The sequence below is a fragment of the Glycine max genome, chromosome 13 (genome assembly GCF_000004515.6).
Source record: "Glycine max cultivar Williams 82 chromosome 13, Glycine_max_v4.0, whole genome shotgun sequence".
Classification (NCBI taxonomy): domain Eukaryota; kingdom Viridiplantae; phylum Streptophyta; class Magnoliopsida; order Fabales; family Fabaceae; genus Glycine; species Glycine max.
Genome location: NC_038249.2, coordinates 29247989 through 29307849, shown reverse-complemented (window position 1 = coordinate 29307849; position 59861 = coordinate 29247989). Strand labels below are relative to the sequence as shown.

The 59861-nt window shown below is 34.0% G+C and overlaps 3 protein-coding genes and 1 pseudogene across 7 annotated transcripts; 2 read left to right on the top strand and 2 right to left on the bottom strand.

Annotated features, from left to right (window-relative positions):
- Positions 1 to 16732: 16732 nt before the first annotated feature.
- Positions 16733 to 22673, top strand: LOC102661203 (putative disease resistance protein At3g14460). Of its 2 annotated transcripts, XM_041008211.1 has the most exons (4): positions 16733 to 19319; positions 19554 to 20726; positions 21666 to 21827; positions 22259 to 22673. In XM_041008211.1, the coding sequence occupies exons 1-3, from the start codon at positions 16907 to 16909 to the stop codon at positions 21668 to 21670; spliced, it is 3591 nt and encodes a 1196-aa protein (XP_040864145.1). In that variant the 5' UTR covers positions 16733 to 16906; the 3' UTR covers positions 21671 to 21827; positions 22259 to 22673. The 2 variants fall into 2 exon arrangements, with proteins under 2 accessions (XP_040864145.1, XP_040864144.1); XM_041008210.1 differs by having other exon boundaries at positions 16736 to 20726.
- A 1123-nt stretch (positions 22674 to 23796) lies between these two features.
- Positions 23797 to 25485, bottom strand: LOC100806683 (cilia- and flagella-associated protein 20-like; annotated as a pseudogene).
- Positions 25486 to 32459: 6974 nt separating this feature from the next.
- LOC100806158 (putative disease resistance protein At3g14460) lies at positions 32460 to 37447 on the top strand. 2 transcript variants are annotated; one of them, XM_041008208.1, is made up of 3 exons: positions 32460 to 35068; positions 35303 to 36478; positions 37266 to 37447. In XM_041008208.1, the coding sequence occupies exons 1-3, from the start codon at positions 32695 to 32697 to the stop codon at positions 37271 to 37273; spliced, it is 3558 nt and encodes a 1185-aa protein (XP_040864142.1). In that variant the 5' UTR covers positions 32460 to 32694; the 3' UTR covers positions 37274 to 37447. The 2 variants fall into 2 exon arrangements, with proteins under 2 accessions (XP_040864142.1, XP_014621131.1); XM_014765645.3 differs by having other exon boundaries at positions 32460 to 36478.
- Positions 37448 to 39675: 2228 nt separating this feature from the next.
- Positions 39676 to 58803, bottom strand: LOC100804551 (protein POLLEN DEFECTIVE IN GUIDANCE 1). 3 transcript variants are annotated; one of them, XR_417639.4, is made up of 13 exons: positions 58006 to 58803; positions 57168 to 57307; positions 56781 to 56884; positions 56245 to 56333; positions 56044 to 56117; positions 55458 to 55614; positions 55183 to 55350; positions 54966 to 55063; positions 48462 to 48584; positions 47731 to 47799; positions 47478 to 47635; positions 41002 to 41237; positions 39700 to 39836 (listed from the first exon to the last, which is right to left on the bottom strand). XR_417639.4 is itself a non-coding variant. In XM_041008209.1 (12 exons), the coding sequence occupies exons 1-12, from the start codon at positions 58370 to 58372 to the stop codon at positions 39818 to 39820; spliced, it is 1566 nt and encodes a 521-aa protein (XP_040864143.1). In that variant the 5' UTR covers positions 58373 to 58803; the 3' UTR covers positions 39676 to 39817. The 3 variants fall into 3 exon arrangements, 2 of the variants coding, with proteins under 2 accessions (XP_040864143.1, XP_025980828.1); XM_041008209.1 differs by lacking the exon at positions 41002 to 41237 and having other exon boundaries at positions 39676 to 39836; XM_026125043.2 differs by lacking the exon at positions 39700 to 39836 and having other exon boundaries at positions 39837 to 41237.
- Between the last annotated feature and the right edge of the window lie 1058 nt (positions 58804 to 59861).

The window sequence follows — 59861 nt, the reverse complement described above, 5'->3', positions numbered from 1 at the left end:
TTTACAATGTCAATGTTTGAATATTAAATTATTTTTTCAATTTATGTGACTCAAATAAATGGAATTACGTATTTCTATCACTTAAATGCATTGACTCTGTGTTTTATTATTGATTTTGCCAATTACATTTTCCTTTATTTTTATTTATTTATAATTTTCTCAAGTTTAGCGAATTATTATTTAAAAATTAAACATATAACACTCCTAATATAAGATTTGAATTGGATACTTATTAGCTACTAAGTTTTCCATGTGAGTATTTTTAAATTTACTTAAAATTTATAAAGAAAAAATATATTATTATTAAAAAGAATATTATATTTTAAAAATTAAAAATAGAAAACTTTTAAAATAAATAATTATATAAATAGATCATTTAATTAAGACACATCATTTTTATTGGAATAATATCACAAAATAATTAAATTAGTATTGATTAAAATTGAAATAATATTGAAAAAATATATCTTTATTTGATATAATGTATCAAGATTCAAAGTAAACAAAAAGTTTAAGAATAAAAATTCAAATTTATTAGTAGTGGTTGGTAGATCTTAGAAATAAATTAAGAGTTGTTTTTTCATCGTTAAGCTAGGAATATATGCTGTGTTTTTTTCAACCAAAAGAATATGTGCTGTCATTATTAGATTAAATGTAAAACAATAAACAAATTAAAAAGTTTACAACTGAAAATAAAGTTATAAATTATTTAATTATTTTAATAGAAAGGCATTCAAACTTTTGTAAAAAAATTAAAAATAATAATTAATTGATAAAGTAAGATATGTGAATTATTATAATTTTTTCACAATATTTTTTATTTGTACATATAAGAAAAATGTACAAAAATATTTTTTCTTCTCATGCTGCGTGGAAAACGAGAATAATAGTAAAGAAAATAAATATTGACAATGTTTCTATAAATTTCCAGCTGATTCCAAAAATTAAGAATAAGTTGAAGCTGCTTTTATGTCGTAGCATGTACGTAATAGCAGGTCCGCATCAATATCCTTACACGAGGAAAAAATAAGATGAAGAATAATTTTACTTATTTGATTAAGCATAATACAAATGAATTAAAATTCATAAAATAAAAGCATTCATAAGCATGGTTAGTCATGCCTTTCAAAAAAATATATGCATGGTTACTTAAAAAGTAAAAACTCCATTGCTTCGAAAGTTTGAGCATAAAAATTCAAACAATTAGAAACGTGTGATTGAAAAATAGACTTTCCTAAAAAAAAAAACTGCTTAAAACAAATGAAAATCATAATTAGGAATGTTAATGGCCGGATAGGACCAGGCATGAATAGGGATTAACTCTATTTGTTGGTTAGAGAAAAATTGTGTTCTTTATCCATTAGTTATTCTTTTGAAAAATATTCATAAATATCTTTATATTCGCATGTATTCATGAAAAATCTTGAACATTTCAAATTATAAAAAAAAATTGATTTTCAAAATCATGTAAAACTAATGAATTAAAAATCAAAAATAAAAAAACATTAAAACAATAGAATTAAACATGAAATAAGTATATCTTAAGCATACATAAAAATAAATATAAGGATAAATAAAATTACAATATTTCAAAACATAAGTTTAACAAATAAATTATATATATATATAATGATATTTTTATAACTTTACCAATAATAAAAATTTATAAATAAAGTATTATAATATCTATATCTTACTCATTAATTAATAAGTGAGTAAAAAAATACATATACCCATAAATAATAAATATAAATATTCATTTCAAGTATTCATCATTTACTTATGAAAAATTTTATATATAAATATTCGTGGCGACGGATTATTTTTTCATCACTATCGATAATTATGTTAACCTACCAGGCAAATCCTTCTAACAATATAATATGATGTGATATCCTCTTTGACTATCCTAAGTTCTTAAAATTTTGTAGAGCACTAACGTGTGGTCCATTGTCTCCATTGAGACACATGCTTGGTGTCTTAAGAAATACTAGTACAATGCGCATTGACAAGTGGCAATTGTTTGAGTCATCAAAATTCATAATTAAGCATTTGCCATGGAGAGAGAGAGAGAATACGAATCTTAAAAAGTTTATGAGCATTGGGTTAGGTGCTGTGGAGAAAATCTTTGTTCAATGAATTGCTGCCACCTAGTCAATAATTATTTTAATACGTTATAAAAATGCTACTAGTAAACATTTGATGAAGGTTTAAAGTTGTTTATTGTATAATACTATCTGGCCAGCATATATGCACCAATTTCCAACCATGATTGCTACGTTCATAGGATGATAGTTGGTTTAGTTGCGTGCAAGCCACGTCCCAACACTACCAATATGTTGTGCTCCATAAACAGGTTTTTTTTTTCGATTATCGTAAAATACATTCCTAAGAATGAGCGAAAATTTTTGAGAATAACTAAAATTCAAACCAACATATAATTAATTCAAATGATCAAAAAGCTTGGGATAATACTTTAAGTTAATTGGTAAGTCAAAAATCTTAAGTATGATAATTAAAAAAAACTTAATTCCTTCCTCTAGTTGGTCAAAATATGAGGTGGCGTCCACTATAGTCCACAGGATGCTAAATTCAAGGGATCAACAAACAATGTTCTGCTTAAGTTAATGAAGAAAGACAAGATTACAAAATTACAACTATGTCTGTGTCAAGGTCTTTGTTTTAGGATCCAATTTCAATCCTGGACGATGTTTCATAAATACACGCACGTATTATATTATTGCAGAGGAGCACTTTCTTTTGATTTTAATATCGAGACAATTTGTTATTAGTTTATATTCTGGAATTTTGAAGCATTATTATAATAGTATTTGAAATTAGAAAAATATAAAATAAAATTTTGAAATTAAAATTTATTAGTCATTAGTCTTTGCTGTCAGTTCTGTTAGGAACTTTAATAATAGTAAATTATAAAACTTAAGAGTTATAATTATAGTTCTGTAAAAAAAAGTTATAACATGTGAGAGACTAAAATAACAATAATTTTAATTTCAATAATTTATTTGAATTTTTTTTAATTTAAGGACTATTATGACAATAACATCCCATAATTTTAAGTATCAATATAGTAATTTACTCATTTAATATTTAATTAAATTATACTATTTTGTAAAAAATATTTAAGTTATATTATTTTTATGCCAATAAATATTGTTTATTGTCATTTTCCTTTTTCATATATTTTTTTTATGTGTACAACCAAAAATATATTATTTTCTGTGAATAAGCATTTTTTATTTATTTTTTTTTTCATTTTTATTCATACAAATATCATATTACCTCCGATACTGAAATTTAATCAGAACCCAGCTTACCAATAAAATGTTGGTTAAATTTGAAAATCGAGATAATACTTGGATAAATCTGAAGTCGTGTATAACACTTTCAGATTGAATCAAATTTCGGGGTTCAACCAAAATTGTCCAATCGGATAAAATCAGAAGATTATAACTCAAGAGTTTTGTTTTGGTCTTGTATGTTTTGTCACATCGTTATGCTTTCTGAACCAGAATGATTATTTATAATCAAAGAACAGGTGGTTTTTGGCGGTTGATGGAAGTTTTTTTTATTTTAAAAACTGTCGTTGATGGAAGTTTTAGTAACTTCCAACCGTTGATGGAAGTTTTAGTAACTTCCATGTAACTTCCAACCGTTGATGGAAGTTTTAGTAACTTCCATGTAACTTCCAACCTTTGCCTAAACCGAACATCTCGTTATTACATTAAAACAAGCGTGCACTCTTATTTTAACATAATAAAGAGATCAATTACACTAAAATTTCCAACAAACCTCCCCCATTTTAGTGTAATTACCGATCAAATCACCAAAGTCATAACATACCACAAACTACTGCATAGATGAAATATCGTGACGATTGAATTTCATCTTAGCAAATTATACGTTTCAAATATTCGAATATCAGGGTGTCACTAAGGATTGAACCCTTTCTATTCATAATGAATACATGAAGATAATCTGCACAATAGTTTATAACATTACTCTTGCTCGACACTAGTTTTACTAGCCTGTGTCCCTATCCTTCATAAGCATATCAAAGCCAAGTCTCAGCTTCTTGAAGCGGCTAAACTTCATGCTTATATAGGTAGTCCTTTTCTTTTTTTTTTTTTGCACCTGCAAATGCAATTTTTCAAAAGAACCATTAAGAAGTTATACTTCAACCTCCTTAACTTGCAGAACCGAACACATTCCTTTTGGGATACTTTCGATGATGTGTTCCAATCTCTACATGTTAAGCTTTCCACATTGAATTCAGCACCTAATGTCATATTAGATGGGAATTGGGTATCTTAACATAAGAGATTTCAGATGGACTTTAATCCTAATCCCACAACCGACCTTTTCACGAGATCTCTACTTAACCCTTTGGTTAAATGATCGGCCAAATTATGCTGAGTTCTCACAGCCCTACATCCCCAAATTTTGAGATAACTCAAATTTGGTGTCTTTTTGTGCCAAAGTTCATATGGGGTAACCTTATTCCTTTTGTTAGGAATTCGGTTCAACAAGTAACAGGCTGCCAACATAGCCTCACCCCAAAATCCTTCACTTGAACCCGAATAGGATAACATGAAATTCACCATTTCTTTCAAGGTTCTATTCTTCCTTTCGGCTACACCATTCTGTTGTGGTGTATAGGGAGCTGTAGTTTGATGTATTATTCCAGTAGATTGAAAATAAACTGGATCATAATACTCACCTCCCCTATCCGTACGAAGAGTTTTGATTAGCCCATTTTGATGAAGTTCTACCTCTTTCTTATAAATTTTAAATTTATCAAGAGCTTCATCTTTTGTATTTAATAAATATACATAACAATACCTTGATGCATCATCAATAAAAGTAACAAGATATTTTTTTATGACCTAATGATGGAGTAGCATGCAAATCACACAAATCACTATGAATAAGGTCTAAGACTTTAGTCTCACTTTTAACATCCTTAAAAGGTTTCCTAGTGATCTTGGTCAACATGCAAGTTTTGCATTTTTCAATGTTCATATCAAAAGGAGGAATCATACTTGTTTTTGACATATCTTTTAATCTTTTGTAATGAACATGTCCTAATCTAGCATGCCAAATTTCTGATTTTGTCATATTAGTTATAGAACTACACGAGGCCATACAAACAGATTCATGAACAAAAGGAACATCAATGTTTAATTTAAACATTCCATTACAACGATAACCAAATCCAACAAACGAACCATGTCTTGACAAGATGTACTTGTCACTTTCAAGTACTTGCTTGAAACCACAATTATTTAAAACCATACCAGACAATAAGTTCTTACGAATTACCAGGTACAAATAAGACATTATCCAAATACAAACTTTTTCCGGAAGTAAAAACTAAATTCACACAACCTAATCCTAGGATTGGTTCAGTTGCAACATTGCCCATCTTCACAATAGAGCCATCATCGATTGGTCTAAATTCCTTGAACCAACGACGATCTTTGCACACATGGCTTGTTGCTCCCGAATCAAACCACCAAGCAACGTCATCATCCTGCACATAGAATGCATCAAATATTAGTGATACATAATTTGAATTCGTATTCGAATTAAAATTATTCACTACAATCTGACCTTGTTGCTTTTCAGGATCATTAGACCCACTTGGACCAGCCTTGTTCTTTCCTTTGAACACCCGACAATCCCTCTTTAAATGACCAGGTTTCCCACACTTCCAACATGACAATTTTGTCTGTTTGTTTGGACCTTTGTTCTTATTTCCTTGAAATTTTCGTTTGTTACCTTTAGCATTGTAATTTTGCTTAACTGTTCCACTTTCCTCTACCATATTAACGGAAGAGGAACCTGCTACGGTTTTATTATTGACTTTGTCAATTTCCTGAGCCCTCAGCGACTCCTCAATCATGAAATGACTGCCGAGTTGAACCAGAGTCAACTCTTCCTTCATATGTTTCAAGGTATGCTTGAAGTCTTTCCAAGAAGAAGGCAGTTTATCAATTATAGATGAAACTGCAATGGATTCATCCATTTTTAAATCATGTTGAGTAAACTGACCCAAAATCTGCAGCAGTTCATTATATTGCTCCATAACAGGCCTCGAATCAATCATTTTGTAATTAAAGAAATTACTAACTAAGAATTTGTTACTTGAGGCATCTTCTGCCATATACTTGGATTCAAGAGAGTCCCATAATTCCTTAGCAGACTCAACATTTTGATAAATATCAAAGAGAGAGTCAGACATACCGTTCAGAATGTGTCCACGACAAATGTAATCGTCGTTCTCCCATTTCGAACGCTTCCTTGTTTGATCCAGAGTTTCGCCTTCCATATACACCGACATCGGTGTACTCAGCACATACACCACATTCAATGTTGTCAAGAGAAAGTGCATCTTCTTCTGCCATCTTCTGAAATCCTGCCCTTCAAACTTGTCCAACTTTGCAAACTTGCTTGTCATCTTCGAACTATCGTTCGTCATCTCGAAAGATTTGATTCAATCTTTTGTTGGTTAAATTTGAAAATCGAGATAATACTTGGATAAATCTGAAGTCGTGTATAACACTTTCAGATTGAATCAAATTTCGGGGTTCAACCAAAATTGTCCAATCGGATAAAATCAGAAGATTATAACTCAAGAGTTTTGTTTTGGTCTTGTATGTTTTGTCACATCGTTATGCTTTCTGAACCAGAATGATTATTTATAATCAAAGAACAGGTGGTTTTTGGCGGTTGATGGAAGTTTTTTTTATTTTAAAAACTGTCGTTGATGGAAGTTTTAGTAACTTCCAACCGTTGATGGAAGTTTTAGTAACTTCCATGTAACTTCCAACCGTTGATGGAAGTTTTAGTAACTTCCATGTAACTTCCAACCTTTGTCTAAACCGAACATCTCGTTATTACATTAAAACAAGCGTGCACTCTTATTTTAACATAATAAAGAGATCAATTACACTAAAATTTCCAACATAAAATTGTCCAGTCTGATTTATCAAAGTAGAAAAATTTTCCCTTTGCTTATCATTAGAAAAAAATATGATCATCTTATTCTTCTTCAATGGAGGCTATTAAACAGGGATTCCTTTTCTTATTTCTTTCTTTGTTTCTCTTCCAAGTTCTCAAGCTATTCTACTTCCTTTTTTTTTTCTTTTTTGCATAATATAGTAACGGCTAGAAATTGACCCTATATATATATATGATATTGGATCTTTATCTTAGTCACAATTGTCAATTAACAAATTGTCAACGTATGGTTTAAACACACTCACATAATCATGTGAAGTGTTCGTGATCCACACATGCATGATCGCAATGAAGAATTCAAAAGTAAGCACCATCATACATAATGCAATTCTATTTTCCTTTTTTCTTTTAAGGAGTTTATAAAAAAAATCAGTAAAAAAACAAGAAAATGCATTATAAAAAAAGAGGAAAATATCAAATTAAACATTTTTTTATGTTCACAATTGAGTGCTGTATGAAAGAAAATATATGGGTAAATTATAAAATTACTAAATGTATTAATTATTGCAACTGACATAATTTTAAAGAATGACAGATATGTAAGGTAACTTAGAACAACTTAATCCCTGTTTCCATAAATAAATAAAAAGGTAAAAGAAGTATTAAAAATATAAAATGTATGAGTAGCAATTCGTACAAGTGGAAGCAAATACCGTTATTTTTGCTATTAGGAAAGATCAGTTTTTTGTTTTTGTTTTTATGAAAAAGGAAAGCTCACTTCTTAACTTCTTATAGTTAAATTTTCAGAACATCTCCTTCAATTGATCCAGTTGCTATGCATATTGGGATTTTGGAGGCAGAACCAAATCATATTATAGTATTGTGAATGGCTGTGGTGCAGGGTTTATAATATGTCGTGTAAAGGAGAGGGAATCCTCAGGGGATTTATTTTACTTAAAAGTTAAAACTAATACTTAATCTAATATAATGATTAGTTTATGTGGACGTGCATGTCTGCAATCTGTATGCACGCCGCAAGCCTATAACTTCATTTGAGTTAGACCTAATTTTACCTATCTTTATTTTCCCAATTCATTGGAATTAATTTCGTTCAAGAAAATTTTATATATAATAAAAATCAAACACATATTCTCTTATTAAATAAATCATCCTTATTCATATTAATATAATAGAATTTTAGATTACTTATCTAAACTCATCTAGTTAAAAATATTATATTTTAGATTTTTTAAAATTTAACATACTGACTTATTTAAGTATAATAACAACAAAAGATTTATGCTAGGTTTACATGAATCACATAACATGACAATACTATTGAATGAATTGAAGGCTAAATTTATTTTTAAATATATTATTTATTATGAGATATCTTTTAATGATTTTTCCTAATGTCTTGTTTTTGGTTTTTTTCTTACAAATTAAAATTCATACAATTTACTTTTTTATTAGTATTTTCAATGACATTTTTAATACATGTTCAAATCACATTATCTATTTTTCATAAATGGCTATCACTCTAATATTTCTTCATACATATTTAATACGAGCAAATATTGATAATCCTTTCCTTAATCGATATTGTTCCAATATCTTATCCAATAAACTGATATTTGCTTACATAAATATTGACTACTTTATAAAATATCAACAATTTAATAATAATAACAATAATAATGATAATAATAATATTATTATTTTGTAATTTTTGCTTACACTATTTTGAAGTTATATACTTGTTAATTTATTAAAAAATCATTTTCATTAATCTATTTAAAATTTATATTTTTGTCCATTGAAAATATCTTACTATAAAGTATCTTTTTAAATAAGCTTAGAATATGTCAAATTCTAAAATGATTAAATTAAAATTCTAAAAAATGAAGACTATGTCAAGAAGATGAAGTAAGTCTCAAAATTTAAATTTAGTTTTTTTTAATAGAAAATGAAAAAAGATTTACTGCATAAGGACCATTCATATATCTTAGCATTATATGTATACAAAGTTACTTTCTCTAACATAATTTCAATAGTAATTCAAATGATGGCATTACATTTGAAACATAAATCTCTATTAAAACAAAAATAAGGTTAAAATATATTAATGATCCCTTAATTTGTTTTTTTTATAATTTTTTAAAGTTTTTAAATGATTCCCTCACATGTTAGTCCTTTAAAAAACCTATTGTTTGTAATTTTTGGGTATAATTTTGATTTTTAAACTTTTTTTATTGATTCAAAACATTAAACTTATCTCATTAAATTTATTAACATGAAAATTATGAGAACCAACTAATGTAACAACCATAAAGGAACCTAAATAAGATAAAAATTACATGAAAAATAGATCCCATGAATAATTGAAAAAATATATACAATATCATTTGTTTTTTTATTGCTGATGAAACTTACTTTTTCATGTAATTTCTACTAAGTTTATGACTCTTTTTGTTTCAAAGTTGTTTTGTAGACAAATTTAATGAGACAAATTTAATATCTTGATTTATCTAATAAAAGGTTTAAAATCATGTCTTAAAATAAAAAATGACAAACTTTTTAAAAGAATTAACATGTCATTAATTAAATAAGGGAATCATTTTATAACTTTAAAATGTTAGAGCATTAATTTAGAATTAAAAAATCAATTAGGGGATGATGTATATATTTTAGCAAAAAGAAAAAAGAGTAAAAGGAAAACCACCTATCTTGAGATACCTCGGGCCTAAAAACAATGCACTATTACTATCCCCGGACCACCATGCGCAGCACACAGTGCAGTGTTGAACCTTTGTTTATGTGCGATGCCCATTTGACCAATATTTTCATCTTTAATTTGGAGCATCAACGAGACTGCAATGAGTGAATGTGACAGTAGTCGTGTTAATTATGTCCTGTGCTATATCATCTCATAATACATCTTGATATAAAATCTACATCTAATAGATTATTTTAGACACGTCTAAATTTTATTATTTAATTAATGGATTAAAATCAATTTCATTGAAATAGTTATACTAAAATTTAACAAGCAGACACTGAACAACTTATATAACAAGTGTCCCAAATAGCACTCAATATTTGAGTCTTGCACTCACACTACTCCTGCCTCTTGTCTAGAGTTGATATTTATTACTAATAGTATTCAGTTAATTTTAAATTACTAGATTCTCTATCCCATGCACCTAAAGTGGTTATTAAGTTTCATCACTGAAATTGTTACAAAGCTAAAATTATGGCTATTCTAATTTACCTAATCTAAGACAATAAAAAAGATAAAACGGAAACAATATACTTAAAATTCATTGATTTTTTTTCCTAAAAGAACCCTAATTGATGCTAATTAATAAGTATTGTTAATCTATGTGTAAACATCTCCTTATTTAAAATAAAAATTATAAGTTATAGTAATATACAAATGTTTAACACCATCTTATATAATTTTTTAACCATCTTAATAGAAATAGTTGCATTTATTACAAGATCACAACATTGAAGTGTAGTATTATAGCAATTTGCAAAATAAATACTTAGTTGTCTTTAGCTATCTGCGGCTGCTAAATTATCCTCAGCTGTACCCTTCCTTAGCTGTACCCTTCCTTATATTAGTGTTTTGAGTAAATTACACTTTATATTTATATTAGTGAACTCAGTTTTTTTCTTTTTAGACGTAAATTCATTTTATTGGTATGCATGTGTTAATATTTTTTTTTCTTATTTTTCTTTTTTTAAGTTCAATTTTTTTAGTACATGTTGAGTTGTTTGGTTGTTATGTTTTTGTTAGACGTGTCACTATTAAAAAACGCGTATTCTACATCGGTTAAAATTGTGATTCAACAACGGTACTTGATCGTTTTTTATTATAATGATATTGAAACTTAAAAATTTCAACAACGGTCCATAAACAAACGTTGTAGTACGCTGTTTTTTTTCCTAGATCGGTGCTATATTATTGACCGATGTAGAAACCTTAGTTAGAAATACGCCGCCGAAGTTAACAAGCTTAGTTTCTACATCGTTTTTTAATTAAGAAATATTATAGTAAGACTAGTTTCTACATCGTTTTTTAATTAAGAAACGTTGTAGTAAAACTAGTTTCTACATCCTTTTTTAATTAAGAAATGTTGTAGTAAGACTAATTTCTAAGTCAACAAGCTTAGTTTCTACATCATTTTTTAATTAAGAAACATTGTAATAAGACTAGTTTCTACATCCTTTTTAATTAAGAAATATTGTAGTAAGACTAGTTTCTACATCATTTTTTAATTAAGAAACATTGTTGATCCCTTATTGTCTACATCGGTGCTGATGTATGCACCGATGTAGTAAGCTGCGTTTTCTAAGTCATTTTTTAATAAAGCAACGATGTGGATTGAATATGGTCTTTTGCTTCAAATTTTAGTGTTTTGTTCATATATTTGTGTTTTTAACTCTTTTCTTTGAAATATTTATTTTTGATGACTAAGTGTTTGATATAATGTCTTAATCAAAAATTACATATTCTTCAAGTGTTAGCAACAATAAAGTAAAAATTAAATATTAAAAGGAAAAACTGATATTGTCTTAAGAAATATCCATTTAGATGATCAATTGTTAATTTATTATTGAGTATTTAATAAAGACGTTAAGACATTTTCATCTACTCACATTTCAATTTACGTTAGTCAACAACGTTAACAAAAGGGGTAAAAAAAAATGTAAAAAAGAGAGGAATATTGGATGCAATTTGAAAGAAAAAAAAAGGAGATGCAAGTGTAACAAAAATGTTAAGACAATTTCATCTGTTTACATATTTCAATTGACGTTAGTTAAACGTTAATAGAAGAAGAAGAAAAATAATGAAGTGTAATATGAGAAAAAAGGTGTGAGTATATTTTCCTCTATTCTTTTTTCCTTTTAATCATTTTAATTGTTACTATCTTGTAGTTAATAACTAGGTATTTTTTATCTTAATTATTCAATTCATAAAAAAGAATTTGATTAATTCAAAAATTTAAAAATAAATAAATAATTATTTTATTAAGAATAAAAATAGTATTCCAATAATTCAACCTTTAAACTCAAGCAATAATAAGTCATGTCTGGACAATCACTTCGTTTAAGTACGGCATTCACTCACTACTGTCTATTGGTCGCAAGTATAGTGCTTAGTATAATTGTAATTTGAACATGTGAACGTGTGTACCTATTATAATAACAACTTGTTTGTCCATCTCCAAACCAACACCCCGTGATTTCGGGAATGCTAACAACTAAAACATGGCGATTATTATATAATACGCAGACCATGCTTTCCTTGGTTATTTCATTCGTGGTCTATTTGATCAAAATAAATAAATTGCATGCACTCCGGAACTAGATTGTTTAATTAAGCGAATGTATAGACACGAAATACTAAAAGAACAATATAATTCAAATGATTTCATTAGACAAACAATTAAAAAAAATATATGTTAGACTGAAATGTAAAATAATTTTTATTATTATTTAATCATAACTTATTATGTATCATATATTTATTGATTTTTAGGATAAATTTTTTAAAAGCTATATCAATGAAGATTTGTGATTGAATGATAACATTTGACCATTAAACTCAAATATAAATAGCTATTTAAGTGCATATGTAAGTTTTAGGTTTGACTTCTTTTCATTCTTTTTTGTTTCTATTAATTAATTGCTCAAAATTTAGATTTATGACTTGCGTATGTAGCTACCTCAATTATTCATTTGCGTCAGATTAGTGTAGCAAAGATTTCTGTCACAGAAAAACAAAGTGTAGCAAATACTTTTTAATCAACAACATATAATTGGCCGGTGATTAGTGAGGGTAGTTCAGCTAATGGGAGGTATAATGTTGCCTGAAAACCTGCCAGCAGAGAGTGATTAATCTTAAGAAATTGTTAATTCGTTGGAGGTTGTTAAGTTGTTAATAAGATATGATCAAGTTTGCTTGTTCAAGTGATTTCTTAATCGAAAGATCAAATAAAGAAAATATCTCAAACTTTTTTCTATGGTGGAGAGATACAATAGTTAAGATTCCTAAAATTATATGCACAATTTAACTGAAACCGTTAGCTAGTTTGCTGCTTTTTCTTATTTACATATTTGACACACACACAACAACTTTCCCATTTTCTCAAAGCTCCACTTTAACTGAAACTTTCGTTTGTATAAATGATTCTCGGGTGGTTTGTTTATATTATTGCAAATTTTAATCAGACCCATAATCGGTCTCTTTCTTTCTTGCTCTGTTTATGTCTGGTCAGGGTCTTGAGTTACGTTCAGAGACAATAAAATCATCTTATAAGGCATATTGAAGATATTTCCCCCTTATCATGTGGCCCTAGTAGCTTTTGAATTCTAATCCTAAGAGCGTGAACTTTTAATAGGGTTTCCATTCTTAGCAACACGACGAATTAAACACTGTTATTTCATAGAATTACTGTACATTTTCATTATTTATTTTCTTAAAATTTAATAGTTATAATAAATAATTAATCTTAAAATTACATTCGACATCTCTCATTACATTCCAGGGATTAGACTTTTCAAAATTTAATAAGAGGTGCAACATGTACTTTGAAGTAACCTTAGTCTATGAAGGGTGTTGTTAGGTGCACTCAACAATATTACTGGTGTATCCTACAATTTCTCATTTTTTCAATTTTGTCCTTCACTCTTAAGGAAAAATTTCTTCCGTAAGAGTTTCGTAACTCTTATGGAAGAAATTCTTCCATAAGAATCTTATAGAAAAAGTTTTTCGGTAAGAATTTTTTTTTTATGAAAGAATCTCTTTCGTAAAATTCTTATAGAAGAGGTTTTTTTTTTTACGAAAGAACTCCGTAAGAGTTTCGTAACTCTTATGGAAGAAATTCTTCCATAAGAATCTTATAGAAAAAGTTTTTCGGTAAGAGTTTTTTTTTTACGAAAGAATCTCTTTCGTAAGATTCTTACAGAAGAGGTTCTTCCATAAGGTTTTTTTTTATGAAAGAATCTCTCCCGTAAGAATCTTACGAAAAAGGTCTTTTGTAAAAATTTGCGGAAGAAGTTCTTCCGTAAGAGTTTTTTTCTTTTTATAGAAGAAGTTCTTCCGTAAAGTGTAAGAGTTTTTTTTTTGAAAAATATTTGTGACAAATTAATTTAAAATTAATGGTCCAAGCAAGTTCCGTAAGATTATAAAAAGACATAAATTGCATTGAACAAATTGTCCCCACAAATTTGACTCGATTACAAAAATGTAAATAGAATGCACGTTTCCGAAACATGCATAAATAATAAATAATTACCTTAAAAACAAATGATAAAAAACATTGTTCTTTGTGCTTTGATTTTAAATTAAAAAAGACAGTAAAGTTTGGTCATGCTTGGTAAATTTTATTTATATCTTATCTGTTTCCAATTCTAAAATAATGTTTTTGTCATTATTATATTGTGCATTATCATCTTAATGATATAAACTATAGTTATTAGATGGAAACATTAATGTAATTGATTTTAAGGGTACCAATTACTATTGATACAATTGAGTGTTCATAGATCATGGGTAATTGATGTTGTTCTAGATCACAAAACACATGATCATTTGGACCTATATGGTACATTGAAAATGATAAACCACATGTAAAAGAAAACATAGACAATTAAAACAGTTACAATATAACAATAAAATAGCAGTTGATTACTTAGCTTTCACATGCTAGTTCGTTGATAGCTCATATTGTGTGTATTCATCATAATCTAATTCACCACTCATTCTTTTGGCAGGAGTGACAAAGACAATCTTTTCAGGATCGTAATCAGCTGACCGTGACAATGAAGACTGTGTAACCATTAAAAATATTATTAGCAAACATGAATGTCATTTAAAGTAATTTTTTGATTGCATACTTAAAAATATGTCGTAAAAAAATACCCACCGTAGGATGGTAATCATGTGATGAAGTTTTAGTACCAACAACTCCTGACTTCCCTTAGGTGATACACTCATAGGGTTAATTGATTATTATCTATAAACCAAGTGTGGATGTCAACGTGTGGATATGATGGTCCTCTTTCCTAACATTCAACACAAATGATTGTTGCATCTACAAACACTACTTGAACTTGACAACCCAGGTCTTACCCAACATTTCATCCACACATGGAGAAAACACCTTGATCTTGTCACCACCCTACGAATTAAAAAACAATTTAAATGCATTATAAATATACAATGTCATTTAATCGATGAGTGTAAGTTAGAGAATATACTGCAATAAACTCATGGCGACATTCTTTGACAGTCTTATCAAAGATTCTGATACACATCGCATCCCAGAAATGCATACTACTAAATTTATCAATAGGTAGTAACCTAACTTACTTGCTAATAATAAGTACAATTAGTACATTAAATGCATGACTTTTACTATTTCCGTAATCTTTGTTATTTATTATTTATTAATTAATAGGCATTCTTTAATTACTTAACTATTTAGTAACCTAACTTGGTAATAATAATTACAATTAGTACATTAAATACATTCTTTTAATTTCCCGATAATAATAATTAAATTACAATTTGTTATAATATGCATATTAATTAAATGACTTGTACTTTCTCCATAAAATTTATTGATTTATGATTTAGTTTGCCGATAATTATGTTGTAATACATTATACATTATTTGTATAACTACATGTCTTTTAGACTCCCAATATGATCCTTGATGTAACTGGCACACAGTTATTGGGCATATGGAAATTGTTGTACATGTGACACCTAGTCTATTAGTTATATATCCTTTAATATCTAATCTAATATCTACTATAATATGTAATATTTACCGAAATTATAACCTAATAATAACACAAATAATATAATAAAAAATACTAATGTCAATGGTAACTGAGCACACACAAATTTCAATGACATCATTTTCAGAAATGTGAATGGTCGTAGATATGGATTGAATATACATTACTGTAATAAGAACGACAATTTTGTTGAATATAGAATGTGATTTTTAAACCTCCAAGTAAATGGTAGTTAATTTTATATTAATTAATTTTATTTTAATATTAGTATAGTATTTACAAATATAAAAGAAAAAAATAATATCGAACAAATGACCCTACAAATTTTACATGACTACACATGCAGTTTTTTGGACTTCAAAATTGCGCACAAAGAAGAAAAATACCGTAAAGTGAATATCCGAAGACACAATTGTGACACAAAGATATAACCATAAATGTTTCGGAAACACAACAAAAAAAATGCAGCCAAATGGTCTCGCATCAAGTAAGCGAATCAACAAAAAAAATATATAAAACAATGTAAAGTAAACAAACCAAGACACCAAAAACCGTAGTCATGCAGTTTTTGACTTCAAAATCATAGCATAATCCAAAAACGCAACATACCAAATAACAAATAAGGAAATCGCAAAATATATATACACGAAGAAGATAAACAACTTAAAGTAAATAAAAAAAGCAACACACGAGAATTATATATACTTTGTGATTTCCTTATTTAAAATAAAAACTATTTAAATATTTAATTTCTGAAAACAAGAATTAAGTATTTTAATTTCTTCCTTTATAATTATTTAAATATTTAATTTTTAATAAATAATAATTTTTATTTTTTTTACTATTTTTACTCATAAAATTAAAACTAACAAGTGTTGGTTAATATCCCAGGAGCTACCCTCAGCAGAATCATAGCCACGCATTAATTCATGGAATACAGCTGTCAAAGTTTGTGTTGTTGGGAAGACTCAACAGTTATTGGTTGACTCAATCTTAATTAAAGCCATCCTTCATAAAATTGCCTATCACTGATTTGATCAGTTCATGAACCCTGCACTTCACTTCAAATTACTCATTTCCATTCATCCACTCGACTCCCTTTCCTACCATGGCACTAGAATTGGTTGGTGGTGCTCTTCTTAATGCTTTCCTTCAGGTTGCATTTGAGAAGCTTGCTTCTCATCTAGTTCGGGACTTCTTTCGTGGAAGAAAGCTTGATCAAAAGCTGCTCAACAACTTGGAAATCAAGCTGAACTCCATACAGGCTCTGGCTAATGATGCAGAACTAAAGCAGTTCAGAGATCCACTTGTCAGAAACTGGCTTCTTAAGGTCAAAGATGCTGTGTTTGACGCAGAGGATATCTTGGATGAAATACAACATGAGATCTCCAAATGCCAGGTCGAAGCTGAAGCTGAAGCTGAGTCTCAAACCTGCACTTGCAAGGTACCAAATTTCTTCAAATCTTCTCCTGCTAGTTCCTTTAACAGGGAAATTAAATCCAGGATGGAAGAAATCCTTGATAGATTAGAACTTCTCTCAAGCCAAAAGGATGATCTAGGCTTGAAAAATGCTAGTGGTGTTGGGGTTGGATCAGAATTGGGTTGTGCAGTACCACAGATATCACAATCAACATCTTCAGTTGTTGAAAGTGATATTTATGGCAGAGATGAAGACAAAAAAATGATTTTTGATTGGCTGACATCTGACAACGGCAATCCTAACCAGCCATCGATACTTTCTATTGTGGGCATGGGTGGGATGGGTAAGACCACACTTGCTCAACTTGTATTCAATGACCCTAGGATCGAGGAGGCTAGATTTGATGTCAAAGCTTGGGTCTGTGTTTCAGATGATTTTGATGCTTTCAGGGTAACAAGAACAATTCTTGAGGCCATCACTAAATCGACTGATGATAGTAGAGACCTAGAGATGGTTCACGGAAGATTGAAAGAAAAATTGACGGGGAAGAGATTTCTTCTTGTTTTGGATGACGTTTGGAACGAAAACCGACTTAAATGGGAAGCTGTGCTAAAACATCTTGTTTTTGGGGCTCAGGGGAGTAGAATTATTGCCACCACACGTAGTAAGGAAGTTGCTTCTACCATGAGGTCAGAAGAACACCTCCTGGAGCAATTACAAGAAGATCATTGCTGGAAGTTGTTTGCTAAACATGCATTCCAAGATGATAATATTCAACCAAATCCAGATTGCAAGGAGATTGGTATGAAGATAGTTGAAAAATGTAAAGGACTTCCTCTGGCCTTGAAAACAATGGGAAGTCTATTACACAACAAGTCATCTGTTACGGAATGGAAAAGCATATTGCAGAGCGAGATATGGGAATTTTCAATAGAGCGTAGTGATATTGTACCTGCTTTAGCACTAAGCTATCACCATCTTCCTTCTCATCTCAAGAGATGTTTTGCTTATTGTGCCTTATTCCCCAAAGATTATGAGTTTGATAAGGAGTGCTTAATACAATTGTGGATGGCTGAAAAATTTCTACAATGTTCTCAACAGGGTAAGAGTCCAGAAGAAGTTGGTGAACAATACTTCAATGATCTATTATCAAGGTGCTTCTTTCAACAATCAAGCAACACAGAGAGAACAGATTTTGTCATGCATGACCTTCTCAACGATTTGGCAAGATTTATTTGTGGGGACATTTGTTTCAGATTGGATGGGAATCAAACAAAAGGTACACCAAAAGCAACCCGTCATTTTTTAATTGACGTTAAATGTTTTGATGGGTTTGGAACTCTATGTGACACAAAAAAGTTACGTACTTATATGCCAACAAGTGACAAATATTGGGATTGCGAGATGTCAATACATGAATTGTTCTCCAAGTTTAATTACTTACGTGTCTTATCTCTGTCTGTTTGTCATGACCTAAGAGAGGTGCCTGACTCTGTGGGTAATCTCAAATATCTCCGTTCCTTAGACTTATCCAATACTGGAATAGAAAAACTACCTGAATCAATATGTTCACTCTACAACTTGCAAATACTGAAGCTAAATGGTTGTGAACATTTGAAGGAGCTGCCCTCAAATTTGCATAAACTCACTGATTTGCATCGCCTTGAATTAATGTATACTGGAGTGAGAAAGGTACCAGCACATTTGGGAAAACTGGAGTATCTTCAAGTATTAATGAGTTCGTTTAATGTTGGCAAAAGTAGGGAGTTCAGTATCCAGCAGCTAGGAGAACTCAATCTTCATGGAAGTCTATCAATTGAGAACCTGCAGAATGTTGAGAATCCCTCAGATGCATTGGCAGTGGATTTAAAAAATAAAACACACCTTGTCGAGCTAGAGTTAGAATGGGATTCAGACTGGAACCCCAATGATTCAATGAAAAAAAGAGATGAAATTGTAATCGAGAATCTACAGCCTTCCAAACACTTGGAGAAGTTGAAGATCAGGAACTATGGGGGTAAACAATTTCCAAGGTGGTTATTCAACAATTCATTATTGAATGTGGTGTCCTTAACCTTGGAGAACTGTCGATCTTGCCAACGTTTGCCTCCCCTTAGACTCTTTCCATTTCTGAAGGAGCTTTCAATTGGAGGGTTTGATGGGATTGTGAGTATTAATGCTGATTTTTACGGGAGTAGCTCTTGTTCATTTACATCCTTGGAATCTTTAAATTTCTTCGATATGAAGGAAAGGGAAGAATGGGAATGTAAAGGTGTGACAGGTGCTTTTCCACGTCTTCAACGTCTTTCTATAGTGGATTGTCCCAAGCTGAAAGGTTTGCCTCCCCTTGGACTTTTGCCATTTCTGAAGGAGCTTTCAATTAAAGGGCTTGATGGGATTGTGAGTATTAATGCTGATTTTTTCGGGAGTAGCTCTTGTTCATTTACATCCTTGGAATCTTTGGAGTTCTCCGATATGAAGGAATGGGAAGAATGGGAATGTAAAGGTGTGACAGGTGCTTTTCCACGTCTTCAACGTCTTTCTATGGAGCGTTGTCCCAAGCTGAAAGGGCACTTGCCAGAGCAACTATGTCATTTAAATTATCTAAAGATTTCTGGGTGCGAACAACTTGTACCTTCTGCTCTCAGTGCCCCAGATATTCATCAATTAACCCTAGGAGACTGTGGAAAGCTGCAAATTGATCATCCGACAACTTTGAAAGAGCTTACCATTAGAGGTCACAACGTGGAGGCAGCTTTACTGGAACAGATTGGGCGCAATTACTCTTGTTCAAATAACAATATTCCCATGCACAGTTGCTATGATTTCCTTCTAAGGTTGCACATTGATGGTGGCTGTGACTCTCTAACGACCTTTCCGCTAGATATCTTCCCAATACTCAGGAAGATTTTTATTAGGAAGTGTCCTAATCTAAAGAGGATTTCACAGGGGCAGGCTCATAATCATCTCCAGAGTCTGTATATCAAAGAGTGCCCCCAATTAGAATCATTGCCTGAAGGAATGCATGTCCTCCTTCCATCTCTTCATGATCTGTGCATAATTGATTGTCCAAAAGTTGAAATGTTTCCCGAAGGAGGTTTGCCATCAAATTTAAAATATATGAGTCTCTATGGTAGTTACAAACTTATGTCCTCATTGAAAAGTGCCTTGGGAGGCAATCACTCTCTAGAAAGCTTAGTTATTGGAGGAGTGGATGTTGAGTGTCTTCCTGACGAAGGTGTACTGCCACACTCTCTTGTTTATCTAGAGATCAGGAAGTGTGGAGATCTAAAAAGACTGGACTACAAAGGTCTCTGCCACCTCTCCTCTCTCAAGGAATTGCTTCTTGTTGGCTGCCCCAGGCTCGAATGCTTACCAGAGGAGGGTCTGCCCAAATCCATTTCAACTTTGTGGATTATCAATTGTCCGTTGCTCAAACAACGTTGCCGGGAACCCGAAGGCGAAGACTGGCCAAAGATTGCTCACATTAAACGCGTGTCGTTATTAGGTAATGATGTTGATGTTTAAGAATTATCGTCAAACTTCTACATGCTTCTTAACGCATCAGCTTTTTTTTTTCTTTTATATCTAATACTTCCTCAGATTCGAATTATAAGATTATTTATAACAATTTATTTGTCTTTTTTTATAAGATTATTTTTTAATTTTTAGATGTATTAATTATTTTTTTCTGTATATTTTTACTTAATTATTTTTTCTATAAACATTAATGAGAGTCAAAATAGGTAGAGAGATAAAAAAATGATAATTTTAAAATAATAACTTTGTAGCTATTCATCAGGTGCTAATTCTCGGCGGTATCTTTGTAGCTTTTGAAATATGATATTGCTTATATTAAATATGAAAAGGCATTCAAAAATCATACTATGCATTGAAAACTCAGTCTTGCTTTGCAGAGCTTCCTATGATGTGGGTTGGGCTTCATTTTCTGTCTCTTGTCATCTTTTTTTGCTTGATGTTCTCATGTTACTTTTCCACGTATCGGTTTTTCTGTTAATTACATGGTTAAATTATTCAGTGGGTCCCTATCTTATTTTAAAATTTTCAGGTAGGTTTCTAAACTAAAAAAATAATAATTAGCTCCCTGATCATGTAAGTTTTTAAATCGAGTCCCTAAGATTTTTAAAATTACCATAAACTGTCATTTTCTGGCAGTTTCAATCTGCGAGATTAATAACCAGAGGCACCTACTATTTTAGTTTAGGGACTTGAAAATTCCAAAATAATTTAGGAACCCACTGCATAATTTAACCTAATAACATATTGTGTAGCTTTCTGTTTTCAAATGTTTCCTTAACTTCGAAGAAACTATAAAGAATCTTAAATGAAGCAACATTTTATCTTTTGTTTTATTCATCTTAGATTCTTAAAATCTACTAATGTCCATTCTTCTCATCTAATTATTGAAATGCATTTATGATATCAGATTGAAAGAGCTGTCAACCAGGAGCTATGTTAGTACAGGATTTCCAAATTGGTTTGTACTTTGAAGATTAATCAATATCGGGGGAGTAATAGTTTGTACGTCAAAAGTATCATCAGAAATTCCAGCCACTGAATGCCTCCAAATATTCTAGCTTTGAATAAGGTATGTACTCTGGTACATATAGTTACTTGTTTCTAATCAAATAGTTACTTGTTACATATAGTTACTCATCCCTATACTGCAATCTTGTTTATTGGAAATGTTTTACATTTTTACTCTCTAGATAGCATCAAATTGTAGCATAAGTGACACCTAATATTAATGGGGGAGGATGGCTTAACTTACACAGATCAGGGATGACTTTGAGTAAAAATCTACAAAAGTCTAATAGATGTTATATCCCAAGCATTAACAGATTAATACAATAAGATTTACTTTTGCATATGTATGCATCCACTTTCTTTCACAAACTAACTACTTTTGTCTATTCCTTTTTACGTGCAACAATTTCGAACATCATTGTGCTCCACCTTGTAGTTGAATTCTGTCAAAATACATTGTTTTATTTACTGGTCATGTTTGCTGATTATCAGGAGACTAGGAAATTGGTGAAGGTCGTCAAACTCAAATTTTCTTGTGTCCATGGAAAAGATACATTGCACGATGACCAATGTCCTCCTGGTGCCTTTGAAAGTCCTTGAGTGCAGGTGGTTAATGAGATGCAGATTAGCTACTTGCTATCCTGGGAGATGCATGCTTATTCTAAATTGTTTTAAACATTAGTTTATGTACAGCTAAATTTGTAACAGGATTATGGGCATTGCTTTTATCGGGAATTCACTGACTTATTAATTCCAGAGCTTACATCATGCAAGTACATTTCTAAAATTTCAAATTTGTTTTCTTCTAAAACTGTGAATTCATGATACTTCTAACTTCTTTGGGGCTCTCTTCAGCTATCTGAATCCATGTAAATACTCTATAATTATTTTCTAAACCCAAATTTTATTCATGGGTGTAGACGTCTGAATTATTTGTCAGATAAGATATTTAACAGATGAATTTTGTTCCCAATTTTTTTTTATAAAGAATTGTCGTCTAAAAAAGTGTTTATTTCATTTTTCTTTTATTGCAAAGCTTTGAAATTGTTAAATGCGATTTTAGGCCCTAAATTAAATCTAACTAGAAGAGCTCCACAAGCAATAAGCAATTTAATTTGTTGCATTATAAAAGTTTAAAACTTAAAACTAAACAGAAATGCATTTCATTAATTTGCATGATGTCATTTAGTTAATGAATCAAACCAAAAGCACCATTGGCTGCATGTAGTAAATCACTCTTTATCTTTGCAGTCTCGAACTTAATGCGTTAATCTTACGTCAATTGAAATCCTTGATATTTCTTTCATTTAATCATTTTGATTCTCAATACTACATGACTAACTATATCTCAACTTTTGTAGCACTATTTTTTTTAGCCTTCACCGTGGAACTTAGAAACATCATTGTCTCTTGGCATTTATTTTCTGCACTTCCACCATTCCATGCTGCACCTCCCATCGCATCCAGGAAAGCCCATTACAAAATGCAGTAAGAAGTATACGATGCAATAATGATGAAAGTGCACAATACATTGCCTTGGCTCTCTTATATTATTTCTTTTTGTTTGGGCCCTTTACATAAATGGTTAGTATAAAAAAACAGCAACTTTCATGTAGCTGAAGTTTAAACAAAAATCACCAAATTAACTATTTTACTTTTTTTTTTTCATTTGTTTGTAAATAGTCTTTAATTTTTATTTTCTTCACTTCTATACTCTTAAAATGTAATAATTAGCTTTAGCTTTAATTTTTTAAAACATAAAATTGTTTTTATCCCAACTTCTCTTTAATGAAGGAAAACTCAAAATAAGAACTTTGCAAAAACATTACATTAAGTTAAACAAGAGGGTATTTTGTATTTTGTTATTGATTCCCGCTACCCACTTATATTCAATGTTTATTCTATTTGAATTTTTTTTTTTTTATTCTTAAGATAACCAGATATTTAGGCCTATCTATTATTAATGCAATACATTTATAACACTATCATCCTTTCTTTGGTTAGAAACTAACATACAAAGACACCAATCATCATCAAAGTCAACTTCGAATATTAGAGACAAGCATCAGAACACCCTACACAACTTAATGTTACTTGAACGAGCAATATTAATCTAGCACAACATAGATACAAAGTTTAGAATAAAGTCAACTAGTAGAACTATATGTAGTACGGATATAAAAAATCACATCAATTTCTCCAGGCTACAACTCCAAACTCCCATTTTTTCATGATTTCTGCATGATGATAAGCACAAGGTGAGATTTTACCAAAAAAAAAAACAAAACAGAGAGACTCATAACATACACTTTACAATAAAAGATAAACATAAAAAGAACTAGTCTTCCAAATGAGGGCATCTCTAAAGTCTAACCTGCATTGGAAGGTAAATTTGAACTCTGGAGGGAGTTCCTCTTCAGAGTAGAGGCGGTCAGAGAAGTAAATCCTTCTCAGGCGACAGTTTGCATGTACCTGAACTTGCAGTGTCTCCACATAATTAGTACCATATGCTCTCTTGGTGAAATCAGCCAGGTTAAACTGTGGATTTGATTCCACCCCTCATCCATTCTCAGTGGCATAGTGCACATGTAGGGCTTTACCCGAGTGACAGCCTATTATGACATGAAAATAAGAGAACATGAAATCATTTGTAATCCATATTTGACAGTATTTCAAAAAGAAATGGGATCCATGTATTTCAGAAAACATATCAAGATTGTTTTAGCAAAAATGTTTGTTATAATTTTCCTAATCTTTTTATTTTTATAAACATCACAGTATACCTAAAGAATGACATTGGATGATAATAAGAACTATTTTAACACTAATATTCCCCAGTCTTACGGTGATTTAAAAATGAAAGATTGTACTTAATCTCAATGCAATTCTGCACATACAAACTAATCGAATGTAGATGCAGTAAAAAAATGTGAATTTCATCAGACTCGAGGAACATAACCAAGATTCTTCTTCTAAGACTTTCTAACTAAAAAATACAATGATCCAAAAATAGAATCATGCCAAAGCATTACTATTTAGAAAATCAAAGTTCTCTATAATATTAGGTACAACCAAGCAGTCATGCACAAAATACATATGGAAGAAATTAAAATTCTGCAAGTTGTGGGTAAACCCATTAGACACAAAAACATGGGCAGACTTACACACTTGAAAATTTGAGGCTCGAAATCGTCGCCTGACATTCTTATCATCCAAAACTTGAATCTCAAATGTGAAATACTTCATTAGATTCTTGACAATCAAAACCAAGAATGGAAGTTTTATACCAAGTGTTGCAGCTGGGTCAGCTGGGCACGTAATGTATGTGGACTGAATATTTGATCCAATTATTTCCAGTACATTGGATTGTATGTCTTCATCCTGTGGTCGTTTAACATGGCCATTCACAACTAAACAAAGTTCAAGAAAAATCAGTCACATAATATTTACCTTGAACATGAAAAAGATTGTTCTTATAATCAAACAAGCCACAAATATGCTAACTATGAGGTCAGCTTTCATGATTTTTCCATAGGAGGGCATTTGGGTTTTTCAGAATTTATAAGAGGATTACTCAGTTGTTTTTATCTGAAGGCATTCAAAATGGTAATACACAATTATGTAGCAGCATGAGACACCTGCCAAAGAAACAAGTACCAAACCCTATCTGCCGGGCTATTACAGCCACTACCAATACCCATTCGGGTTTGGCCAGACATTTTCATAAATGTGAATGGTAGTAGATGTGGATTGAATATACATTACAGTAACTAGAACGACAGTTTTGCTGAATATAGAATGTGATTTTTCAACCTCCAAGTAAATGGTAGTTAATTTTATATTAATTAATTTTATTTTAATATTAGTATAGTATTTACAAATATAAAAGAAAAAATAATATCGAACAAATGACCCTACAAATTTTACATGACTACACATGCAGTTTTTTGGACTTCAAAATCGCGCACATAGAAGATAAACACCGTAAAGTAAACATAGGAAGACACAACTATGACACAAAGATATAACCATAAATGTTTCGAAAACACAACAAAAAAAATGTAGCCAAACAGTCCCGCGACAAGTAAGCGAATCAGCCAAAAAAGTACATAAACATCGTAAAGTAAACAAACCAAGACCCCACAAAGCCGTAGTCATGCAGTTTTTGACTTCAAAATCATAGCATAATCCAAAAACGCAATATACCAAATAACAAATAAGGAAATCACAAAGTATATATACACGAACAAGATAAGCAGCGTAAAGTAAACAAAAAAAGCAACACACGACGAACCTGTACTGATGCAGAGCTAACCTGAAAATGACAGCATAACAAAAATATAGCAAAATAACAAATAAAAAATTACGATCACAGCAAGCCATCTTTGCCAAAAACAAAAGGCAGATGCAAATAGGGTTAGTGGTCACAGCAAGCCATCTCTGTTCTTCGCACACCTCTCTTCTCAATCCCCCTTTTTCATTTTTCACTTCAGGCTTTAAAAAGGACTTTCTGTCTTCGAAGGCGCGCTTAGAGCGAGTAAGTGAACTTTGGCTTAGCGAGCTAGGCGCGCTAAGCGTCAGAAAAGACAAACGACTCGCTAGGCGAGCTGATGACGCGTTGGGCACGTGCTTGCATGACAGTTTCTCTTCAAGATTCCTCTAACTCGTTAAGCGAGCTAATGTCTCACTTAACGAATGATACTCGCTAAATGCATGGGCCTCGCTTAGCGAGACACTAGCTGCTTCACCTTCCAATTTTTCCCATTTTTACTTGAAATTGAAGTGGAAATTGCATTAATTTCATGTGGAGAGTATCTACTGAGCAAATATTAAACTAAACAAGCAATTATTTACAATCCTACAAAAATAACCAAAAATTGGGGAAAAGATAAACATTTTCTAAAACATTTCTATACAAAAGTTAGTTATAGATGATGACTAACAATAATGAAAATGGCAAAACAAACCCCACATCCACAAGCTTCTTCAAAGACTATCAAAGGTTCAAAGCCAACATCTGAAGGACAATCTTCTCAAAAAAACTATCAAAAGTGCACAACCAGTACCTATGCCACAAGCTTGATCAAACATTGCCAAACGTGCAAAGTCAAGACTTCATGCACAAGCTTCATCAAACACTATAAAGCGTGCAAAGTTAGGACCTCAAGCACAAGCTTCATCAAAGACTATCAAAAGTGCACAACCAACACCTAAGCCATAAGCTTCATCAAAGATTGTCAAAAGTGCCAAGTCTGCACCACCACCAGCTTCTCAATCACAACCTGTTACACATATGTCTTTGAGGATTGAAAAGTCCACCAACTTGGTGAGATTTCAAGTGATGGTGAACATTATGTTGTATGTGACATTAATTTTGTTAGTTTATTTTTGTAAGGAAATTTTGTTTTATTGGGCGAGGCAATAACTAACAAAAAAGTCAAGTGATTTGAAAGATCAATACCTGTTGCATGAATAGCCCCTAAGGGGATCCAAAGTCTGAAAAAGTTAATTTATTATTGATGTAATTCAAAGGAAAATAATGCAATCGACAAGATTGACTGAATTATGTACGAGATTGGCTTTTCCAACACAAGCAACATCTGGTGTTGTCGCTAGTCTTGACAAGGTTGTTTTTTTAATTTGGTTTAACAATCTTATTTGATTGAACCCTTCTCCTTGATATAACAATGTTCAATACTTATAAACTTTTGATTTTTAGGTTGCTCAACAAGTAGGAGATAGAAGGGTTGTGGATAAGGTCAAAGTTGTTAGACCACCTAAACTAGTGACAAGAAGCAAAGTCAAAAGTAGGAACCGTGTGTATCAAGAAGTTAGTAGCCTTCCTGTTGGACAATAAGGAACACCCAAGAAGTAGTAAGGGTTCATAAGTGAAAATTTTGAGACCATCATTGGAGACTTATTTTTTGGATGGCTGATTGTTTATCGATGTAATTAGGCCTTTTTGGTTGGCTTTTTTTTAATCTATACCACATTAGCCAAAGTTGTCTTTTGGTTTAATGTTGCGGGCTTTGAGATCATGTTCAATACTCTTTACTTAATAATTACATTGTTTAATGTTAAGTAATGTAGTTCTAAATTGTTAAGTACTTTTATTTTGTAACTATGACAAGTTTGTTATTGTCATTGTTATTAGACTATAATTCTACATTTTGATAGGAATTTTTTACAAAACGTTTCAAATATTAAGGACGCATCACAATCATTTTTATTCTTAATTTTTTTTAGTCTTTGATAAATTAATTTTATTCTTTGATAAATTAGTTAATTTTATTTTAGTCTTAACTAATAATAAATAAATTTTTTAATAAGAAAATAAATACAAAATTTATTAATTTAACAGAAAATAAAAAAAGATATTAATGATTAAAAATATGATTATTTTATTAAAAATTTAATGTAAAACAAAAATTTATTAAAAAACATGAAAATCATATATCTATTAATAATTAAAAATATATTTTAGTCTATTTCATATTTTATAGCATTATCCATAAATTAGGATATAGTTGCTGGACGACATGCATAGCTTACATTAATATTTTAATTTAAAAAATATAGTCAAAATTTCGTTAGAGTAGATAAAGGAAGTAAAGCAAATTTGATGTTGGCCACCGAAATTGACTAAAAGCTCTAAAATTACTAATATTTCATTGCAGTAGATAAAGGAAGTAAAGCAAATTTGACGCGCTCCACACATTATCCGAACCTACAAAAATTGCAATTTAATAGAACCTCAGAACAATGTTATTGTTAATCTTTTATTTTATTCGTTTTAATTTAATTTAATTAAAATATGATATTATATAAAATGACACATTATTATCTTATTTCATGAAGCCATCTAAACCAGAAGATGTGAATAAATCAAATCAAAGAAATTCAAATGAGTATCTTATATTTGATTCTGTAGAGAATCATATCACTTTATTAGAGTTAATTATTATTTTGTCTCAAGCTGCTAGATTTTGAAGTCTTTTTTTTTTCTGATTGAAACAAGTTGATACTCAATAACTTGCCTGACCAATTTTTCTTTGTTGAATTTTGCAGTGTGCAGAACTTTATAGTCTATTATTATGCATTATAAATGTTATTTGATTTTAATGGTCAACTGGTCATTGGTTTATTTATTTTAGAGGATGAACGGGTTGTCTTTTTAGTCTATTATTATTGTTTACCCTTTAAACATCTCTTTGTCAGTAAGTTGCTAAATCATGTGCGAGATTGGCTTTTCCAACACAAGCAATATTGGTGTTGTTACTAGTCTTGACAAGGTTGTTTTTTTAATTTGATTTAACAATCTTATTTGATTGAACCCTTCTCCTTGATATAACAATGTTCAATACTTATAAATTTTTTATTTTTAGGTTGCTCAACAAGTAGGAGATAGAAGGGTTATGGACAAGGTCAAAGTTGTTAGAACACCTAAACTAGTGACAAGAAACAAAGTTAAAAGCAGGAACCGTGTGTATCAAGAAGGTAGTAGTCTTCTTATTGGACAATAAAAAATACCTAAGAAGTAGTAAGAGTTCATAAGTGAAAATTTTGAGACCATCATTGGAGACTTATTTTTTGGGATGTAATTAGGCCTTTTTGGTTGCCTTTTTTTTTTTTATCTATACCATATTAGCCAAAGTTGCCTTTCGGTTTAATGTTGTGGGCTTTGAGATCATGTCCAATACTCTTTACTTAATAATTACATTGTTTAATGTTAAGTAATGTAGTTCTAAAATGTTAAGTAGTCTTATTTTGTAACTATGACAAGTTTGTTATTATCATTGTTATTAGACTATAATTCTACAATTTGATAGGAATCTCTTACAAAACGTTTTAAATATTAGGGATCCATCATAATCATTTTTTTTTATTATGAATCAAATATAAAATTCAAATATATATTAGGAATAAAAAATATATTTAAGTTAAATTTATATATTAGAAATTGATTGATCACACTAAATTTGCTTAAATGTTTCATGAAGCCAACTAAACGAGAAGATGTCAATAAATCAAATAAATCCAAATGCGTATCTTATATTTGATTCTGCAAACGTTTTTAATAACCAAATCCCTTGATTAGAGTTAGTTATTATTTATATATTTGTCGAATGTATTCTCTTCATTCCATAATTCTGTCCGTTGACACCTTTTCATAGCTTATATACATGTTAGATGTTAGGTTCCTTGGATTTATTTATTGATAAGTTAGCCATCGAAATTGACTCATGCACTAAAGTTGCTTAATATTTTTTTGTTAAAGTTAATACGTAGAGTAAATCAAGGATGTACATAAATGAAACAAATCTGCATCCATATAAGATATTTGATAAGTTTAAATATGTTTTTTAATTTTTAATAAATATTTGATTTTTGTGTTTATTTTTTTAGAAATTTTGTTTTACTTTGAGTATTTAATAAAATAATAATTTTATTTTTATTGTCAATATTTTGTTTTAGTATATAATAAATTAACGAATTTTATATTTATTTTTTGATAAATTAATTAATTTTATTTTAGTCTTGACTAATAATAAATATTTTTTTATCAGGAATAAATACAAAATTTGCTAATTATTGATAGGTTTAAAGATGTCTTTTAATCTTTAATAAATATTTTATTTTTGTATTTTTTTTATAAATTTTGTTTTACTTTAATTTTTTAATAAAATAATAATTTTATTTTTATTTTTAATATTTTGTATTAGTCTTTGATAAATTAGTTAATTTTATTTTAATCTCGACTAATAATAAATATTTTTTTTAATCAAAAAATAAATACAAAGTTTATTAATTTAACAGAAAATAAAAAAAGATATCAATGATTAAAAATATGATTATTTTATTAAAAATTTAATACAAAACAAAAATTTATTAAAAAAACATGAAAATCGTATATTTATTAATAATTAAAAATATATTTAAGTTTATTTCATATTTTGTAGCATTATCCATAAATTAGGACATAGTTCCTGGACGACATGCATAGCTTACATTAATATTTTAATTTAAAAAATATAGTTCAAAATTTCGTTGGAGTAGATAAAGAAAGTAAAGCAAATTTGATGTGGGCAAACACATTATTATGCTGTCGGGAAGAATCAACAGCTTTACCATCAAACCTTCATGTAGAGCCACCCAAATTGACTAAAACCTCTAAAACTACTAATATTTCATTGCAGTAGATAAAGGAAGTAAAGCAAATTTGACGCACTCCACACGTTATCCCAACCTACATTATTATCTGAACCTACAAAAATTGCAATTTAATAGAACCTCGTAACAATGTTATTGTTAATCTTTTATTTTATTCGTTTTAATTTAATTTAATTAAAATGTGATATCATATAAAACACACATTATTATCTTATTTCATGAAGCCATCTAAACGAAAAAATGTGAATAAATTAAATCAAAGAAATTCAAATGAGTATGTTATATTTGATTCTGTAATCGTTTCCGAAATCATATCACTTTATTAGAGTTAATTATTATTTATATATTTGTTGAATGTATTCTCTTTATTTCATAATTATATTATTTAACACATTCTCATCATGACTCGTATATATTTTAGATGTTAGATTTCTTGGATTTATTTATTGATAAGTTAGCCATCAAAATTGACTCATATATTAAACTTGTTTAATATTTTTTATTATGATCAATAATAATGAAACAAATCTGCATGTATATAAGATTTTTGATAGATTTAAATAAATATTTAATTTTTAATAAATATTTAATTTTTATATTTATTTTTTAATAATTTTTTACGTTGAATCTCAGTTAAAATAATAGTTTTATTTTTTATCATTAATATTTTATTTTATTCTCTAATAAATTAATAGACTTTATATCTGTTTCATGATAAATTAGTCAATTGTTGTTGTAATCTTGATTAATAATAAATGAATTTTATTTTATTAAAAAATAAAATACAAAATTTATTAACATATTAAAAATAAAAAAAAAATATCAAAGATAAAAAATAAATTAATATTTTAATAAAAATTCAACACAAAATAAAATTTATTGAAAGACAAACAAAAAAATCATATATTTATCAACGATAAAATCATATTTAATTTTGTTTGATATCTATAAATCAGGATATAGTCCCGCATGACATGCATAGCTTGCATTAATATTTTAATTTAAAAAATATACTTCAAAATTTCTTTTCATTATAATATACTGTTTTTATTTTTTTTATAATGACTAAAAACGGTTACTATAGATTATTTGAAATATTATTTCACAATAATTATTTAAATTACTATTTTATCTAATAGGTAATTAATTTTAATTTCTCTTATACCTTATATTTAAAAATATAGTCTACTATATATAATCAATTATATATCTATAATAAATAATATTAATTAATTAAAAATATCATACTTTAGATATAAAGAGCTCTTAATACAAGTTTAATAAAGTATTTATAAAAAATATTCGTAAAATTAAGCGATTAATCCGTGGGGTCACACACTAGTTGTTAAAAATATAACATGCCAAAAGAAAAAGGAAAAAAAAAAGTTTGAGTCTTTAATAATGTGAACAGAGTTTGCTCTTCTTTGTTCAGTTGTCCAATAGGTTCCTTTCACGATTTTGTCGGCACGTTAACGTTATGTCTCAAATTATTGTTAAGTTAGCCACCCAAATTGACTAAAACCACTAAAGTTGCTACATATTTCATTAAAGTAAATAATAAAAGAAGTAAAGCAAATTAGATGTGCTCCACACATTATTATGCTGTCGGGAAGAATCAACAGCTACTGTTTTGCCATCAAACCTTCAAGTAAAGCCATCTCAACAAAATAGTCACTCATTCATTACCTCTTCTCACTATCTTCATTACCCTTTCTTACTTCCAATTTTCACAACCCTTTCTTCTTTTCTTTCCAACCATGCCAGTACTCGAAACCCTTGGTGGTGCTCTTTTTGGTGCTGTCCTTCAGGTGCTGTTTGACAAGCTGGATTCTCATCAAGTTTTGGATTACTTTCGTGGAAGAAAGCTCAATGAGAAGCTGCTGAAAAAGTTGAAGGGGAAGCTGAGGTCTGTCAATACTGTGGTTGATGATGCAGAACAAAAGCAGTTCACTGATGCAAATGTGAAAGCATGGCTTGATGAGGTCAGAGACGTGTTGCTTGATACCGAGGATCTGTTGGAGGAAATAGACTACGAATTCTCCAAAACTGAGTTGGAAGCTGAATCCCAGACCAGTGCAAGCAAGGTATGCAATTTTGAATCAATGATCAAAGATGTCCTTGATGAACTAGATTCTCTTTTAGACCAAAAGGATGATCTAGGTTTGAATAATGTTAGTGGTGTTGGGGTTGGATCAGGATCGGGTAGTAAAGTGTCACAGAAATTGTCATCCACATCTTTGGTGGTTGAAAGTGTTATTTATGGCAGAGATGATGACAAAGCTACGATCCTTAATTGGCTGACTTCTGACACTGACAATCATAACGAGCTATCAATACTTTCGATTGTGGGGATGGGTGGGATGGGTAAGACCACGCTTGCCCAACATGTGTATAACAACCCAAGGATAGTGGAGGCTAAATTTGACATCAAAGTCTGGGTCTGTGTGTCGGATGATTTTGATGTTTTGATGGTAACCAAAAACATTCTTAACAAAATCACTAACTCAAAAGATGACAGTGGAGACGACCTAGAAATGGTTCATGGAAGATTGAAAGAAAAGTTGTCGGGGAAAAAATATCTTCTCGTTCTGGATGATGTTTGGAACGAACATCGAGATCAATGGAAGGCTTTACAAACTCCTCTTAAATATGGGGCTAAGGGAAGTAAAATTCTTGTCACGACTCGCAGTAACAAGGTTGCTTCAATCATGCATTCAAACGAAGTACGTGGACTAAAGCAATTACGAGAAGATCACAGCTGGCAAGTTTTCTCTCAGCATGCATTCCAAGATGATTATCCTGAGTTGAATGCTGAGCTGAAGGATATTGGGATAAAGATAGTTGAGAAGTGCCATGGGTTGCCTCTAGCCTTAGAAACAGTTGGATGTCTTTTACACAAAAAGCCATCTTTTTCACAATGGGAACGTGTACTGAAAAGCAAGCTATGGGAGTTACCGATAGAAGACAGTAAAATCATCCCTGCTTTATTGTTGAGCTATTACCATCTTCCTTCTCATCTCAAGAGATGTTTCGCACAGTGTGCCTTATTCCCCAAAGATCACAAGTTTCACAAGGAGAGCTTAATTCAGTTCTGGGTGACTCAAAATTTTGTACAGTGCTCTCAACAGAGTAATCCTCAAGAAGAAATTGGTGAACAATACTTCAATGATCTATTATCAAGGTCCTTCTTTCAACGATCAAGTAGAGAAAAGTATTTTGTCATGCATGACCTTCTCAATGATTTGGCAAAATATGTTTGTGGGGACATCTGTTTCAGGTTAGAAGTTGATAAACCAAAAAGTATATCAAAAGTCCGTCATTTTTCATTTGTATCTCAATACGATCAATATTTGGATGGGTACGAGAGTTTATATCATGCTAAAAGGCTACGGACATTTATGCCCACATTTCCAGGACAACATATGCGTCGTTGGGGTGGTAGGAAACTAGTAGATAAGTTGTTCTCCAAGTTTAAGTTCTTACGCATCCTATCTTTGTCTTTTTGTGACCTTCAAGAGATGCCTGACTCTGTAGGCAATCTTAAGCATCTTCGTTCGTTAGACCTTTCCGATACTGGCATAAAAAAACTACCTGATTCAACGTGTTTTCTCTGTAACTTGCAAGTCTTGAAGCTGAATCATTGCTACCTTTTGGAGGAGCTACCCTCAAATTTGCATAAACTCACCAATTTGCGCTGTCTTGAATTTATGTACACTAAAGTGAGAAAGATGCCAATGCATATTGGAAAACTAAAGAATCTTCAGGTGTTGAGTTCGTTTTATGTTGGAAAGGGCAGCGACAACTGCAGTATTCAACAGTTAGGGGAACTCAATCTTCATGGAAGGCTACCAATTTGGGAGCTGCAAAATATTGTGAATCCCTTGGATGCATTGGCAGCAGATTTGAAAAATAAAACCCATCTTCTGGATCTAGAGTTAGAATGGGATGCGGACCGGAACCTTGATGATTCAATAAAAGAAAGACAAGTACTTGAGAATCTGCAACCTTCAAGACATTTGAAGAAATTGTCAATCAGGAACTACGGTGGTGCTCAATTTCCTAGTTGGTTATCGGATAATTCATCATGTAATGTGGTGTCCTTAAGCTTGAAGGACTGTAAATATTGCCTATGTTTGCCTCCCCTTGGACTTTTGCCACGTCTGAAGGAGCTTTCAATTGAAGGGTTTGATGGGATTGTGAGTATTAATGCTGATTTTTTCGGGAGTCGCTCTTCTTCATTTGCATCCTTGGAAACACTGGAGTTCTGCCAGATGAAGGAATGGGAAGAATGGGAATGTAAAGGTGTGACAGGTGCTTTTCCACGTCTTCAACGTCTTTTTATAGTGCGTTGTCCCAAGCTGAAAGGTTTGCCTGCCCTTGGACTTTTGCCATTTCTGAAGGAGCTTTCAATTAAAGGGCTTGATGGGATTGTGAGTATTAATGCTGATTTTTTCGGGAGTAGCTCTTGTTCATTTACATCCTTGGAATCTTTGAAGTTCTCCGATATGAAGGAATGGGAAGAATGGGAATGTAAAGGTGTGACAGGTGCTTTTCCACGTCTTCAACGTCTTTCTATGGAGTGTTGTCCCAAGCTGAAAGGGCACTTGCCAGAGCAACTATGTCATTTAAATTATCTAAAGATTTCTGGGTGCCAACAACTTGTACCTTCTGCTCTCAGTGCCCCTGATATTCATCAATTATACCTAGCAGACTGTGAAGAGCTGCAAATTGATCATCCAACAACTTTGAAAGAGCTTACCATTGAAGGTCACAACGTGGAGGCAGCCTTACTCGAACAGATTGGGCGCAATTACTCTTGTTCAAATAACAATATTCCCATGCACAGTTGCTATGATTTCCTTCTAAGCTTGGACATCAATGGTGGCTGCGACTCTCTAACGACCTTTCCGCTAGATATCTTCCCAATACTCAGGAAGATTTTTATCAGGAAGTGTCCTAATCTAAAGAGGATTTCACAGGGGCAGGCTCATAATCATCTCCAGAGTCTTGGTATGAGAGAGTGCCCCCAATTAGAATCATTGCCTGAAGGAATGCATGTCCTCCTTCCATCTCTTGATCGGCTGCACATAGAGGATTGTCCAAAAGTTGAAATGTTTCCCGAAGGAGGTTTGCCATCAAATTTAAAAGGAATGGGTCTCTTTGGTGGTAGTTACAAACTTATCTACTTATTGAAAAGTGCATTGGGAGGCAATCACTCTCTAGAAAGATTATCTATTGGAGGAGTGGATGTTGAGTGTCTTCCTGAGGAAGGTGTACTGCCACACTCTCTTGTTAATCTATGGATAAGGGAGTGTCCAGATCTAAAAAGACTGGACTACAAAGGTCTCTGCCACCTCTCCTCTCTCAAGACATTGCATCTTGTTAACTGCCCCAGGCTCCAATGCTTACCAGAGGAGGGTCTGCCCAAATCCATTTCAACTTTGTGGACTTACAATTGTCCGTTGCTCAAACAACGTTGCCGGGAACCCGAAGGCGAAGACTGGCCAAAGATTGCTCACATTAAACGCGTGTCGTTACACGGTAATGATGTTGATATTTAAGAATTATCGTCAAACTTCTACATGCTTCTTAACGCATCAGCTTTTTTTTTTTTCCTTTTATATCTAATACTTCCTCTTATCCTAATTATAAGATTATTTATAATAATTTATTTATCTTTTTTTATAAGGTTATTTTTTTAATTTTTAGATGTATTAATTATTTTTTTTCTGTATATTTTTACTTAATTATTTTTTTTATAAACATTAATGAGAGACAATTAAATAAGTATAGAGATAAAAAAATAATAATTTTAAAATAATAACTTTGTAGCTATTCATCAGGTGCTAATTCTCCGCAGTAGCTTTGTAGCTTTTGAGATATGATATTGTTTATATATTAAATATGAAAAGGCATTCAAAAATCATACTATGCGCTGAAAACTTAGTCTTGCTTTGCAGAGCTTCCTATGATGTGGGTTGGGCTTCGTTCTCTGTCTCTTGTCATCTTTTTTTGCTTAATGTTCTCATGTACTTTTTCACATATCAGTTTTTCTGTTAATTACATGGTTAAGTTATTCGGTTGGTCCTTATATTATTTTAAAATTTTTAAGTAGGTTTCTAAACTAAAAAAATAATAATTAAGTCCTTGATCATGTAAGTTTTTTAATCGAGTCCCTAAGATTTTTAAAATTACCATAAACTATCATTTTCTGGCAGTTTCAATCTGCCAGATTTTTAAAATTACTTTTGCATATGTATGCATCCTCTTTCTTTCACAAACTAACTCCTTTTGTCTATTCCTTTTTACTTGCAACAATTGAGTGCAGGTGGTTAATGAGATGCAGATTAGCTACTTGCTATCCTGGGAGATGCATGCTTATTCTACATTGTTTTAAACATTAGTTTATGTACAGCTAAATTTGTAACAGGATTATGGGCATTGCTTTTATCGGGAATTCACTGACATGTACATTTCTAAAATTTCAAATTTGTTTTCTTCTAAAACTAATGATCGTGAATTCATGATACTTCTAACTTCTTTGGGGCTCTCTTCAGCTATCTGAATCCATGTAAATACTCTATAATTATTTTCTAAACCCAAATTTTATTCATGGTTTTAGACGTCTGAATTATTTATCAGATAAGATATTTAACAAATGAATTTTGTTCCCAATTTTTTTTATGAAGAATTGTCGTCTAAAAAAGTATTTATTTCATTTTTCTTCTATTGCAAAGCTTTGAAAATGTTAAATGTGATTTTAGGCCCTAAATTAAATCTAACTAGAAGAGCTCCGCGAGCAATAAGCATTTTAATTTGTTGCATTATAAAAGTTTAAAACTTAAAAATAAACAGAAATGCATTTCATTAATTTGCATGGTGTCATTTAGCTAATGAATCAAACCAAAAGCACCATTAAACTTAGAGACATCATTGTCTCTTGGCATTTATTTTCTGCACTTCCGCCATTACATCCTGCACCTCCCATCGCATCCAAGAAGCCCATTACAAAATGCAATAATGATGAAAGTGCACAATACAAAAGTCTTAATTGGCTCTCTTGTTATGTATTTCTTTTTGTTTTGGCCCTTTACATAAATGATTAATATAAAAAAAAACAACAACTTTCATGTAGCTTAAGTTTTACCAAAAATCAAGAAATTAACTATTTTACTTTTTTTTTTCATTTTTTTGTAAATAGTCTTTAATTTTTATTTTCTTAACTTCAATACTCTTAAAATGTAATAATTAGCTTTAATTTTTAAAAACATAAAATTGTTTTTATCCCAACTTCTCTTTAAAGAAGGAAAACTCAAAATAAGAACTTTGCAAAAACATTACATTAAGTTAAACAAGAACGTATTTTGTATTTTGTTATTGATTCCCGCTACCCACTTATATTCAATGTTTATTCTATTTGAATTTTTTTATTTATTCTTAAGATAACCACATATTAGGCATATCTATTATTAATGCAATGCATTTATAACACTATCATCCTTTCTTTGGTTAGAAACTAACATACAAAGACATGAATCATCATCAAAGTCAACTTCCAATATTAGAGACAAGCATCAGAACACAACTTAATGTTACTGGAGCGAGCAATATTAATCTAGCACAACATAGATACAAAGTTTAGAATAAAGTCAACTAGTAGAACTATATGTAGTAAGCATATAAAATCACATCAATTTCTCCAGGCTACAACTCCAAACTCCCATTTTTTCATGATTTCTGCATGATGACAAGCACAAGGTGAGATTTTACCAAAAAAAAAAAAACAGAGAGAGACTCATAACATACACTTTACAATAAAAGATAAACATAAAAAGAACTAGTCATCCAAATGAGGGCATCTCTAAAGTCTAATCTGCATTGGAAGGTACAATTTGAACTCTGGAGGGACTTCCTCTTCAGAGTAGAGGCGGTCAGAGAAGTAAATCCTTCTCAGGCGACAGTTTGCATGGACCTGAACTCGCAGTGTCCCCACATAATTAGTACCATATGCTCTCTTGGTGAAATCAGCCAGGTTAAACTGGATTTGATTCCACCCCTCATCCATTCTCAGTGGCATAGTGCACATGGAGGGCTTTACCCGAGTGACAGCCTATTATGACATGAAAATAAGAGAACATGAAATCATTTGTAATCCATATTTGACAGTATTTCAAAAAGAAATGGGATCCATGTATTTCAGAAAACATATCAAGATTGTTTTAGCAAAAATGTTTGTTATAATTTTCCTAATCTTTTTATTTTTATAAACATCACAGTATACCTAAAGAATGACGTTGGATGATAATAAGAACTATTTTAACACTAATATTCCCCAGTCTTACGGTGATTTAAAAATGAAAGATTGTACTTAATCTCAATGCAATTCTGCACATACAAACTAATCGAATGTAGATGCAGTAAAAAAATGTGAATTTCATCAGACTCGAGGAACATAACCAAGATTCTTCTTCTAAGACTTTCTAACTAAAAAATACAATGATCCAAAAATAGAATCATGCCAAAGCATTACTATTTAGAAAATCAAAGTTCTCTATAATATTAGGTACAAGCAAGCAGTCATGCACAAAATACATATGGAAGAAATTAAAATTCTGCAAGCTGTGGGTAAACCCATTAGACACACAAACATGGGCAGACTTACACACTTGAAAATTTGAGGCTCGAAATCGTCGTCTGACATTCTTATCATCCAAAACTTGAATCTCAAATGTGAAATACTTCTTTAGATTCTTGACAATCAAAACCAAGAATGGAAGTTTTATACCAATTGTTGCAGCTGGGCACGTAATGTATGTGGACTGAATATTTGATCCAATTATTTCCAGTACATTGGATTGTATGTCTTCATCCTGTGGTCGTTTAACATGGCCATTCACAACTAAACAAAGTTCAAGAAAAATCAGTCACATAATATTTACCTTGAACATGAAAAAGATTGTTCTTATAATCAAACAAGCCACAAATATGCTAACTATGAGGCCAGCTTTCATGATTTTTCCATAGGAGGGCATTTGGGTTTTTCAGAATTTATAAGAGGATTACTCGGTTGTTTTTATCTGAAGGCATGCAAAATGGTAACACAATAATGTAGCAGCATGAGACACCTGCCAAAGAAACAAGTACCAAGCCCTATCTCCTGCCGGGCTATTACAGCCACTACCAGTACCCATTCGGGTTTGGCCAGACATTTTGATGGATTTCATTGGACTATTGGAGGGTTAACTAAGGCCAATGTAGTGGACACTATCATGGTTATAGTGTATAGATTCACTAAATATGCCCATTTTGTGGTTTTAAGTCACCCTTACTCGGCTAAGGAAGTGTCTGAAGTTTTACTAAAGAAGCTTTCAAACTGTATGGCTGCTCATCATCAATAGTCTCAGACAGGGACAGGCTCTTTCTTATCAGCTGATTTTGGACTGAGTTATTCAAGATGGAAGGTACCAAACTCAAATTTAGTTTGGCTTACCACCCTCAACCTGATGGCCAAACTAAGGTTGTCAATAGATGCATAGAGATGTATTCGCAATGTTTAACAAGTTCAAAGCGTAAGCAATGGCCAACTGTCTCAGTTGGGCTGAATATTGGTATAACACCAATAATCATGGCACCACTGCATGTACCTGGTTTCTTTTTCCCTTAATTGATAATACAGACAATTCATTCTTTTCCATTCTTTTTTCCCCCGTCATTCTATACATTCTTGAGTAATTTGTTTACAGATCTAACCCAGTCTAAAAAGGGGTGGGTCCTAAATCCCTTCTATAATCTATACTATTTAGAAATCCCACAACTCCATCAACTAATGAGTGGGTTAACCATTTAATGACAGAACAGGATCAGATGTTGATGATCTCAAGCATAACTTGATGTTGGCCAAAAATACAATGAAATCATAAGGTGACAAGCATAGAAGGGGATGTATACTACCAATGTGGAGATTTAGTTAGGCAGGTTAATGAAAAGCTAGGTCCTAGGTTCTATGTAATTGAAGTTGCCTGCTAGCAGCTGTCTACTCCTGTTGATATTCAAGCATTGCTTACCTTTCTATCTGATGAGTGATGAATGGGAGCTTGAGATACAGCCTGACGCAGCAAAGGTGCTGGATTACAGAATCAATACAGAGGATCTCACCAAGGTCCTAATTAAATGACAGGACCTTCCTGACTTTGAAAATTCTTGGGAACATCTACAAGACTGCAAGAATAGTTTCCTACATTTTACCTTGAAGACAAGTTGAAGGCTTCTGGGGAAAGTATTGTCAGGTGACCACCTATCACTATGGTTTATATTAGGATTAGGAAAGAATGCAGACAGGCAATCAAGGAGAAACAAATGCTTAATGTAACAGTGCATGAGAACAAGCAAGGGGAATTGAGTGATTTGTGTAACTTATAGGACCTTTGCTCCTATTGCTATTGGATTCTATACTAAAAGGAAGGGGGTTCTAGGAGGGTGAGGAGGAGCTGAGTTGACATGTTATAGCAAGATATAGGGGCAAAGTTAGCATGATAGTGCGGAATTTTGGTTAGACTTTCCACAGGGATTTTTTTTATTGATGAACATTAGCTTTGGTAGAATGTGTCAATGAGATTCATCTCGGGTTGTTACTTGTTTCCATTTTCTGCTTGTAAAAGCTGCAGTCCAACATTTCCATCTATTAATCCTTGAACCACCAGGTAGTATGGAACCATGTTGGAGAAAGTGTTGTCTTGGTTCAATCGGTAAAGCTGCTGAAGTATTCATCCAAGATAATGATTCCCACCAAATTGGGAGGATTTTGCTACAGTGAAAAAATACATGTCCTGCTTCCTCTTCCATATTTCCACAAAATGGACAGCTCCTATCCGCAACCTCTACTCGTCTCCTATACAGATTTACTTTAGTAGGCAGCCTATCTCTAAGAAGCCTCCACGCAAAAACTGCAACTTTGATTGGCACCTTTAGATTCCACAGCTCCTCAAATGCTCGGTCCCTTTCCCCCTCACCTGCTTCCCTTGTCATTAGCTTGTATGCTGACTGTACTGTGTAATGACCGCTTTGATCTGCCTTCCACACCTACTCATCCCTCCTATTCCTCTGAATTGTGCTCCTCTCAATGTCCCTTAAGAAATTTGAAGCCATTGTTATCTCATTGTCAAACAGGGGCCTCCTCCATGACAAGTTTCACTCCCATTCATTGTCCTTAAAGCCTCCCAGCTGCTGGATTGAGTTGTTCTGCTGTTGAGAGATTACAAACAGCCTGGGATACTTTGTGATTAATGAGACCTCACCTTGTATCCACTCATCTTCCCAGAATTTGAACCTGTCCCCTCTCCACACCTTCCACGAGATCCCTTTTTTGATCTCCTCGCCCTGTTGTGTAGTCTGAAAAATTATCTTTAGATCCCTCCACCACAAGGAGTCCTTATTACTGCCAGGTTTTTCATCTAGACCCCTCCACCCGCCATATTTGGATTGCAAGACCCTTGCCCACAGCTCACCTTCATAGTGGAATAAATTTCACCTCCACTTACCAAGTAGAGCAAGATTGAAGGTGTCTATATCCTTCATGCCTAGACCTCCTTTTTCCTTTGGTCTGCACACTATATCCCATTTGATCCACGCTATTCTGTTTATATCTGGACCTCCACCCCACAAGAATCTGCGTTGTAAGCTGACTAGCTTATCCTCCACCTTCTTGGGTATCCTGAAAAAAGACAAGAAATAAATAGGGATAGAATTTAGGACTGATTGGATAAGGGTGACTCTCCCCCCAAAGGACAGGTGTCTCTGTTTCCACTTAGATAATGCCCTTTCACACTTTTTTATGATAGGATCCCACATCTGAGCCCTCCTCGGATTTGCCCCAATAGGTATGCCTAAGTAGACAAAAGGGAAGGACAACAAGCTACAGTTCAACCAACTGGCTGCTTCAGACTTCCATCTCTCCGTCATACCAAATGCACCAAAACCACTTTTTCCAAAATTAATCTTAAGACCCGAGGCAAGTTCAAAAATTCGCAGAATTGCTTTAATCGCCCTGACATTCTCCTGAGAAGCATCCCCAAAGAAAATTGTGTCATCTGCATATTGGAGGATGCTAATCTCCACTCTGTTTGATCCCACCAAAAAGCCTCGATACAGATTTCTCTTAAGCGCCTGTCTCACTAGTCCATTCAGTGCCTCTGCCACTATGTTGAATAGAAAAGGTGCTAATGGATCACCTTGCCTGATGCCACTCTGTGGTGAAAATTCCGCCGAGGGGCTACCATTTATCAGTATTGATACGGTAGCAGATTTTAGACATCCCTCTATCCACTGAATCCATTTGGCGCAGAAGTCCATCCTCCTTAACATATATATCAAGAAATCCCACGAAATCGAGTCGTAGGCTTTCTCATAGTCTACTTTGAAGACTAGACACGACTTTTGACTTCTCTTTGCCTCATCCACCACTTCGTTAGCTATCATTGCACTTTGTAAAAGATGCCTTCCTTCTATAAACGCAGATTGGGTTTCATGTATTATAAGTGGCATGATCTTCTTCATTCTGTTGGCTAGCAGTTTGGCCACTATCTTGTACATACAGCCAATCAGTGAGATCGGTCTATACTCATCCAGCGACTGCGGATTGGACACCTTTGGGATTAAAACAATGAAGGATGCGTTACCTCCCCTTGGGAAGATACCATTAACGTAAAATTCATCCATAAATCGAAGGACATCCGGTTTCACTAAGTTCCAGAAAGCCTTGATGAATTTGAAATTGATTCCATCTAGGCCCGGACTCTTATCTCCCCCACAGTCCCATACTGCCTCCTTTATCTCTTCCTCCCTGAATCTCCCACTCAGCATGTCATTGTGGTGTTGGTCTAATGACTGAAAGTCTACTCCATCTAGAAGGGGTCTATTGTGGACCACTTCTTGGAATCTGCGGATGAAAAATTGCCGAGCTGCCTCCTTTACCCTTGCCGGTTCTTCAACCCAAGCTCCATCAATCCATAATCCGTGCAGGGAATTACCTCTTCTTCTTGCATTAACTAACAAATGAAAATAACGGGAATTAGAATCCCCCTCCTTAACCCATCTCGCTCTCGCCTTCTGACGCAATAGTGATTCATGATATTGTGCAGCTACCCACAAGTCTTCTTGGAGCTGTCTCCGGAGTGCTATCTCCTGGTCATTTAGCTGTCTATTGGTTGTGCTCACTTCCAAGCTATTCAATTCCTCCTCAATTTTTTTATATCTCTTGAAGGTGTCCCCAAACTGCTGTCTGTTCCAGATTTTTAACCTTGCCTTCAATCTCTTTATTTTTTCTGTTAACACAAAACCGCCCCATCCAATTTGCTGGTGTGTCTGCCAGCACTCCTTCACTATTGAATGAAAAGATTTATCCGACAACCAACAATCCAGGATTCGAAATGGCTTAGGACCCCAGTCAACACACTTAGAGCGGAGTAAAACAGGACAATGGTCAGAAAAGTTTCTATTCAGGGATTGCTGTATGCTTGCAGGCCATCTTGTGAGCCAATCTGGAGACACTAAGAATCTATCTAACTTGCTCTTTGCAGTTCCGTTGGGTCGATACCACGTAAAAGTTCTACCAATCCAAGGCGCTTCCTCCATCTCCAAATCGTCTATCCAATCATTAAACTCTTTTATGATACTCTCTTCTATCGACCTTTGGGCCACTCCAACTCTTTCCACGGGATCTCTTATGCTGTTGAAGTCCCCCGTAATGCACCATAGGCCCTCATTGTTTGCTGATTTCATTTCTTTAATGGCATTCCATAGGGTTCTTTTGTTCTGTATATCACATGGCGAATATACAGCAACAATATGAACCTGCACTGCTTCTTTAATCCACTGCCCTGTCATCCTTATGAACCTGTTTCCACTGATTTTGCTTTCTATCTTGAAATTTTCGTGAGACCACATGCATAGGATTCCCCCCGCCGAATTGCTTGCTGGCAGCATCTCCCACGACACCGTTGGATCTCCCCACAATGCTTGGCATGTTGTTTTGTCTATCATCTCCTTCTTGGTCTCTTGTATACAAATCATGTCTGCCTTCTCCTTTGCAATTAACCTCCTTATAGCTGCCCATTTTACCCCCTTCCCTAGCCCCCTCACATTGTATGTGATAATGTTCATGAGGAGTGATGTATACACCCCACTCTCTCTGCTTCTTTCCTATCTCTTTCTTCCATTGACATAAGTTTTCCCACTATGTGCCCGCTTTCCTCCTCTTCATTCACCCCCATTTTTTTTGCTGAGTCCCATAAGGTTTCTGCTTCATGCCACTCCTTTTCTCCTATTTCTGTATTCTCCTCCATATTTTGTTTCTCGCAATTTCCTGTAGATTCATTCATGTCTTTGTTTTGTGGTATCATGTGATTGCTGCCCATGCTTTGCTGTTCTTCAACCTGACAATTCTTTTGCTGCCACCTACATGTCTGTTTTTGTGGTGATTTCCTTGATATTGTGTGTTCCGTATTCTCCTTGCACTCCTTGTCTTGCCTTTTGCACCTCCTATTTCGAGAATAAACCAACCAAGGGGTATTTACGCCTATATGCTGCTTATGTGTGTTGGCAGGTTGGGTTATTGGGCTTGTGGGGGGGGGGGGGGTGTATATGATAGGGCCCAATTCATTTGAAATTACATTGACCCCATGTTGCTCCCGAACGTCACTCTACCCCCAGCTGTCCTCGAGATCCTTATTCTTCTTCCTTTCATCTGTTCGAGTTTCCTTTTCGGTGACCCTGCTCTGATCCTCTGTTTGCTCCCCTGACCCGACACCCCCAAGCTATGTAGGGGCCTTACCTCGTATGGCAAGGGTAGATTAAGCTCCTTCGTTAATCCCGCCTCCCGTTCTGCAATACTGTGCCGTCTTATTGGTGATGCTCCACTTTTCTGACTCCCCCCTTTTATCCCCTAGATATAGCCTTTATCCGTTGGGTCTTCTAAAACACTAGAACCGCTGGGTATAGGCGGTTTGCTCCCGGCGGTCCCGACGACCAGTGTGCGCCAGCCCTGCCGATGATCTTGAAGGCCTTCCACCTTGACACCGTGGGTGTGCGGGTCCTCCCGGGAAGGTGCTCGGCCTTCGGTGTCGTCGCCGTTCTTGAATAGCACTATCCCGCTCTGAGCCATGGTGTTTGGCTGCTCTTTTTCATCCATCCTCCCCTCCACAAATACCCATGACCGTGCTTTCTCCAATATCGGGGATTCCATGAAGCTGCAATCCGAAGGGATTTCATCCGACGACGTCGTCCCATTCCTTCTCATTCTGTTCCACAAGTCATCATTTGGGCCTCTTTCTTCCGAGATCGAGACTTCGTAGACCTCGGAACCTACATGCACATTGACAGTGTGATGAATAAATGGCTTCCATGGTGTTTTGAGAAGCACCTTAGCCCTATCCATCCTTCTTTGTTCCTCCACTTCCTCTTCTAACTCCAATACATCCCCAAGTAGCCCCAATATCTTTTTGATTGCCAAATCATCCCAGATTATGGCTGGGATTCCCCAACATTGTACCCAGGCTAGCCTATTACCCGGGCGCAGAGTCGATGACCATTTCTGCAGAGAGTACAACAGAGGAGGCGTTCTTTGGTTTAGTTCCTTCAACAGTTGCTCAGCTCTTTCCTCATTCAATCCGATTATTAATATCATATCATCCCCCAAATACGTGGTTGAAATGTTCAGTCCATAGTCCCACCTTAACTCATCTTCCGCCTTATCAAACATTGTCGGGTTCGACAGCCTGCCAACCCACGCATCCTTCAACCAATTCAGAGTTCTTTCTGTTGGCTCAATATGGATTGATGATGATCCTCCCTCACTACTACGACCTGCCACCGCTTCCGCATATGACCATTTCTTTGTCCTGCCCCCTCTGTGCGTATGGTTAGTGTCTACTATTTTCTTCTCCTGCCTTTGTGCCTGTCTTCTCCCTCCCGGTTTCGGTTGTCCTCCCCTCAATCTTCTGTAGCGTGGGAGATTCACGTATAGCTTCAGGCCCCCTACGATGATGCTATCCAATTGTTTCTCCAGCAGACATTCGTCTTCTACCCCCTTGAATCTGGCAAACCCAAATCTCCTACCGTTCTTGTTCCTTTGTTTGGATATGAATACCTCCCTGACATCTCCCCACTTCTTGAAATATTTTCACAAATCCTTCTCTGTCACTTCGTCAAAGAATCTTGTGAAGTAATAGGAAGTGATTTCAGTCCGATCCCTCCAGTTGGTTATGTTATAGTGTTGCCCATTTGTATTCCGATGCTGGTTCCGATGGGGATATCCTATCGCTCTGTCGGTGTCACGCTCTCTCCTATCTTTGCGATGCCTAACTCTCTCCCACCCCCTCTCAGCCTCTCTCTCTCTAGCTCTCTCTCTCTCTCTCTTTCTCACTAATCTCTTATGCTAATAACATCATTAGGAACACAAGGGTTTGGATAGCTTAATTGTGACTCTTAGTTGTGTTCCATAAGTTAATCTGCATGAAGCTTTCTCCTTTGACAGCGACTAACTTACCATCTGGCATGCTTCTGTAGAACCATGCCAATTAGAACCTTGAGGCTTGTGAGCATAATGTAGGTTATGGCTGAAAATAACAGAATCCAAAAAAGCCTCCATGGAAGGGGATTGTAAGGAAGGCTAGCAGCGTAAACTGGAGCCAGAACTCGAATGACCTAAGAACAAGAAAATGGGGAAAAAATAAACAGACATTGAATCAGCAACCGTAAGCATAAAGCAGGGAGAAAAAGGACACTAAATTCATGCTTACCACACATGCCGGAGCAAGGGGTACAAAAGTCAACTTCTTCTTTGCATCCTCAGTTTGCATATGTAGAGTCTAAAGCAAAAACAGCAGTCAGTCATATATTCTAAAACGTCCATCAATGAAGTACACAAAAAGTCACGGCAAATTGTAACACAAGTTACACAAAATTAAAGATCCAAAATTTCTTTATTCTTGACACGTTACAAGAAGGCTTTCCCAAATGCTAATGCTGTTCTCTTTGTCACACAAAAATACATGCCTATACACACTCCACTGTATGAGAAACTGCTACAAATGATAAATAATTTTCACGATAATAATTAATGAGGAGAAAAGGTTTCAAGGCTTATCCTGGAGCATATTCAAATAATTGTAGATTATAGCCATTATTTGTTTTACGAGAAAATTTGTTTTATGAGAACCTATTAAATTTTAACTTTCTGTTTGTTTAATGTAAGAACTAGAAGTTAGGAACTCAGGAATCCATACAGTCCCTTTCTCATCAAAACATGCTGCAGCTAATGATTTCAAAAACACTTGCAATTGAGTATGGAAGATGTTGGTACATTTGAGTATGATTCACATGAATCCACTGAAAATTTAGGCTTTGAATTGTGACTAGAATAAAATACACAATATTATACCAAAGTGGTTCCAGCTATTTAGGCCCTTTTAAGCAGTAATTACTAATCATATTGCACAGCTAACATCCACACGGAATCAAATTACAATACCTGTTTACACAGGACTTCAAGAAACTCAGAATATGCAACGGGTGAAATGTTGTTGAATTTGGCAATGAATGAATGCTTGATCACATCTATAGCCATTTCAAATAGATAAACCAAGAGGATGTTCTGCACCACACAAAATAACTGTGTTAGGGGCCAGACCGAGCCAAGCAAGGACATTTATTTCCACTAGATAAACTTATGCAATATATATATATATTTTTTTTTTTTTGGAAGGCAGAAAATATATATTATTAATAAGACAGATCAGTACCAGGGATACTGATGATAAAATATATACAAGGCAACTATGTTGCCAGCCTCCCAAAAACAGAGAAGAAACCCACCAAAAACCCCACCATAAAGACACAACCAACCCAGATTAAGCAAAGGCCTCCGAAAGATTGGTAGACCAATGATTAAAGAGGGTGTTGAAACCTTTGTCTCTAGCTTTTAACCAAGACCAAGCTAGGAATAAGGCATCATCCAGCACTTTGGTAGAGACAAAAGGAATGCCCTGGAAAACCAGTAAATTCCTATGCTTCCAAATGGTAAAAGTTAAAGCAATCCACCACCCACACCATCTTGAATGATTTCTACCTTCACCAAATCCATCACAAAATTGGATAAAATGGCTTGCTGGAGAGGCTGGAAGGACTCCTATGACCTGGATCCACCTCAAGGATTCCCACCACAGGCCAATAGTCAGATTGCAGTTGAAAAATAGGTGGCCTGCCTCCTCCTGCTCATTTCGACAAAGCGGGCAGACATTTTCCTGCAAAGCCACATTTCTTCTAAGGAGGTTGGCCCTTGTGGGAAGCCTATCTTTAATAAGCCTCCAGGAGAAAATCGCAGCCCTTGGGGGAATTTTTAATTTCCATATTAACTGAAAGATCCTCCCATCTGAAACAGGTCTATTGTGATTTATCAATAGCCTATAGGCTGACCTGGTGGAATACAACCCACTAGGTTCAGTTTTCCACAGCAAAGTGTCTTTCAAATGACTCTGAATAGGAATAGCACTAATCTCTTCCATGAAAGTCACAGCTACTCCATCCTCATAATCAAATAGGTGCCTCCTCCACTTCAGATCCCAGCTCCAAGTATTCTGAGGAAAGCTGCCCATCCTGGAAATAAGATCATTCTGCTGCTTGCTAATCAGAAAAAGCTGAGTATATTTCTGCTGAAGGTTGCAGTCCTCCCCCAGCCAATTATCTTTCCAAAACCTAATTTTATCCCCACAACCAACCTTCCATCCCATATTTTGATGGATAATACTGAAGTCATTGTACTTATAAAGCTTCCTAAGATCCCTCCACCATTGAGAATCCCAGCAATGGACTCTGCCATTCTGTAAAGCTGACCACCCTCCATATTTGGAATTTAAAACTCTGACCCAAAACTGATTCTGATTAGAAGATAAATCCCAAATCCTCGTTTTTGGGGAGGCAGATGACATCCCACTTAACCCAAGAAATTTTCTTTTGATCATGATTCCCCCCCCCCCCCCCCCCCACATGAAATTCCTTTGAAGAGACACCAATTTATCAGCTATTCTTTGAGGTAGCTTGAAGAAAGATAGAAGATAGATTGGTAGTGCATTCAGAACAGAATTTATCAAAGTAACCTTGCCAGCCATGGATAAATTTTTCTGATTCCATTTAGAAAGTTTAGCTTCAAATTTATTGATCAAAGACTCCCAAACCACCTGACTTGAAATTTTGACTCCAATAGGAATACCCAGGTAATGAAAAGGAGTAACCATCTGCCTACAATTCAAGAATTAGGCAGCATCATGAGCCCAATTAACTTCATCCCCAAAGATCCCAAATTGGCTTTTAGCAAAATTAATCTTCAAACCAGAGGCCATTTCAAAACCTCTGAGCATGGCCTTCAAGACAAGAACATTCTCCCAAGAAGCCTCACCAACAAAGACTGTATCATCAGCAAATTGGAGGATATTAATAGGCTCCTTTTGCTTCCCAACCAGATAACTTCTATAAAGGTTTTTTAGAAGGGCCTCTCTCATCATACCAGTGAGACCTTCACCCACTATATTAAAAAGCAAAGGAGCTAAAGGGTCCCCTTGCCTCAAACCTCTAGTGGGGGCAAATTCCTTTGTAGGGCTTCCATTAACTAAGATTGAAATGGTTACTGATTGGAGGCAGGCAGCAATCCATTGTCTCCATTTAGGACAGAAACCTAACCTTATCAACATGTAGTCCAAAAAAGATCAAGATACAGAATCATAGGCCTTTTCAAAATCCACTTTGAAAACCATAACTGGCTGCTTTCTCTTCAAAGCTTCCTCAACCACCTCATTAAGGATCAGAATTCCATGAAGGATATGTCTGTCCTTTATAAAAGCTGATTGTCTTTCATCAATTATCCCAGATATCACACTCCTCAGCCTATTTGCCAAGAGTTTGGCTATTACTTTATACATACATCCAATGAGAGAAATAGGTCTATAATCATTTAAAGATTGAGGATGGATTGTTTTAGGAATAAGGGCCAAGAAGGAAGCATTGTTGCCTCTAGGGAAGCTGCCATGGATTTGGAATTCATCCACAAATCTCCTGAATTCAGGTTTCAAAACCCTCCAAAAAGCCTTAATAAAATTGAAATTAAAGCCATCTGGCCCCGGGCATTTGTCTCCACCACAACTTCAAACAGCATCTTTAAGCTCTTGGTCAGAAAAAGGGGCAGTCATCCCCTCCCTTTGTCTCTGATCAATCGAATGGAAAAAAACCCCATCCAGAGAAGGTTTGAACAGCTTATCTTCAGTAAATCTATGGAGAAAGAAATTGAGAACTTCATTCTTGACTAAACTAGGTTGTTGAACCCAAACACCATCAATGAAGAGACCCTAAAAAGCATTGATGTTTCTTTTGAAGTTTATAACTTTGTGAAAATAAGCTGAGTTGCTATCGCCTTCCTTGATCCACTTAGCCCTAGATTTCTGTCTCAACAGGGATTCATATGCATTTGAAGCATCCCACAACTCTTGCTGAATGGATTTCTTGGCTTTAACTTCATCTTCAGACAAGATTCTATCACCAGCTATGATTTCCAAGTCATTTAGCTTCTGCCTCAAATTCTGAATTTTACTAACATTAATATCACCATTGACTATACTCCACTGTTTTATAGTATTTTTGAGATTCCTCGGCTTGTTTTTAAGAGCAATTCCCCCCCAGCCACCCTGCTGATCATTAAACCAAGCCTCCCTCACCATCCTTTGATACCCTTTTTGATTGAGCCACCAGTCCACAACCCGAAAGGGCTTGGGACCCCAATCCACCATCCTAGTTTTCAAGATGACTGGACAGTGGTCTGAGTAGTCCCTATGGAGAATATGCTGAGAGGTATCAGGCCATAGAGATAACCATTGATCTGAAACCAGGAATCTATCAAGACTGCTCTTGACAGTTCCATTGGGCCTAAACCAAGTAAACCTGCCACCAAAGCCTTTAATTTCCTGAAGTTCCATATCAGAAATCCACTTATTAAAATCTGAAATGTCAGAATTGTCAGCCATCCTTTGGGATGAGCCAATTCTTTCCTCCTGGCTCCTGATGCTGTTAAAATCCCCAAGGAAGCACCAAACACCATTAGGATTAGACACTTTCAGCTGTCTTAACTCCTCCCACAAGACTCTTTTCCCAGCTAGATCACAAGAGGCATAGACATTAACTATGAAAAGCCTATGATTTTCTATAACCCACCTCCCATCCAACATTAGAAAGCTTCTACCTTTAATCCTCCTTTCCACATGAAAAGCTGAATTATTCCACATACAAAGCAAACCACCAGCTGCCTGGACAGAGGGGACACTATCCCAAGAGACAGTGGAATCCCCCCACATAGACTGACATATGATCTTATCAAACTTCTCCTTTTTAATTTCTTGAATGCACACAAGATCCACCTTGTGAATTAAATTGAGCCTCCTAATAACAGCCCATTTAATCCCCCTTCCCAGACCTCTAGAGTTATAGGATAAGATAATCATGATTGGTGATTCTTAATACCCCTCTCAACTGCCACAGAGTTGTCTCTCTGCTCCATTTCTAGCATCATGTCCTTGACCTTCTGGGTTTCCTCCCCATAAGTGAGACCCATGTCTTTGACTAGAGCAAAATGTTTTACCAAAATAGCCTGCTTATGATTATTGGCTGGGCCTAAGCTATTGTCTTGGTGGTTGCTATTAGGATCATGATCTGTGACATCAGAAGTAGATGTACCTCTCGGGTCCCTCTTACAAGCTGTCTTTCGAACCTCATAAGGCTGAGTAGATGGGTCCATGGCAAATTCCAGATTAGATTGGGCCTCTCCACTAAACCCCGTAGGCTCCTTTCTTCTAACATAAAACTTCATAGCAGCAGGAATTGGGCCATGTGACCGCTGGCCCAACTCCCCCCTTCCTTATGGATATCAGAATGCCCTAAGGATAAAGGGGTTTGGCTCGCCATATAATTAGACTGACCATTACTATAGGCTAGACTTTCCTTAAAAGGTCTTGCTTTTGGCTTTTCTCCCTCTGTATTTCGGGCTTTGACTCCAGACATATCCACAAATTCTTTTTGATTCTGATCCTCTTCTACGACCTCGATAACTTCTTCTTTCTGCTCCTCCACTGCAGCATTTGACCTGTGACTTTCTTTTTCCTTTTGCATGTCTTCACTCCTCCCACTGTGAGACATAGCATTTAATGCTTTCCTTTCCTGAAGCAAGTGACCGTTGTTGGGTTCCTGAGGCACACCGTCCTCCTCTTGCATGAGATGATGGTCCGCGAGTTTGTTGTCGTCATGAGATTGGGCCACGTCCTCCCTGTCAGCGAAGGACCGGTCCAAGCGACAGCTACCGATGCCCATTGGTCGCGACACGCGTGGAACGTTTGGGAATGGCTCCAATGCTTGCAGTAACCACCGTCGGTGTCGTCTGAACCGCCGTCGGTGAAATCTCCGTCGATATCGGCCCCTGGACTATGGCCTGCAACTGTTACAGGGCTGTTTGGCTCCGCCGAGAAAGGGGATGGCGGAAACCAGCTGTTGGGTTGTTTTGGTTTCGGCTTCATTCCAACACCATTCATGTCTTCAACGACGTCGAGAACAAGTCCAACGCCGTCGATGACAGCTGGCACCGCCGTCTGGCTCCCCGGCCTCAACTTCGTCCTAATCAAAATTCTCACCGCATCCATCCTCCGTCGCTCCTCCACCATTTCATCCACTTCCACCAACTCACCAATCTCCGCCACCACCCTCTCCATATATTCTACCTCCCAAGCAAACGGCGGTAGACCCCATAGCAGGACCCAGGCCAACCTGTGTGTTGGTCGAATACCTTGGGACCACTTCTGAAGGTCCAGGATAGGTGTGGACCCATTCATCTTTTCCTCGTTCATTAACCGAATCGCCTTATCATCATTCATATTAGGTAAGATGATCCAGTCGTCAACCCAGTAGCGAGGGTTAATGTCGGGGTCTATCACCCATCTCAATTCCTCCTCCACTCTTTCAAACATGCCTCTATTCTTCAATCTACCCACCCAGGCCTTCTGTAACCACTCCTTGTGTTCCATGGTTGGGTTCAAGATCACAGGTCTCTGGACGGCCCTGTTGTCTCCCTGGATGTCAACCTTCTGGTTACATAAGCTATCCTCTCCTGGTACCGCCGCCCTAACCACCTCAACATAAGACCGAAGTCTTCCGCCTTTGTCATTTATTTTCTGATCACCTTGGTCACGTTGAGGCACCTCCTGCATTCTCTCCTTTCCATGTATAGAAGTACCATATTGGTTTCTTCTAGTCACCTTGCCCCTTTCAAATTTTGGTCGATTAACAAACATTTTCATCCCTCCAAAGAAAATACTGTTATCTAATTGCCTTTCCAGCCTCTGTACATCTTGAACCTCCTTAAACATGACAAAGCCAAATCTATGGTCTGCCTTGTTTTTAGCTTTGGGAATGAAAACCTCTCACACCTTACCCCATCTTTGGAAAGTCTGCCATAGATCCTTCTCATCTATCCCATCAGGGAATCTTGAGAAGTAGAAGGATGTAACATCATCCTTGTTTCTCCATGTTCCCCTCCTATCTTGCCCTTGATGATTATTGGACTCAGAAATACCTCTATTTACTGCCGTTATCCTTTTCCTCCTGTGAGATACTTCCATCCACCCTTCCTTAGTGCTGATAGAGCTGTTGTCCTCCTCGTAATTTGCTCTCCATCTCTCTGCAAGACCCCTGTGTTCACCATGTCTGATGTCCCATCTCCTTTCTCTAACAGCATACTTATCCCCATGTTGGCTTCTTGGGGATGGATGACGGCCTTGTCCCCCTCTCTCCCATTCTCTCACTCGAACTCGCCCTCTTACAGTCTCTCTATCTCTCCTTCGCAATCCCCCTCCCTGACTCACTCGTTCTCTCGGTCTACCCTCTCTCATCTCTCAAACTATTTGTTTATGCAATATATATTAGGTGCTATAATTTTAAATAATCTTACACTGATAAAACTTCCAAACCAGGGTCCTTCTGCCTCCAGAATATTTTGAGCCAAAACAAATAAGACAAATGCTGAGATGTGGAATCTCTCTATGGAATCTGCTAGCCAGCAATAAGATAAAGGGACAAAGAAAATAATGAAAGAATGAGACCAAATAAAAAAAGGGATACAAAATGCAATCAAAGAAAAAACAACTACTGTAAGAAAGATAACTCACCAGAGTACACCATACTGTGAACATTATCCTTACTATATCCCTTGAACACATAGCTTTTGATCTCAGAAAAATTATTTGACACCAGCAAAGCTGGCAGAGCATTGTAGTGAGAAACAATACAGGCTGATAAAGTGATTGCCTGAACTAATAAGATAAAAGAATGAACAAGTACAACTAGTCAAGGAAAATAACCAGCATTTTTGTTTTATCCCTTGCCTTCATAAGATGAAATAATTACCTGAAAAAAAAATTATCAACCCCAAGAAAAAGGATATTTGAAGCAACAACAGCTAAAACTTGGTCAGAAATAAATCTCCATATCCAGAATTTCATACTTTCAGTTTCCAGGGGACATCTTGCAAATTCTTCTGCTGAATGAAATAACATTGGCAATACATCCCCAATAAAATTTTGACATAATTTATCAAATATCTGCAAGAAGGTTCAAGGACCAGTCACTATAAGTTTCAGTCCAAAGTTGAGGTAGTTATGATATGACCCTTATGCAATCAACATAAGACAGAAGACCAAAAAAGAATCCTCTCACTCCTAACTCCTAAGCTTACAATTTGAGTAGTTGTGATTTGTCGAATGAATTGTTCAAATACCAAAAGTCCATGATATAGGTACCAATATATATTACACCATTCATACTTTCATGATTCTCAGTGCAAAATTCCCCTCTTCCATATCATGGCATATCCTCTTGGTTACACAAGTTATGGCTCACTAACTATGGAAAAAATTCCAAACACTAAAGCTAATTTGAATATTCATCTAGATTTACAATCAGAGGTCCAGAAATTTGTCATGTATGGAGATCTAATTAAAACCAAGGTTCAAAGAATAATTTATGCTCACCTCTAACATGTTGTAGATCACATACAATTTGATTGTTTCTTGACCACGGATCATATGATATATTAAGCTGATATCTAAGACAAGAAAATTAAAAGCAAGGAGCTTAAAACTAAATTTCTATAAAAATGTAATGAACTGAATGTGATCAATGTAAAAAGGAAATATATAAGATAAAGCTATGGAAGCATACTATCATTATACCTATTTGCTGCAAAACAATGACTCCACAAATCATAATAAGAAAACAGCCAAAATCTGACAACTCAATTGTAGATGGCCTCTTGAACTTCCTGCCATGAGCATTATAAGGTCAGAGTGTAAAATTGAAAATCCTGAAAAGCAGCCACAAATTTTAAAACAGACCACGAACATTGGTAGAAGAGCATACAAATCAAAGCACAAAAATTAGCATGTTGTATAAAAAATGGGAGATTGGTTCAAATTCTTCAGCAAACACAGGACCAGGGCAGGGCAGGGCAGCTATAATAAAAAATTCAGGCATATATCATTTAGAATGTCTCGTTAAGCCAACTGTTTAATATGGGCAAAAAAACCACCCTGTTCTCATTCCCTAAAAAAATTATGATTTCTGAAACTGAATGCTAAAAGGATTGCACTAGATGGACACTGCTTAAATTACAACCCTGAACCAATGAAATTGATACTGCAGGATTAGTCCACCATCTAAATTCACAGTCACAAGCATACTCAACATAAATTGATGAAAGGTGGCGAACCTTGTTTTCAGAAGCCTCCAAATGGTCATCACTATCCTTGTGGGCATTATAGTTAATAATGACAGAAATGAATTGAAGCAGACAAAGAAACCAACATCTATAAGCTGCAATAATACATTCCACGTTTGAGAAACCATGACACAAATGTAGAATGTCTTAATGGAAATACAAAGCCATAAAATAAGTAATAAGCAGTTGGACAGTTTCAGGTTACACCCTTTCCCCAAAACTTCTACATTTTATTCTGATCGGTTAATTATGAAGGAAAACTACAGCATCTAAACACTGGACTGGAGTATACCCATAGATGACATAGTGAACTGCAAACAAAGTTCCTATTTATTATTATTTCTTTTTCAATGAATTAAAGGAAAGTATACCAAATACCAGTTCACATCTCCATGGCAAGCGGAAGATAGTGTCATACACTCTTTCTCGTCCCTTTTCATCCCCAACAGTTGTAGTGCTCCAGACAGAATTTCCATGGAGCACTTTCTCCAAAAAGGATGACACAGGCAACCTCTTTGCTGAAAACAAGTTGTACAACATAAAGGCCTTAACAAAACAAGACACAAATTAAAAGGCAGGCAACAAACCTATTCAAATAATCAACATACAAATGAAACATAAGAAGAGAACAGGACACAACATTTTTTTCACTCACACACACTACATTACATGCATTCGCATAAATTATCACTTAAATAGTAAATAATCTATTTAATGACTGTTGTCCAATTGAAAATCGTGGTGTATTGTAAATTTGTGAACTTTTGCAATAACTAATTTAAAAGTCATGACAACAAGATTTGTGATTGATTGATGGTGTATTTTTACAGAGAAATTAAACTCTTACTTAAATATCAAGAAAGAACTAACATAACAGAGTTTTAAAAACTATTGCATGTTCGGTATGTTTGGTTTGCAATTAGAAATGTTGTGATACGTGTTCCAATGTAAATCCAAGGATAAAAAAAAATTGAATGCAAAAACAAGAGTCATCATCCATTGACAAAATTACTTTTGCCTCAAATGTAATTTTGCACATGAGTCCCAAACATATTTAAAGCACTACTTGATTTCCCTGTCTGTAAAAGACAGGACCAATCACATCGCATCCATGCTATTGCAAGCATAAAAAATAACTTAAAGATACAAAATAAATAAAAATCTTAAATTAATGGATAAGAAGCATAAATACTGGTACTAGCAAGATTCTACTCACGAATCGAATCATTTCCCAAAACACGCTTTAGCTCCAACGATTCCACCGTCTCCGTCACGTAACCGTCACCAACTGCCGTAACTGCCAAATCTACAAAACTATCGCGACCGTTCACGCTTCTCTGCCTTAGCTCACCGAAACGAAAACCGTCGCCGGCGGCGGTGGCTTTACTCTGCTCGCACGCAACAGCAGCGTCATGAATGTGAGTGTTGAGCTGGTCAGGGGCATCGGTGTGGCTGGTTTCGAAGGAAACGGAAGTGGAACCGACGGTGGCGGTGGCGGTGGCTCTGCGCTTGCGCTTCTTTTTCCGGTGAGGAAATGAAGGTTGGGGTTGCGGTGGTTCCTCTGGCGCGCCACGGTGTCTCATTTTGACTTTTCCGGATCGGTCAAGAACATAACAAGTGTGTCATGTGTTGTGCACATGCATTTTTAAGACAAAAATGCCCTTATCTTGAGAATATGGCCCCAAAGGTGCAGGTGCTAAAAAACTATCCTTTGAATTCCAAGCTCTTAGGAAGAGAATCAATTAACCAGTAAAGACAAAAAAAGAAGAAGAATTTACCAAATTGGAATGGCAACAAATAGTGTTTGGGTGATGAAAAGAGGTGGGGCAATGCTTCAACACAAACAACTATGATCATCATCAACCTCAACCTCATTACCCCAACTCTACTCCATCATCGTCATTTGGTGATTAAACCACCAATATTAGTAATAGTGATGGCCAAGACAAAAGAAATGTATTTTAAACGAAGGGGACATGTATGAGGTCAGTTTATTTTTTATTTTTTTTATATTAACAAGTGTTTTTTATAAAACAAAATTATCACCTTAAATTTTATTATTTTATTTGTTTTTAAATAAAATATTTAAACACAAATCTTAAAATTTATTCAAGCAAAATCAATTTTATAAAATTAAATTTATTTAAAATTAATTTTGCAGCCAAACACTCAATTAATTGTCGTTGACTATTCTCTAAGCTTTGAATTCCCCAAGTCGTAGTAGTATTTTATTTGAGGGTGTTTTTTTTATATTTATAAATTATTATATTATAACTAAAATTTACAATCGATAAACATCTCTGGACATAATTGTATTCTGTATTTGTAATCAACAATTTAAAATTTTAATATGAAAATATTTTTAATTATTAATAATTTCTTTTAAAAAAACATTACATTCTAGTTGTGATGCTATTGTGTAAAATAAACATTTATAAGAGAGAAAAGAAAAAAAATATTAAAAATATCTGATCAAAAGAATAAAAAAGATTACACCTTAAATTACTGAGGTGTAATGTTACACAAGTAGATAGAATTAGTAAGAGTGTAGACAGTAGTCACTTTAGACTCAATGCTCATTAGTGAGATCAGATATGCTTCATTGATAAGTCAATTCAAATTAAAATATTTCGATTATTGGTTTAAAAGTAAGAATATATATATAAAAAATTAAAATAAGAAAGCACGACAAGCAATTAATTGAATAAAAAATAGCATAAATATTTCAAAGCACTAGTTCTTTTTCTTTTAGTTTTATTTTGTAAAAAAAATTAAATATTTTTTATACTAATAATATATTTATTTTCAGTTTACTATCTATTTTTTATTATTATTTTATTATCTGATAATTTAAAACTTTTAACTTTTAGCATCAGTTAATAATTTTAGTTAATTAAATAATAATATAACAAATTAATAGAGTATTATATCACTAGTTAAGAAGTAATAATATGATAAACTAACAAAATGACAAGTCATCACTTAATGAATTTAGACTAATTATATATATTAAAAATAAAAATTTGAAAATAACAAATAGTGAAATATAAAAAAAAATTATTTAAGCCAAAA

Bases quoted from the DNA above. Each gene is read 5' to 3' on its own strand.
- LOC102661203 (XM_041008210.1), top strand. From the start codon at position 16,907: ATGGCACTAGAATTGGTTGGTGGTGCTCTTCTTAATGCTTTCCTTCAG.
- LOC100806158 (XM_014765645.3), top strand. From the start codon at position 32,695: ATGCCAGTACTCGAAACCCTTGGTGGTGCTCTTTTTGGTGCTGTCCTT.
- LOC100804551 (XM_026125043.2), bottom strand. From the start codon at position 58,372: ATGAGACACCGTGGCGCGCCAGAGGAACCACCGCAACCCCAACCTTCA. The intron at 57,308-58,005 runs GTGAGTAGAATC...ACTTGTTTTCAG, and splicing joins TTTGGGAAATGATTCGATTC to CAAAGAGGTTGCCTGTGTCA. The intron at 55,064-55,182 runs GTGAGTTATCTT...GCTGGCTAGCAG, and splicing joins TCACAGTATGGTGTACTCTG to ATTCCATAGAGAGATTCCAC.